At 35.0% G+C, this 72089-nt stretch overlaps 4 protein-coding genes, 1 non-coding gene and 1 pseudogene across 5 annotated transcripts; 2 read left to right on the top strand and 4 right to left on the bottom strand.

Annotated features, from left to right (window-relative positions):
* The first annotated feature begins 22703 nt into the window (after window positions 1-22703).
* TRNAV-AAC (transfer RNA valine (anticodon AAC)) lies at window positions 22704-22777 on the top strand. Its single transcript has one exon. It is a non-coding gene; the product is annotated as a tRNA-Val (tRNA).
* A 1623-nt stretch (window positions 22778-24400) lies between these two features.
* On the bottom strand, window positions 24401-26233 carry LOC148206229 (uncharacterized). The gene is made up of 7 exons (XM_088107294.1): window positions 26168-26233; window positions 25305-25561; window positions 25064-25231; window positions 24882-24986; window positions 24740-24809; window positions 24565-24660; window positions 24401-24490 (listed from the first exon to the last, which is right to left on the bottom strand). Exons 1-7 carry the CDS (start codon window positions 26231-26233, stop codon window positions 24401-24403), a joined length of 852 nt encoding a protein of 283 aa, XP_087963420.1.
* Window positions 26234-26298: 65 nt separating this feature from the next.
* LOC148206230 (uncharacterized) lies at window positions 26299-27897 on the bottom strand (annotated as a pseudogene).
* Window positions 27898-36040: 8143 nt separating this feature from the next.
* LOC148206231 (putative potassium transporter 12) lies at window positions 36041-41779 on the bottom strand. The gene is made up of 9 exons (XM_088104171.1): window positions 41300-41779; window positions 40820-41048; window positions 40482-40730; window positions 39696-39746; window positions 38916-39176; window positions 38361-38413; window positions 38128-38242; window positions 37764-38018; window positions 36041-37372 (listed from the first exon to the last, which is right to left on the bottom strand). The coding sequence occupies exons 1-9, from the start codon at window positions 41549-41551 to the stop codon at window positions 36336-36338; spliced, it is 2502 nt and encodes an 833-aa protein (XP_087960297.1). The 5' UTR covers window positions 41552-41779; the 3' UTR covers window positions 36041-36335.
* A 13853-nt stretch (window positions 41780-55632) lies between these two features.
* LOC124829661 (uncharacterized) lies at window positions 55633-57368 on the top strand. The gene has a single exon (XM_047303216.2). The coding sequence runs from the start codon at window positions 55948-55950 to the stop codon at window positions 56896-56898; it is 951 nt and encodes a 316-aa protein (XP_047159172.2). The 5' UTR covers window positions 55633-55947; the 3' UTR covers window positions 56899-57368.
* Window positions 57369-57678: 310 nt separating this feature from the next.
* Window positions 57679-61673, bottom strand: LOC148206232 (spermidine synthase 2). The gene is made up of 9 exons (XM_088104173.1): window positions 61360-61673; window positions 59648-59724; window positions 59446-59568; window positions 59255-59359; window positions 58772-58844; window positions 58616-58687; window positions 58333-58528; window positions 58119-58245; window positions 57679-58012 (listed from the first exon to the last, which is right to left on the bottom strand). Exons 1-9 carry the CDS (start codon window positions 61523-61525, stop codon window positions 57947-57949), a joined length of 1005 nt encoding a protein of 334 aa, XP_087960299.1. The 5' UTR covers window positions 61526-61673; the 3' UTR covers window positions 57679-57946.
* Between the last annotated feature and the right edge of the window lie 10416 nt (window positions 61674-72089).

Consider the following 72089-nt stretch of genomic DNA (forward strand, 5'->3'; position numbering starts at 1 on the left):
CCACTATTTTCTTTTATTCCAAAAATACCCTACACCTCCCCACTATCCTTAACAATCTTTCTTTTTCTCTCTCTGCATTAATGGAGCATTCATATGGCTTAAATTTAAACTTGTGATGTATTGCAAAATATAAAATTCAGAGAAAACTTCAATATTAGTGTTTCTACCACTTCCATTTTATAAACTTAAAAGTTAGATACAAATACAAAATAATAAACATAATAATATTAATAGTAAATAATATATTATTATTATTGTTATTATATACTAACTTTATAATGACGAAAGAACTAAATAAATTTTAAATTTTTAACCAATAACTTTTCTTTTATATTTTAAGTATTTAATAATATTTTTATTATTTATCTAATAAATTAAATATTTTATTCAAGTTATTTGAGTCAAACATATCGGTAAGCTAAAACATAATATGATGTTAAAAATTATAGATATTAAATGTAAAAAAAAACACACATATATATAAACATTTTTCTAAAATTTAGAACAAAATTTTACCATTTATTAAGTAATTTGAAGAAAAAAAAATTGAACAGTGAAAATAAGATTGAATCAAACTTATTTAAGGGAAAGTGTAAATAAAATTTTGCAATATATCACAAGTTTAAATCTGAGCCATGTAAATGCTCCATTAATGTGGAGAGAGAAAGAGAAAGATTGTTGAATATAGTGAGAATGTGTAGGGTATTTTTGAAATAAAAGAAAATAGTAAGAAGGTATAGAGTATTTTTGGAATAAAAGAAAATAATGGAGAGGTGCATGAGCACTTGGGGTGGTGAAGGGAGGAACACCCCCAGTGCAGCCAATCAGCTTCCAGATTCAAGTAGCCAAAAAAAAAAATCAAGGCCTAATTCCTGAAATCAGCCCAATTGCTAAGGGCCTTTCTGCAACAAAGAAAATTAATCCAAAATTAAAGAAAGAAAAGAAAATCAAATAAAAGAAAATAATTTTTAGGTTTAATCCTTTTCGACATCCCTATTTATGTACGAATGTCTCAATTGGGTCCTCGTTTTTTAAAGTGTATCAAAATGGTCCCTAATTTTGAAAATTGATATCAATTGAGTCCTTTCTGTTAAGTTGGCTGGACGGCGTTAAAAAAATTGATGAGTGGATGCTGAGATGACGAACGAACGCTCGTCCACCAGCGAACGAACGCTCGTCCATCAGCGAACGAACGGTCGTCCAGTGTGGAACGAACGGTCGTCCAGCAGTAAGAGGTCGACGAGAGTTCGTTCTCTGGTGGACGAGCGTTCGTTCGCTGGTGGACGAGCGTTCGTTCGCTGGTGGACGAGCGTTCGTTCGTCATCTCAGCATCCACTAATCAATTTTTTTAACGCCGTCCAGCCAACTTAACGGAAAGGACTCAATTGATATCAATTTTCAAAATTAAGGACCATTTTGATACACTTTAGAAAACGAGGACCCAATTGAGACATTCGTACATAAATAGGGATGTCGAAAAGGATTAAACCTAATTTTTAACAAAAGATTTTATAAAAAAATATTAATTTTCTAATTATTTAAAAACTCTACAAAATACACCTAAAACCCTATTTTTAACTAAAATTTCACAAAACCTAAAACTAATCTAATTATATACAATTAAGAACAAAGATTAACTAAAGACGACTTCTAAACACAGAAAAATATGAAAATTTAGAAGTCATGTAACTTATTTTTTTATTGATTTCTCGCGACAATAATCGATTATCACGGGAGATAATCGATTATCATAAGTAAAATTAGAAAAGGTTTTGTCTCGGCAATAATCGATTATAACTAAGGATAATCGATTATCTCTGCAAGTTATAAATTCTCTAGGGTTCAACAATAATCGATTATCACTAAGGATAATCGATTATCATAGTTTTCAAAACTCATAACGGCCTAAAATAATGGATTATCACTTTTGATAATCAATTATCTCTGGCACTTGAGAGCTGAATTTTCATTTTCTAACCCCTGGCTTATAAATAGAAGTCTCCTAAACATAATTGGTTATGATGAAGCTCTTATGTTTAAGTAATTGCTTGATAGTGTCATGAAGAAGGAGAAACTTGTTTTTAGTGTGTAAAGGTGCATTTGGTTCTCTATCAAGTTGTTCAAGCTGGTGATCATTCCCTCGTGTGTCGAAGGAAGGTGTATTCTTTACTGTGTATTTCTTTATTCATCTTGTAAACATTAAAGTGATTTTTAGTGAAAGGTTAATCACTCTTTTATAGTGATTAACAATTGGATGTAAAATCTTTTGATTTGAATCAGTATAAAAATCCTCTATGTACTTTTCTTTATCTCTGCATCTCTTAACTTTAAATTATTTGAAATTTAAAAAAAAAACCGAAAATTTTTAATATAACCAATTCACCCCTCCCCTCTTGGTTTTGTGTCTGTTTACACACTTTTAAACATTCTGTTGTGCAATATCGTTTCCTAAAATTTGATGGACTAATAAAAGATAGGGACACTAGTAAAAAAAGAGGATTTAAAATCGCACAATATGCTTCAGTTTAGGAGCAACCGAAGCTTATCAGAACGCGATGACATTTTTGTAATTTAGTCGAACTTTTCTGCCTTGGTTCAAGGAGAACCGATGCATATACACCATATGATCTCGGTTAAAATTCCAACTGATGCATAATACCCTGCAAAATTTCTGTAGATTTGACTTTTAGCCTGACAACTTTTTTATTCCTGATCTACTACCTCGGTTGACTGAGGACCTTAGACATATACACACCATATGACCTCGGTTAATATTCTAACTGATGCCTAACACCCTAAAAAGCTTTTTGAATTCCATGCCTAACACGGTGGACTTCTCTTTTCTTCACAGACCAGCCCATGGGTCGTGCCACCAGGGATAATTCCTCTCCTTCTCGCACATCAAACCCTAAAAAAGCTCATGAAAATACTTTTCTCTCTTTATCCCTCATCCCGCACGAGCCAGAAGCTTGAAGCTTATGCCATTGCTCTTCACCGCAAATGGCCATGTTAGAGTAAGGATGATCTGCGTCTTGAGCGGAGGCAACGACCTCACGACAACTGTTTGAAGATGGCGCGACAGGCAACGTTCGTGGTGGCTTGCAGCAACGCTCGTGGTGGCTCGTGGCGGTGCGATTGGTCGTTCTTCTTCTTCCCTCTTCTCTTTCTGGTTGTAGGGAGGAGGATGCAAAATTGATGGAGTAGGCATCTCAATGGCGGAGGCGATGAGAGCACGGCGAAAGTGCGTCGGAGGCGCGGCGGGACACGACGATTGAGAAAGTTAGGGTTTTGAGTTTGGGAAATTTCGTTTTGGGGATCTGGTGAGGGTTGTTGATGGTTGCGCTAGTGGAGTAGCCATGAGGGTTTCAATGGCTAGCAGTGGAGTCCTTCGTAGGCTGTGTGGGTTGGATTGGTAGAGGCGAGAAGAATTTGGGCAGTTGGGCCTGGTTGCATCTGTAGGACATACTGGTGATGACTACCGGCGGCGCATGGTAGGTTTGTTGTGGAACTTGCGCAGATGGTGGTTGTGATGCGTTGGAGAAGAAGACTTCGTGTGTGACCTGTGGTGGTCCGGTAAAGGTGGCATAGTTGTTGGGTGGTGGTCCGATGTGAGAATGGAGTGTTGAAGATTTGTGGACACCTTGTTATCAAGATTCTCGAGAGTGCATATGCCATTGGTGTGTGCCCAAAATTCAATCTAGTGCGTTCATTTCAAAAATTTTGACATTTCTGTTTAATCTCAAAATACAATTTTTCTTATGTGTTATTAATTCTTTTAATGGTTATTTGCTGCAGAAATTAACCAACTATCTAAACCAGTTTTTAATAAGACATCATGGCTGAGAAGATGAAAGATGCAACATATATGTGGAAGAAACTAGAGGAGCAAAGAGCAAAAGAGCTAAAGGACCCAAATGCAACCAAGAAAGATGAATTATTGAGAAGAAGAAAGAAACAAGGAGGTACTACCAAAGGTGAGTCCTCTACTGTTGGAGGTCAGGGTAATGTATCTACAGAAGAAGATGTTGAGCAAGCAACTATCATGAGATCTCAAATTCACCTCTTCTAGGGTAATATGCTTTTTGAAAGATCCCAAGTTGAATGCAAATTAGGAATGAGTGGTTGGAAGGAAACCTAGATGTTGCAACTGAATGCTTTAAGCTAGCAGGAGCTTCTGAGGCAGATATTTCAATGGTTCTAAAGAATCATTCCTCAAATGGAGATGCTAAAGATGGAGATGATAAAAAGGTTGAGAACACACGACATAATAAGACCATTAAACCAGAGATCAATAAGGCCAATCAAGTATGAGATGGCTTGGATTCGAAATCTCTTCTACGGTTGTTATTAAGTTCAACGCTAAATGAAGGCCCTGGACAAAGAATATCCTTGTTGCTTGGAGTTTAGAAGAGATATCTTATTTTTTTTCAAATAGAAATTGAAAATTTAGGTTGCCTTAACTAGTTAGTTGTGCCCTTTTTCTTTTTCCTTTCTTTGAAGTTCTCAGCGATATAATGAAGGGAGATTATTTTTTAACATTAGTTATGCAATCATTAATCAATCTCACTTGCAAAGGACCAATCATTTTTATATGTCAGGGTTTAAATCAGATGCTAATAAGATATAGAAAGCGAAAAAGCAAAAATTAAAAATAAAAAACACTCTACTGCCTCGGTTTAGGGTTCCAACCGAGGCAGTAGAGTTTGAGATATTGTCTCGGTTCAAAAGGAATCGAGGCGAAAACGTATAATCGAGACAAAAAGCTTATCCCTTTTTGCCTTATCTGTATATGTCTCGGTTCAGGAATCGCTGCCTATGGACAAAAATAATCGCTATCATGTTCCTTGACTGCACTAGTGGAATGAGAATGTAAGTTGACCAACCTTGCATTCGGTCGATAAAAACATGTGGAACATGCCCACATAGCATAACAATTACGGACTAGTTTTATAGGTTCCTCTCACATAATATTTGGTTCGTAGTTATAACCCAGCTATCATAAAAAAGAAAAAAAATTATATAACAATAATATTAATTTAAAATTTCGCATTTTATTGTATTTCATGAGTCCACCACCAAATATAATTGAAATAAACTAAGTAAACATAAGATTCAAATCACATCAAATAAATATGTTAAAGTTAAACTTTGTTATGAATATAAAAACATACATTATTGTCAAAATTACTAAAAAAAACTATAACAGTGTTAAATGTAGGTAAAAGGATAAAAAATAAAAATAAAAGAATTATGTTTGATATAGAGATTAAAAGATGGTAACAAATTCTCTTTTGCGGGTTATTTTGCACATGTTACAAGTTATGTAGGATGATCTTAAACTAGTAGACAGAAATAAAATACTCAATTTGTCCGTAGCTCTCAACCAATATAACCTGCATAACTCATTCCATATTGCATCTTAATACAAAGCAAATTTATTTGAAAGTGTAGGACTAATTTTTCAACTATTAATCAAATTAACACCACTAGGAAAGTAACTTATACTTCATCAATTACGTCTACCTTAAAGTGATCAATGAATCTTGAGACTAGAGGAGAACATACTTTTATTTTATTGCAACATATGCATAATGTTCCTTATCAACGTACATCTTTAGATGTCTAAGTACGATGATTACTTTCCTTGGGAGTAAAAATCCAATATATGAAACTAGATCAATAGTTTATCTTCAACCATGTGAATCCTTCATATAGGAGTCCAGATTCTTCAACATTCCTCTGTAAACTTCCATCTTCTTGAGTCATCTCAACTTCGGAGCAAGTCCACACAACCCATACTTATTGGTTATGACTTTTGTTCTTCGAGATTATTTCATCAACAAAAACATAGAATGTAAAATATACTTTATCGGATCAAATCAAAAGTTGCTTTATTAAGGTAGTTTTTTACAAGTTCTATATAAACTTTTAAAAAATGTTAAATTAATCATTTTCTATTTTAAATTCCCAGCTTCAAAAGTTTGAGTTCTAACTAAAGAAAATTAATAATAGTTAAGTATCTCTTGATTGAGTAATTTTAAATCCCTAAAGCATGCAATTTATTTTTTTAATTTGAGTATCTCTTGATAAAAAAAACTAATCTCTCTATGTAGCCATGAAATTGGACTCAAATCCCGTATTAGTATGAAGAACTTGTTGATGAAATTATGCGCAAAATATTTTTAAAAATAATTTCAAGCCTCGGATCATATTTAATCCTAACGAGTTTAGGATTCGCTTCACCTAAACCTTTCATAAAAATAAAAATAAAAAACAAATTTCAGAATTATGTCTATAGAAAATATTATTGAAAGACTTAAGTTAGTTATTGAGAAATCATACATCTTTTTATTAATTAAGAATATATTATAAGAAAATAGATGAAAATATACTTTTTTTTACTTATTAAAAAATATATTTCTGATGAATCATATCTAAGTTAAATAATACGATATTTTCCAACTTAACTTTACATAATAATCATATTGAACGTAAACTGACTTCAATAGGAATATATATGTGATCTATAGAAGAATAATAATTTGATTTAATTAGTTATTTATCTCTATATATGAGTAATAAACAATACTCTAACTTCAATAAGTTGATGTAACAAATGAGTCATTGTTAAATATAGACAGCAAGTTGTAAGGCTTAGGTTTAGTAGTATTTGCTGTATGGCTAGTTTCCATCGTAACATAGAATCTTTGAAAGTCAGACACTGTTTCCTTCTGTAGCTGTTCAGCCGACCTATATTAATAATTCTTAAAAAAGAAATATGTAGCGTAACACGACAAACCCTAACCATTTGAGGAAAAACAATTATTATTGATTAACAACAACACCTATTATTCCAATATTTGATATGATACCATGAGGCATAGGCAAGTATAAACTTTAAGAAAGTACGCAAATAAAATGATTTCAAGTTATTGAATGATTCAGTTATGAATATAATTAATATTTGTTATTTTCTTTTCCCTATTGACAATTAATTTAAGAAAACAATCGGATTTCAACTAGGAGGGAAAAAAATGTGTTGATGTTATATAAGGAAGAGACATGATAGGTATACATGTTTTCTACAATAGAGAAAGGTGAGAAGCGCTTAACACGTAGTGGGGTGAAAAAGGAAAACGTATGTAGAGAAAAAAAAAAGAGAAAGAGGAGAGGAAAGAAAAAAAATGAATACAAAGTTTTTATTATTGGATGATAAGGTCTATATAAATAGCATACAGAAAGAACGAAAGGTAAAACAGATGTAACAATCACAGGTAAAACAGATCAGTAATGTGTTGTATCTCCTTAGTGTTTGTTCCAATGATGATGATGGCGTACATAGACAAGAATAACAGTAATATCTGAAGCATCACGTTTAATGAATAGAAAATGTTAGAGATAATTATTTGAGAATAAGTTAGGACAACTTGTTAGAATTTCAATGGTGTATCCCAATTTAGATAGAAAGGAGAAAGTAAAACACTATATAAAGGTGAAGACCCATTAACCCATTGTTTTAAGGTTTTGGTTAGAGAGATGTCAATATCTTATATGGTTTGATTCAAGTCTCATTAATGTTGTATCTCCTCATTGAACCTTCTTCTCGATAGACCCTACACAACTTAGCATACCATTGTCGACCAACCAATTAGGCCTATAAGGAGCACCAAAATTTGCACACTTAGTTAGATTTTGAAGTAGGAAAACCTAGTGGGAGCTTCATGCAGACCTCTTCATAGAGATTTCTTCATGTAGACCTCTTCTTAAGAGCCAGTTGTTTGAAGCAATTAAGGCAAGTAAATAACGTAGAATGGTTAATTTTGCAACAAATGCAAATGTGTCAAGAAAGTCTAACCCTTCAAGTTCTTGTAGCCTTTTGCTACAAGGCGATCTTTGAATCTTTCGATTAATCCACCTTAATTCAACTTTGTTTTGTAGACCCAACAGACACTAATGATTGTTTTTCATATAGAAAATTCGATACAAACCATGATATTTAAACAACTTTTTTTAACAACTTCTTGACAACAGATTATGTGTCACTATTTTATTGGTTCGTATATTTGAAACGGACCAATCACAAACTACCACATATATTGTTGTAAAAAAATTGTCAAAAAAGTTGTTAAAAAGATATTTCCCATTCGATAATGATCTAAGTCTTGTTTGCAACCAAAGAAACAAGTTCTTCTTCATGGCTTAGACCCATTGGGATTGTTTGGATGCTTCAGTATAGTTATGTGGTTCATTAACAGAAGAAAGAGATAAGCTAGCAAAATAATCATGCATGACAATGCGCAAATAGTTTTTATAGTGTATGAAAATGGTTTTGAACATAAACAATGAAATTAACAATATGCTTTATGATAAGAGATTTTTTTGCCATAGGGATTAACTAGATGTAGCGAGAGAAATCATCAATAATAGTAAGAAAGTATTTGTTGCCTTTCATAGTAACCTTGTTGTTACCCTTCCTCTTAGTTTCTTTAATTAAAATACTATCATTGACCATGTCAAAAGTCAAATTTTCATTAGGAGCAAAGTTAAAAGATACCACCAATGTCTCCCAACTATCTGGTAATGAGCTAAACAATAAAAATGCTAGTAGCTTATAATCTAATACGATCTCCATAGTGGTCAATTGATTCACCATATTTTGAAAATTGCTCAAATGCTTTCCTACTAAGGAATCATCCTTGTATTTTAAGTTTACTAGTGTCCTAATAAGGAATTCCTTGTTCAAGGAATTTTTAGACTCAAACAACTCACTTAATCTCTTCCATAAATTGTAAGCAAGAGTCTCCTCTAACATGATGATAAATAGATTGATTTATCCATTACTTGATAATGTAAATATTCTTCCTATTTATCCTATTCCAATCTCCATTAGATTTATTTGATGATTTAACACTTGTTTCTTCAACATGATCATACATGTCTTTGAAAAATAACAAATCTTTCATATGAGATTTCCAAATTGAATAATTTGTAGAATGCAATTTAATCATAGTTCCTTCATTATCATTATCTCCTATCTTCAGAGCACAAACATAAACTCCTAACTAAAGTTCTAATACCAGTTATTGGGAAGATAACAAAACCTAACAGATAAACAAGTAGAAGCAAAATCGAGATCGAATCTTTCCTATATACAAAATAGTAAAATGCATAAAACATAGAGAAACCAATAGACACAAAAACTTTTTAACATGAAAAAACTTCAATATAGTTGAAAAACCCACTAAACCTAGTCTAGTAAAACCTTCAATTAATAACAATTAATGAGTACACCACAAGTTCTCTTGAAGCTTCTTAAAATCAACAAAGCAATATTCTTTTCACCAACAAGGTGGATAACAATGCAAGTAAACCCCAATAATTATTTAAATAAACAATAGAGGAATTCACAATATATGGTATGGGAAATAAAATATTTTCTCCAAGGTAGCTTATCTGTTAAGACTTGCACAAGATACACTAATTGTTATGTTTTCTTCCTCACTCTCTCTAAATGTTTCTTTTCTTATCTCACTAGAGACATTCATAACTTTTATCTCTATCTCCTCACTCTAATTTTCTCCTCCTTCGTAAAAAAACTTATATAATGGGTTGCTCATAATTTTAAATTGTAAAATAGGCTCGGATCCCATCAAGAAAAATACAATCTTTTTATTTTTCTTAATTAAATGATGTAGGCCTAATAAATTTGTAACCCACCGAACAACTTTTTCAAACACAATATTTTTTTAAAGGATATATAATATGTATTTCCGTTTTTTTATTCACATGATGTTTTACATGATTTTTTTTATGCAACTCATGTAGTTTCTTCAACAAACAATACTCTTCTTTACTAAAAAAAAGTGTCTTTTCAAGAATTTCACTCAAAAACTAATTTTTGCTGTGTCTTCTCCCACTCAAACTAGAGAAGTTGCATTCCATCAACTTTAATCTTATAAACAGGGTTGCATGTTGAATGATTAATTCAAAATAAATTCCGTTCTCTTCTCTGAGAGTTTTTGTTTTAATTTGGCATAAAAATTGAAAAAGTTTCAACTTGTTCTCTTACTATTAGACTAAGTATGTCCTTCTAGCAATAATCAACATTACTAATGTTTCGGTTATTTGGGGCTAAGTCACCAAACTCCTATACAATTGGTCTTCTAGGAAGGGTTTCGGCAGCGTCCGACACTCCTCCACAATTGGTAACCGCCCGGTAACGTTCCAAGCTCCGTCGTTTACTCTTTCGTTCGAGGGGGAACCTGTCAAAGATTCTCCGATGCCAAAGTCAGTATGAAAACTGTTGACGTTCGAGGTGCAACCAACCTACCACATACCTCTGACCTGTATTTATAGTTTTCGCTATGGGCTTGGGATTAGTGAAAAGTTAATCACGGCCCAATTCCAGCCCAATAGCTTTAATCATTATTTACCATAATCTCCGTCTTGGTGATCCACTTTAACGATCGTCCGGTCTTGCACGGCCGCCCGTACGGTAGATCGTGAATTACTCACCCGAGTGGAAGGATGAACGGTCGGGCTGTGCCATGGGTAATAAGTATTTATGCAAGCCGCCCGACAATGCTGTCAGAGGAGTAAAAAGATAGAAACGCCGGTGGTCACATAAGTCTCGATGCTGCTTTCGAACCGCCCGGTCCATATGGTACACAAGCCCCCCAAGCCCTAGTGCACGTAGTGAACGTTGGGTTTAGGACCGGGTGAAATCTCGACAGTGGATGTGGGGGACTCCGTTTGTTGACCATCCGTCTTTCTCAATGGTTGGGCTAGATGGCTCCCACGTTGGCCTTTAGGCCGAATTTGTTGGGCTTTACTTACCGATTTTTGGAATTTGAATTGGGCGGGAACACACCTGTCGCATGACGAGAGGCGGAAGTTGAAGCAGCTTCGCATCCAGATCGTCAATCGTGATAGTTTTTAACGGTGTGGATGCCTTGATGGTTACAAAAATTTCTCCTATAAATAGGGAGAGGGGACAATGTCATTTTCACTTTCTCCTTCTTCTCCAAGTTCAGAGCATTCATTTTTCTTCAGGTAATAAATGGCGGTCGTCCATGTCGAGTCTTCTTCGGAGTCGTCGAGTAGAGGCGGCGGGCGGTCGATGAGCGGTGATGGCGAGCGTGTTTCTACTCTGAGCTTAGTGTCGTCTTCCTTCTTGGAAGAGTCCGTCCAGTCTCCGGAGCCAAAGCCTAACCTCCCCGCCAAGGCGGATAAACGGATTATCTATGGGACGGTATTGGGACTATAATTCCGGGGTATGATTGGGGACCTCACGACTCCAGCTTGTTTGCGTCGGAGTACGCTACTAAGAAGGCACTGACATGGAGTGTCGGCTGACTATATGTCGTCCGGGACATAGAGGACTCCCGACTGATTCGGACGGGAGTCAGCCTAAGAAATGAGCGAGTTTATCACGGGAAGGAAACGAGCTCGGATGACTTCTTCTTCATGTACGCCACTCTTTTCGATCAACTATGTGTCCGTGTGCCGTTGACGGAGTTTCAAACGGTGGTTCTCCGGGAAATGAACATCGCCCTTTTACAGCTACATCTGAACTCTTGGGCGGCCGTCCAAGTATTCTTGGTGGTGTGTTTGTCGGTTGGCGTAAATCAGACAATCCCGATTTTCTTCCACTATTTCGAAGTTTGCCCGCTCCCGAAGGATGGCTGGGTTTCCTTGACGTCCGTCAGAGATAGGACTCTCTTCCGTCCTTTCTCTGATTCGTACAAGAATTTCAAGGACCAATTCTCTAAAGTTGTCATTGACGAGGCCGGCCGTCATGAGTTCCATGATGCAACGGGAAATCCCTTGTTCCCCTTTTATTGGACAAGGAATCCTAGGAAAATAAAAGTGTATCCGGTTGGTGCGCTAAGCCCGGCTGATTTGGAGGTTGTTCGGACCATCAACGCTCTCCCTCGCCATCTTTCTGCGCGCAACTTAGTCAAATGCCTTCGTCATGAGGATTGTATGTTGGTGTTAACGTATCTGAATTTTTTTGTTTTTGCCATATATCACGTCTGCTCGTCCCCTCCCCCTCCCCCCCCCCCCCCAATCCAACTTTATGGCTTCTAGGAAAGGAGTCGGCTCGCCCGGGAAAAGGTTGCTCCGACCGCTCTTCGTCCTCCTATCGTCAGGCGGGCGTCTTCGCCAAGCCGAATGCCAAAGGTTACTTCGGATGACCCACAACCCGCTCCAACTTTTGACGTTACTGTTGGTGTTACTACCACCGTGGTCAACGAGCCCCCTCAAAGCCTACCGACCGTGTTCGTAGATCCTTCGTCCGAAGCGGCCACCATGCCAGTCGTACCCCTCGTGAGGAAAAGGAAAGAGCATAAAGAGGGGGAGAAAGGGCGCAGGGAGAAAGAAGGGTCATTGTCCCGTTTGACGTTCAAAAAGGTCCGTAAGAGAAAAGAAGGGTCCTCCTCTCGACCACTACCGGGCGGGGTGTTCAACCTAGCCTGGTACCTTAGGGAGTTTGCTGACCGTCGGGGGGTCGAGAACGTCAAGGAAGAGCTGCTCGCAGAGAAGAAGGTCTCCGAAGAATATCGGGCGGCAATGGATTAAATGTTGTTGGCCCAAGATGATTCTGATAAAAAGATCGACGAGCTCCAGGCCGAGCTGGACGAGGCTAAAAAGAAGTTGGCCGAAACCTTGGATGAGCTTCGTGACGCTCGTGCTGAGCATGACCGTCTACGGGAGGAGTGCGGGCAGCTAAAGCCGGTAATTACCCGCCAAAAGTAAACGGAGGGCGGTCTCTTTCAGAAAAATTGGGTGCAAAGGCCAAAGAAAAGGTGTCTGAGTTGGAGGGGGGCATCGTGTTTGAGCACGAGGAGGGTTTTAATAAAGCTCTCCGTTAGGCGTCCGCTCTGGCAGGGATTCGGGACCCCTATGCCCCAGGGTTTGACATCGAGAAGGATGTCTTCGATGGGGTCCTCGTTCATCTTGACGCCCAGGTCGCTGAGGATGAACCACAAGGGATGGAGGACCCTCAAAGTGTTGGTGACCGGAGGGTGGAGGGTGATGGTGTCGATGAGGCAGCCGAGGATGCCGAGAACGCTAATGCTACCAGTGTTGTCGATAATGGCCGTGGGGCCGAGTGATTTTATCAGCTTAGTTAGGGGTTTTTTATGTTTTAAATTTTTTGACGTATTTGTTCGTGAGGCCGACCGTCCAACATCTTGACTTGTTTAGGTGTTGGCCAGGCCGTCCCATGGCCGACTTTTTGTATACCCCTTACTCATCAATACAATTTGCTTTCTTCAATGTCGGTTTGATTATGGCCTTACCGGTCGTTTTAGCTTCATTTTCTCGCCATTTATTAGCGTTTATCTAAGAATTTATCTTGGGATTTACCAACCGTTTATCACCCGGCCAAGTTGACAGTGGTTCCATTTGGAACTCTGCATTCATCAAGTTGGATTTTGTAGATTTCGGGCAGTAGTGGTTTTTCGAGAAGAACTCTCCGTTCACCGCCCAACCAAGTTGATAGTGATTCCATTTGGAACTCTCCATTCATCAACTTGGATTTTCGTAGATTCCGGGCAGCAGTGGTTCTTCGGGAAGAACTCTCCATTCATCGCCCGACCAAGTTGACAGTGGTTCCGTTTGGAACTCTCCGTTCATCAACTTGGATTTTCGTAGATTCCGGGCAGTAGTGGTTCTTCGGGAAGAACTCTTCATTCACCGCCCGGCCAAGTTGACAGTGGTTCCGTTTGGAACTCTCCGTTCATCAACTTGGATTTCCGTAGATTCCGGGTAGCAGTGGTTCTTTGGGAAGAACTCTTCGTTCATCGTCCGACCAAGTTGATAGTGGTTTCGTTTGGAACTCTCCGTTCATCAACTTGGATTTCTTTTTTATTCAATGCTTTATAGGACTATGTCTTTATCGTAGAAATCTTTGCCACAACTGGGGGACACCCTGCCATCGTATTAATTATAGAAAACATAATGTACAATCAAAAGTGACTAACTGAAATAAAATTTTAAATGAGTAGCGTTCCAAGTGTTCGGGATTGGACGACCGTCCGTATGTAGTAGCCTGTAGGCTCCGTTCCCTAGTGCTTCTGCCACTCGAAAAGGTCCCTCCCATTTGGCCGCGAGTTTGTCGTGAGTGGTCGTCCGCCTTGCTTCTCCAGTCTTTCTCCACACCAGATCGCCCTCTTGGAAGTTCTTGGGTCGGACTTTAGAATTGTACTTCCTTTCCACCATTCGCTTGCACGCTTCGACTCTCAATGCCGCCCGGTCCCTTCGCTCTTCCAAGGAGTCAAGTTCCACCCTTAGCTCTTCATCGTTCAGCTGAAGGTCCCTCATCTAGCGCCGCAACGAGGGTTCTCCTAATTCGACCAGTAACATGGCGTCAGTGCCATATGTTATATTGAAAGGGGTCTCGCTGGTCGTCCCATGCGGTGTGCACCGGTAAGCCCATAATACTTCTAGGAGTTCTTCAACCCACGCTCCTTTCCTTTCACCCAGCCGCTTCTTTAGCTCGGCCACTATGGTCTTGTTCATGGCCTCCACTTGACCATTTGTCTAAGGGTGTTCCACCGAACTGGTGACGTGCTTAATCCCTAGACCCTTGCAAAACTCGACCAACTTCTTATCGATGAACTGTCGGTCGTTATCTGTGACGATCGTCCGAGGGAGACCAAATCGACACACCAACTTCCAGCAGAATTTTTGGACCTGTGACGCAGTTATGGTCGCCAAGGATTCCGTCTCCACCCATTTGGTGAAATAGTCAATCGCTACGAGGAGGAACTTTTTCTACGCCCGGCCTATTGGGAACGGATCGACTATATCCATTCCCCATTATGCGAACGCCCAGGGTGACGTTATGGTATTCAAGGTGTGGGGTGGTGCGTGAGTGTTGTTGGCGTGGGCCTAGCAGTTGAGGCACTTCTGGACGAATCCCTTGGTGTCTCCTTCCATAGTCGGCCAGTAGTACCCCGCTCTCAGTATCCGGGCCTTCAGAGCCCGCCAACCGATATGGAAACCACAGATTCCGTTATGGAGCTCGTCCATGACGTACTGTGCTTCCTCTTTACCGAGACACTTGTGAAGAGGGGTGGAGAATCCTCTCCGGTACAGGTCGTCCCCAACCATAAGGTAACGAACGATCTTCTTGGCGTCCGTCGGCTTAACGGATTGTCCCGCATCTTGTTGCGTCATTAGTGCTCGGATCTCCGCTCGCCAATCTCCAACTTCAAAATTAGACACCGTTAGGCATTCGACCGACGGCTATACCAAAACTTGGCATATGATCGTCGTCAGTTGCCCTTTCTCCTTTCCTGAACTCAACTTCGACAACATGTCTGCTCGGGAGTTATCCTCGCGAGGGATGTGCCGAATATCGACCTTGTCGAACAACTTTACCAGGGCAGTCGCTCGATGGAAATACCAGAGGAGCTGTTCTACCTTCACCTTGAACTCGTCGTTCATCTAATCCACAACAAGCTGGGAGTTCGTCCGGCAAACGACCTTCCGAGCCCCCATGTCTTTTGCCAACTCTAGACCAGCCACCAGGGCCTCGTACTCCGCCTGGTTGTTGGATACTTTGAACTTGAAGATCAAGGAGTGCTTCAACAAGAATCCGTTCGGGCCCTTTAGGACTATGCCGGCCCCGCTTATTGTTCTTCCCGACGCCCCGTCGACGTACAAGTTTCACTCATCATTGATCGCCTAGGGTAAATTTGCCGCAAAATCAGCCAAATGTTGGCCTTTGACTGATCCTCTCGGTTCGTAGCGCAGGCCGAATTCCGACAATTCGACCGCCCATGCCACCATGCGTCCTGCCAGGTCCGGTTTCCTCAAAATCTTAAAGATGGGGAAGTTTGTCCTAATAACCACTTGGTGACCCTAGAAGTACGGTTGGAGTCTTCTAAACGCATTCAGCAAGTTCAAGGCAATCTTTTCAACTTGTTGATATCGCGTCTCGGCTTCCTGAAGGGTTCGGTTGATGAAGTATATGAGCCTGGCTCAGATCGTTCTTGCATTAACACTGCGCTTATCACCGACTTAGATATGCCCAGAAAGATCTGTAAGTCTTTGCTTGGCATCGGACGATTCATCACTGGTGGGTTCATCAGAATGGTCTTGACATCCTGAAATGCCTGTTCGCACTCAGCATCCCACTCGACGGCGGGTCCCTTCTTCATCTTGCGAAGCACCGATTTGACCCTCTCGGCCAGCTTGGGTATGAATCGCGATAGACCGTGAGCCGGCCGACCAATCTTTGGATCTCCTTAAGAGTGATTAGGCTCTGCATCTCCAACACAGCTGCACATTTGTCAGGATTGGCTTCGATACCTCGGGCAGTGAGCATGAAACAATGAATTTCCCCGCAGCCACCCCGAACGTGCATTTGGCCGGGTTTAGCCGCATCCCATACCTTCTAACCTACCGAAACACCTCTTCTAGGTCCTTCACATGACATCGTCCATCAGGTGAACGGACGACCATGTCGTCAACGTACACATCCATGCACAGAACGATCTGTTCTGCGAAGATCCGGTGCATCAAGCACTGATATGTAGCCCCGACATTCTTCAAACCGAATGACATAACTTCATAGCAGAAGTTTTCCTTCTCAGTGATGAATGTCGTCTTTTCCCGATCTGGCCCATACATGGGTATCTGATTGTACCCATAATATGCATCTAAGAAACTTAACATCTGGTGGCCGGAGGCTCCATCCACTAAAGCGTCTATGCTCGGCAAGGGATGAGAGTCTTTTGGGCAAGCTTTGTTGAGGTCGGTGTAATCGGTGCACATCCGCCATTTTCCGCTGGTCTTCTTCACCATCACCACATTAGTGACCCAGGTGGTATACGTCACTTCTTTGATGAACCCAACCTCTTTCAAGTTCCCGACCTCCTCTTCTCTTCTCCCATCCTCCGCTTCTTGTGCGCCACTGGTCGTGCTTTCTTGGACAATGCCAACTTATGTGACATGACCGACGGGTGGATCCTTAGCATATCAGCGACTGTCCATGCAAACAAGTTGCGATTATTCCATAGGACAGACCGAATTTATCGCTTCAACTCGGGCTCTAACCCCCGAGCCATGATTGTGGTTTGGGAAGCGTCCTTCCCTATCAGAACCAGCCGCGTCTCCCCGAGGGGTTCCAACCGATCTTTCATGTTTGTCCTTGGGTCAAGGTCGGCCATGGCCACCTTGGATCGACCCGTCCTCCTTCTTACCGTGCAGGTGTGAATTTTTAGGCCTGTAGCGTAACATTCCCTGGCCATTTTTTGATCCACCCGGACAGTGCAGATTGTCCCTTTTCCGAGGGATACTTTATCGTGAGGTGGGGGTTGATACGATCGCCCCAAAAGCGTTGAGGCATGGCCGGCCTAGCAGTACGTTGTAGGAGGTATTGGCTTCCACCAGTAAGTACCTAACCCTCTTCTCCTCGTTGTGCCGACCGGTCCCCACCCTTGTGAGTAAATCTACGTAACCTCTGGTGTCTACCCTCTCGCCTGTAAAGCCTACGATATGTTCGTTGTGTGGGACGATGAGGTCTTCCGATACGTCCATCTGTTGGAAAGTCTTCCAGTAGAGGATGTTTATTGAGCTCCCCTGGTCCACTAGCACCTTGCCCACACCGTACCGGGCAATCTCTGCCATTAATACCATCGAGTCATCTTGATCAGGATTAGGGGCATGAAAGTCTTCATCTGAAAACGTGATGGGGCATCGTCCTCCGTGGCTTGTCCACCGAGTGAACGGATTGTAAAGCCCGCACATGATGCTTTCGGGCGGATGAGGAAGATCCTCCTCCGTCAAAACCACTGGATATGGTATTGATGTGTCCTCGCAGGGGACGGTCGTGGCTCCTGCTACGACTTCTACTTCGTCGTCTTTCCGATCGCGAACGGTCAGTTTTGTCGTTTCTGGACCTTTCGTGCCTATCCTCCGTGGTGTGGCCCATGTTCTTGTGATACATGCAGTGTTTATTACTGTCCGCCCCGGGCGGCGTGGGTCGCCTCTTCGGGTCTAGGATTAACTCCACGCTTAAACCTTCTTGGAAAATCTTCGCCCGGGGGGCGTTCAACGGGGTGTATTGCTAGAATCGTGGCCCCTGGGGCGGTTCTCTTTGCTTGAATCCCCCGGTCTTCCCAACTTGGCCACCCAATTTCACCCCGTCCGCTCTTTCTTCCTTGTTTTCCTGATTTTCCTTTTTATACGATAGCTTCATTTCCTCCACCCTTATTTCGTCTGCCGCCCTCTCTGGCAGCTCTTCCATAGTCTTAGGCGCCCGCCGGCAGACGCTGTGCTTAAACGGTCCGGGCTTGAGGGCGGGAAGCATGTAATGCAGGGAAAGTTCCAAGCTCAAGCCCTTCACTCGTCGAACGGTTTTCTGGTAGCGATCCATGAACGCTCTTAAAGTTTCTTCCTTTCCCTCTTTTAGGGTGACCAACTTGAAGACGGTCAAGTCCTGAGTACTACTGTTGGCGAATTGTCGATTGAACAAGCACTGTAGTCCAACGAAATTCTCAATGGAATTGGGAGGGAGTGAGTTAAACGAATTGAGTGCCTCCCCTTCCAACGATAATGAGAATGCTCGGCACCAAATGGCGTCGTTGCCTGTCCGGAGCGCCATTGCGTTCGAAAAGGTTTTGATGTGGGCCTCCGGGTCCGTTGTCTCGTCATATATTTTGAACTGGGGCGGGACGAACTGCTCCGATATCTGGACGTCCATGATTGCCTGGACGAAGGGGAGTAATAATGTTGACGAGGACTCGGTCTTTACTACTAACTGCTCGTCCCCTGCGACACTCTCCGCGTGTACAGATTTAACTTTCCTTCCCTTGACCTCCAGCACTGTGGGCTTCCACGTTTTGTCCGGCCCACTGCTATGTTCGATTTGATCCTCCATGACAGCCTTGCCTCTCTCCTTGGCCTTCTCTCGCTCCCCCTTTTCTCCCGCGCCTTCTCGGGCAAGGCGTGCCGAACACTCGACCCTGATGGCTATGAGCTCCTCCTCATGACGCTGCTGAATCTCCTCCATCTTCTGCTGTAACATCCGAATCATCTTCACTTGATCGTCCATACTCATATTTCTCGAGGTCACCATTGGATTTTGCAAGTAACTCGGCCCCACGGTGGATGCTAAAATGTTTCGGTTATCTGGGGCTAAGTCACCAAACTCCTACACAATTGGTCTTCTAGGAAGGGTTTCGGCAATGTCTGACACTCCTCCACAATTGGTCTTCCAACCGCTCCGTAATGCTCCAAGCTCCGTCGTTTACTCTTCTGTCCGGGGGAAACCTGTCAAAGATTCTCTGATGCCAAAGTCAGTACGGAAACTGTTGGCGATTCGATGAAATAGTAATAAATGTGCAGTGAATGCAACCAACCTACCACTTACCTCTGACCTGTATTTATAGTTTTCGCTATGGGCTTGGGATTAGTGAAAAGTTAATCACGGCCCAATTCTAGCCCAATAGCTTTAATCATTATTTACCTTAATCTCCGTCTTGGTGATCCAGTTTAACGATCGTCCGGTCTTGCACGGCCGCCCGTACGGTAGATCGTGAATTACTCACTCGAGTGGAAGGATGAACGGTCGGGCTATGCCATGGGTAATGAGTATTTGTGCAAGCCGCCCGACAATGCTATCAGAGGAGTAAAAAGATAGAAACGTCGGTGGTCACATAAGTCTCGGCGCTGCTTTCGGACTGTCCGATCCATATGGTACACTTTGATTAATTTAATGTCACTTAAAAAATCGTGAAAAATGTATAGGTTTAAACCCTCGGTTGGTCCTCATTTTTGTATGAGAATCTTAGTTGGATCCTCATATTTGTAACCGTCTCAATTAGATCATATTTTTTGTAAAATTGAGCAAATTTTATTATAATCGTTAGGTTGTAACAAACAGTGTTAAAATCTGTCTACGTGATGCATGCTTAAAATGCTCAGGCTTGTTTACGTAGATTTTTTTTAGGTAAAGAGTTTATACATACACAAACTTTGATTGGAAATGTTATTCATCATCCTCCATGTCTTCATCTTCCTCCACCGACTACCCGGAGCAGCACCAGCCTCAGACAGACTAGATGAAATGTCGAGCAAATCCCCTGCTACGCTAACCAGCGCGAGAAAAGAGGAAAAGAAGAAGACGAACGCGCCGTTGCGCCAATGCCGTGCTCCGCCGGTCCTCCGCCGTCTCCGCCTCACTTTCGCAACTCCGTCGTCCTCGCCGCCACGAGACTTCTGCCATAGGTCGAGGCAAGGGTAATATCTAGGATTTGGGTTGGCCGCGAGAAAGAAGAACCCATAGTTGGTTGGGTTGTCTGCGATTAATAGAAACGAAGGTTGGGAAAGATTCTGACCAGGAATTCAATTTAGGTTTTCATCCTAATTATTCAATTAATAAAAGAAACCTTATGCCACTGTAACAAAAAATTTCCTTTCCCAGATCAATTAAAAAGATAACGTATCCATGGCTACCTTAACAACAATCCTACGTTCCAATTCATTTAATCACAAATTAAAAATTTCTAATTTCTTCCTACTCTCATTTAATTCACCTTTTAGGGTATAATCTAATTATATAATCTAATTCCACCAATTTCACCATGAAGGTGATCTCTGACCACTTGAAATCCCCATTTTGGGGCTGTCCCTTAATTGGGAGATGGGGCTTTCTTGGATGCTCACCTATAAGGCGTAGATACCATTCATTGCCTTCCACCGATGCAAACAGGTTTTTCACTCACAAGATGCAGCCTTCTCTGACGCTCGAGAAAGGAGATACAAAATCTAAGCCTTTTCGTAAATTATTTCTCCTAAATTTTTTTCTTTCTAGAATATTTTAAAAAATCCAACTTACCCTCTCTCAGTTTCGTAGTACCATAAAATAATTTCTTTTTTATTTCCCAGCTACATTCTCTCTGCAATTAGAACAGAACCAAAAGGAGGAGAGAAAAAAAGTTGCAAAGCGAAACAGCACAAAAAAAAGAGAAAGAAGAAAAATGTTCTTGCCGTCACGAGCCACCACGAATGCCATTTGGTTGCGCCATCGCAACCACTTTTCTTGCCCTAGATAAAAGATGAAAATGAAGAAGAGAATGACCAAGGATCATCATGTCATAATCTCTTAAATTATAATATAACTCACAAATATGAAGACCTAACTGAGATTATCATAAAAAAACAAAGACCAGGATTTAAACCAAAATGTATACCACCTAAGCCAAAGATTAAAATAACAATGTAATGTGAAGTCTTTTCCGACTAGATATACAAAGAACATATGAGGTACACTTAAAGAAAACTCCATGTCAATGACATAAGTTTATTTTGAAATTTGAATTTGGCTTGGGAAGATTATTAGAAATCACATAATAAAAAAATACTGTTTTTAGTAAAAAAATATCTATAAATAAAAATATAAAAATTACATAAAAATATATAACAAATTTAATGTGATTCATAACACAAAATATAAGATCGCAAACATTCAACACAAAATATACTTTATTGTTTTAACAAAAAATACAAACTTTCTCCTACACATATTTGTCTAAGTTTCTCATGCACTCAAAATTAATAACAACTCTCATATTCCATTCATGTTTTTAGATTAATTTTCTATTTTTTTCCTTCTTCAAACTACTCAGTCTAGACCCTTGAGAACCAACAAGAATATAAGCATGAAAGAAAATGGACAGAACATTCATGAGATTCCTCTTTTATGTTTGTGGGAATTTGTTGACAATTTGAGAGTGAAGAAATTGTTACAACATATGATACTTCATGATCAAGTGAAAAATGACATGCCAAAAGCATGTATCTAACCCACTAGTTGAAGAGTATGTGTAGCTCAAGGCCTAAAAAAATTGAAACAAATTAAGACATAATTTCATAATTAATTAAGAATTGCAATGTGTGCATTCTATTGAGGAAGCACAGAATCAAAAGACACATTAAAGTGAGGATTGGATACTCTGAAACTGCTATGAATCACATCCATGTCTTCAAGTGCACCTCGTCATCATTCTATTTCATGGAACTTACATATTTAGACAATCTATTAAACTTTCAAACTAAAGATATTCACAAACGAAAATAAAAAATAAAAAATTTAAAATTAACAATTTATTATTTACAATAGGTAAATAAGTATACAGAAAAAAAGTATATATTAAAATAAATTATAAAAAAATAATATCACTTTCTATTTAAAATTTTTATTTATGGTTACTTTTTTATACATTACTTATGATTTGAAGAAAGAGAACATAGTAAGACTTTTCACTTAAGGAAAACTATTTACTTTTAGAAAAAAATTTACTTTTACTCAAATTTTGTAAAAAAAAAAATTCAAATTTCCCAATGATTTCACCAAAATATTTTCCATGGTGAGTTGATACTTTACTTTCTTTCCATTAAAATATTGAAGATGTTCAGTTTTAGATATTTTTATTAATGTTTTATAATTCTAACGTATAAGATTATTTTGGAAAAACAATATTTTTTATTTTAGATATTTTTAGAAATTTTTTTAATTCTTACATATAAGATTATTTTGGAAAAAAAATATTTTTTATTTAATAAAATATTTATACAATTTTAATTTTACTATTTTTACTATAAATCATAATAAGATGTCACATTTAAAAAGGAAAGGTTATAATTATTTGTTGATATAAGTATTGTGACAGAATTGTTAAATAACCGGTGTCGTGGTGTAGTTGGTTATCACGTCAGTCTAACACACTGAAGGTCTCCGGTTCGAGTCCGGGCGACGCCAAATATTTCGATAATTTTAGATTTTTCAAATAATGTTATGTCCAATTTTTTAACTAATAATTTATTTTAATACTCTATTTTTATAAAATACATTTTAGCTTCAGAATCAACAATGTTACTTCCTTTTAATATTCAAATTTTACTAAACAAAATTCATCATAAAAAGAAATACTACAAAATAAGATTCCCAGTGTGTTGGAGATAAACTGACTTTATGAACACTTTTTAATCATGAACCAGAACCAACTTCGATACTTCCAACAATTTTAGAAACTGTTTTTAAGAAAGCAATGGTAGGTTTCAAACACCTTTATTCCCAAAGATTCGTTCAAAAAAAATCGTGTTAAGTTTTTTAATCGTATAATTCCCTAAAATTTCATGTACATTTTATAGTTTAGTATGAATAGTCTCACTAGATTTTAAATTCGACTTAAACTATTATCTTCAAGAGAAGACTTTTCATCTTCTTTTCTATAAATCAAAGCTTATTTTAAAAAAATTATTTTATTAAAACTTTAAATATGTTTTTAGTTTTAAAATTTTGATGCAAAAATAAATTTATCTACAACAAGACTTTTCATTTTCTTTCCTATTAATCTAAGCTTATTTAAAAAAAATTATTAAAATTTTAAGTATGTTTTTTTAGTTTTAAAATTTTGATGCAAAAATAAATTCTTCTATGTTATGAACTTTTATATAATTTAATTTTTAAATTTTAAATATAAATAGATATAATCTTCTTAATTTAAATGTCTTTTAAATTTTGTTATACGTTAAATGATATTTTAAGTTAATACTTGAATTATTTATACTATTTGACATGTTATAACTTAAATGTCAATTTAAAATATTATTTAATAAAAAAATTAACTTTAATGGATTAAAATGACTATATATGTTAGAACCTAGAAAATAGAGTATTTAAAATAATGAGACCGAGTATTTAATTTTAAAATAATCCAATATAAATAGAAACTTCTAAACTCGTCTCATTACTTAAAACACAAATCATCTCTCTAAAATTCTTTCTCCTAGTTCTCTCTCAATTATATGTGTAGTTTGTAGATATTGAATGTTTATGATCAAAATGGTAGAAATGTGAATTGTTGTTGTCCAATAAGTGAATTTGATCACATGATGATTGTTGATGCTGAATGATTTCGTGTGAAACTCTAATTATATGATAACTTGTTTGTTCACTAGTACAAAATATGTTTTTTAAGTCTATTATTCTGGGCTTTTTAAGTATGTTTTACAACAGACTTAGATTCGGCAAACGTAAATTTTAAGTCTGTTGTCGACCAACAAACTTAAATTTTAAGTCTGTTTGTTGACCAACAGACTTAGATCTTCGAACAATTGTAAATAAAAATAACAACGAATTTAAGTCTGTTGTGACCATAACAGACTTAAATCATTAAACCAAAACCTGAAATACAACAAATTTTCCAGAACAGAATATATATTTCCAATTGTTCATGTCTAATACATAATAAAGAGTTCCAAAATCAAAATAAACAACAAGATGTCTAACTTAAAATTTGTAGTTTAGAGAAAGTCTAACTTAAACTTTTTAAGTACAAACATAACCCAAATCAAAACTTAAACAACACCTAATCAAAATCTAATCTCCACGTTGTAGAAGATAACTTGCCCATTCATGTGTTATTTCGGCAATGGTCTCTTTCAATATTGGTGATGGATCATTGAACACCTAAAACAAAAAATGTTATTATGTAGTGGCATACCTAAAATCGTAGAACTCGTGCATTAGTTATAAGTGCTTACCGTTGTCCAACTATCATAAATTCCTGCCTGGATGATTGCTTTGATCCAATACATCACGTAGTACCCACATTCCCATGAACTAATCTGTTTATTGCACTACAATAAAAGAAAGGAAAATTCATATCGTATAACTTGTACACAAAATAATTAATATAAGAATTAACTCATATCTCACCATAGGATATATAATTTGAACTTGCTTTTGTCTGTTCCTTTGACATAAAATGTTTGTGCCACCCACAACTCTGGTTAAATTGATGACACATTAGTCATAATTGGTATATACTTATTAAATGATATGAAAGTTGTATCATTACCCTTGAATTAAGTTCTTCAGTTCGTTGTTGGGTTCCTTATGAAGAGAACAAAACCAGACAACAAGGCAATCTTCAGGAATGATCATTATTAGTTGCCAATGGGACCTACAATGAAAGATAAATGATCAGGTTAGTAATTACCATAAATTTGAAAAAAGAAAGCTAGATTTGGTAAGACTGACCCTTCAATGTATGGAGCCAAGTAAACATGCCTTAGGGAGATAGACATCCATGTTTGCATGTATTGTTGTATGCTAACCTTTGTGTTCCCAGATTTTTGAATGGCTTGGGGCTCAAGAAATCCGTACATATGTGACCGACTTTTCCCCACACTCACTTTGTCCATATACCTAGGATAAAGAATTATAACTTAATTGTGGTATAGTTTTATATGGTAAATATATAAGAAACATTACTACTTACATGCACCATAGTTGGATGATAGAAATGTTTAACATCCTTTCTCCATCAATCAACTCAAATATATCATTGAAGTTAATGTAAATCGGTACCATATTTTCGAATCCAAATACTCTAAAGTCCGGTTGTATTATTTTAGGTTTTCTTTTCAACCTAGGCAACATGACAATAAGCTTTGACATAGCATCATCTTCTTCTTCTTCCATGTCATGATCTTCATGAGTAGTAGGATCTTGCAGTTGCTTTTGACGTTGGGGTAACTTAAATAAATATATGCAAAAATTTAGTTCATTAATTTATAAATTACAAAAAAGATTTATTAAAGAATAAAATACAGTACCTGTTGTTGCCCAACGTATGGCAGGATTAGATTTCTAGGCCAAGCCACAAATGTTCCTAAAATACAGCTCGTAATGAAATATGATTTTTGGGTTTAGTGTTTGTACTTACAATTTTGTTAGCAATGACTTGAGCAGATTGTGAACTCATCTGCCCATCGGACTTAGTTCGAGCTGTCTTCTACATCTTGTACCTAGGAATTGGATCTACTAGCTCAGAAGACTCCAACCCGTAACCTCTGCTTTAAACTTTCTCATACGTTTCTCTAATAATGCATACCCAGCTCGTGACAATAGGTGAGAGGTATCATTAAGTTTTGTTTTCGCTAAGCTTCTTCCCTTTTTTGTTGCCACATATAACAAAAAATAAACATAGGTAAATAATGATGTACGATTTTGTGTAAGTATAATAGAAATGTAAAATACAAACCAGTCAATCGTCATTCAGCCGAGATGCACGAAATTGCTCCCTGATCAAGGATCTAACTCAACCGACAACCTCTCTTCCATAATTCGTCCAACATTGACCTTAGTTAATCGAGTGACAGATCTACTAGGTCCGATCTTCCCACTTCCTGATGTAGAGCTCGACATATCTAAAAAATAACATTGTTAGTAAATCATAATAAAATAGAAAAAAATAAACCAACCAATACCTACTAGGGTGTTATGTTCTCCCATATCCCTTCATCATGATCACTTCAAATAGCATGCATGTCATCCACTATGTTATTGACTTCCACTTCAATTGTTCTTGATACCGAGGATTTCGTTTCTACTATATCTAGAGAGTCGTCATCATGCGTTCCGAGTGTGCTTCTTCCTTCCAAGACAACAAACCATTTACGATTAGAAGGATCAATTATGTAGAATATTTGTCTTGCCTGATATGCCATAACAAATGGTTTATCTGCATAACCCACTTTGTTAAGATCAACCAATGTAAACCCAAACTCATCCATCCTAACACCTGTATTGACATCAACCCATTTACAATTAAACACCGACACTCTAAATGTGACGGACATAGTCAATTTCCCAAATGTCTTCTATCACTCCAAAGTAATTCATAGATGCTATAATTGGATTTTTGTCTTTTGAACTAGCAAAATGCATAGACTCGGCTTGAATGGTAACTCCACTATTTTGAACTCTACTTTTGTCATCTTTTAATTTTGTGTAGAAGCATAAGTTGTTTATATAGTACCCACCATATGAGATGACATAATTGTTAGGGCCTCGAGCTAGCCTCAACAAAGTTTCAGAAACATCCTTTTGAGAGTAAACCTTTTTCTTAAACCAAGCTAAGAAAGTTTTGTTATGTTCATTAAGTGTCCATTTTTCATTCATTCGTGGGTGTGCCAACTTTATTTCATCAATGTGTTGGGACATATAAGGAATAACTTCATCAGTGTTGTTCAAGATGTACAAATGTGCTTGATCAATTTCTTTTCGACTTACACTTTTAATCTTGATTGATTGAGTACCCTTACCTTGACATATCCCATCATGCCGACTCTTTGGCACTCCTATTGGTTCACAATTTGGCATATAACTAAAGCAAAATTCAATAGCTTCTTCTGCAATGTACCACCGCTCCACAATTGAAGCTTTCGGACAATACTGATTCTTCACATATCCTTTTAATATTTTCATGTATCTTTCAACTTGGTACATCCATCCCAAAAAATTGGACCACATAATTGAATTTTTGTAACCAAATGCACAATCACATGCACCATGATATCGAAAAATGACGGCAGAAAATACATTTCCAATTGACACAATATTGTGATTGCCTTAGTTTCCAAATCATCTAACACTTTAGGGTTAATAAATTTCTTGCATATGACATTGAAGAAGAAACACAAACGTGTTATAACACCTCTAAGCGAAGTAGGCAAGATGCCATGAATAGCAACTGGTAGAAGTTGTTGCATAATCACATGACAATCGTGGGACTGTAAACCAACCAACTTCAAATCTTGCATAGACACAATACTCTTAATATTTGAAGAGTAACCTTGTGGCACTTTGACACTTTTTAAACATTGACAAAAGCTTTGTTTTACATTTTTGGAAAGAATATGACAAGCTGGCGATAAGTACGTGCGTTTTCCAACTGATTGTGGATGTAACTCACAACGGATGCCCATATCAACCAAATCTTGTCGTGCTTTTACTCCATCTTTTGTATTTCCTTTAATATTCAATAAAGTCCCAATCAAACTATAGCATACATTTTTTTCAACATGCATTACATCTATACAATGTCTTACATCAAGTTTGCACCAATATGGAAGATTATAAAATATTGATCGTTTCTTCCAAATGTTCTTCTCAGTGTTTTTCTCCTTATGCTTTCCAAACACAATGTTGATATTTTTGCCTTGTAGTTACGATTAGGTAACGTGTTTTTTTCTGGAAGCATCTCCCTCAACAATTGCAACAACTTTGTGAAACTTTTATCAATCCATCCATTTCTTGCTTTCAAACTAAACAATTTTAAAGTTGCAGATAATCGTGAAAAGGTAGTGCATCCTGGGTACAATTGTTCCTCTGAATTAGACTTCAAAGAATCATATAGGTGAGTTGTTCCAAAGTTTTCTTCACCAACATCACATATCATATCCTCTAAATGATCATTCATCCATTCTTCAACATATTTTGTTGTTCTTGACGTACTAGGGTTGTCTAATACTTCTCCATGCCAAGTCCAAATTGTATAACTCTTGACTATTGATAACAATTGAAAAACTGTTATTTTCATGCTTGAAATTGATACTAAAAGCAACCTTTAACACTTAGAAACTAGCTTGAAATCATGCTTTTATTCATATTTTCAGAAATAAGAGAGTTGGACAGGTTTATGCTTGATTTCAGTGTTTTTGTGCAGGTTTTAAGGTGAATTTGGTGAAAGAAGTGAAGGAGAGAGATGAAATCAGAAAAGACATCAAAAAGTGCAAAAGGAGAAGTCGCAATTGCCCGCTGAGCGGCACTCAGAAGCTCACGGGGGATCCGCTAAGGGGCAAAATGGCCGCTGAGGGGAAGAAACCAACTCACGCACTTACCGATGAGCGGTACTTTACCGTTGAGCGGCACACTTATGGGCTTGGGCCTAAATTTTCTGTAATTTTAGAATAGTATATAAGCTTTAGGACGTCCTAGGGTTTGTATCTTTGGTAGAAACGAAGCAAACACTCTCTCTTCCACCCCTTTGAAGGAGGATCTTGGATGCTCAGGCTACCTCTTCACCTTTCTAGGGTTTTATCTTTCATTCTTTCATTATTATTCATCTAGTTTCACCATGAATATGGTGAACTAAACCTTGTATTGTTGTTGGGGAATCAATGTAGTCTTGTGAAACTCTCATATATGGAACTTGTGTTTAAACATCTTATTTGAGATACATGTTTTCTTTGATCATTAGTTAGGGTTTTTCCTCTTTGCTCAATGCTTGCTTTGTTTAACTCATTCAATGCATGATTATTGATTTTGTCGATACGGGAACGTACGGGGAAGTCTAGATCTGGGGAATTTCTCCCAATAGTATATTGGTTGTCGTTAAGCTCCTGCGCTAAAAGAACTAATTATTAGGAATGCTAGGAATTGTATGAACTCGTAATTGGGGATAGGCCTTCTTGCAAGGTAATTTAGAGAGTGGCATTAACAATGATGAAAAGATTGTTGAATTCCTAAAGTATATGAGAGTGGATAAGATGAAATTGATAACCCCAACAACATACTCATCCATATATTTCATTGAAGTGTTTGTATTTTGTTTTAGCCATTGATCAAATTCATGCATACATGTTTATTTTCTGTTTTGTATATTAAACTCCATTTATTTCGTTCTTAAGTCTTAAATAATCAACGAATCACATAACTAAACTAGGCTGTGAGTCCTTTGGGAGAACGATACTTGGTCTTGCCGAGTTTATTACTTGATACGATTCGGTCACACTTGCCGATTGTTCAACAAGTTTGTGGCGCCGTTTTTCGGTGTTCATAAATTTGTCATCAACTATGCCGTAGACGAATAGGTGATCACTATTTCGCTCAAATTTTGACGTATTTGGTTCAAACAACAAACACAAGGACAATAGTATGTCCCACACACAGGTCTTGCATGTTCTTGAGCATATTGCAAGAATATAATCGATTAAATTGTTCCTGATGGCCAGTACATCTCAAACTTTTGGTGAAGGTGCATCTACAAAAAAACCACCACTTTTTGCAGGTGAAAACTACCCTTTATGAAAAATTAGAATGAAAATTTTCTTGAAATCAATAGACAAGGGAGTTTGGGATGTTGTGATCAATGGTCCCTATGAACCAAAAAGAGTGGTAGATGGCAAAACTGTTATCAAGAACTTTTCTGAGTGGACCGTAGATGAAAGCAGGAGAGCACACTATGATGTTAAAACAAAGAATATCATCTCCTCTGCACTTACAATTGATGAGATGCTTTGAAGAAAAAGCCTTTCATAGAATCGCATCATTGTTCACCCACTTGGAAAAACCCAAAACATAAGCCAGAATGTTCGTCCATCATAGTGCCATCTTAGACAACTCCAAAACTAAAACCCTAATCGCGAACGACTACTTCTCATATCCGTCATCTTCAACATGGCACTAATTATAGATTAAGTCCCACCATCCAGATCGCAAATCGTGCAATCAAAGCAAACCTGCAAATTGAATCAGAACTCACACGAAGATGAAAACCCCAAATCATGTCTCTTCATATCTAAAATAAAATCACAAAACACCACCAGTCACCACCGTTACTAGCGTTGGTGATGAGTGCATATTTATGTCCACATTTATGCTTTAAAATTCAAATTTTTGATGGGATAATTGTGCTTAAATGGTTTATTTTAAGTGAATTTGTGATTATTGGAATTATTGGGTTTGGGAAATAAAGAGACGTAAAAAGTGAGTTTTAGCGCATAAATTATTCTTGGATGTTCTAATGTTTATTTGTGCAGCTGAGAATATAAGTTTTATTAGTCCAAATGGCAATTCAAGGGTCAAAATCAGATTTTATTTGGGAAATTCAAAAGGGGCTAAAGTGCAAATAGAGGAAATTTCAGGATATTTGTGCAATTTTGGAAAGTCAGAAAATCTAAAAGATAAAATTCAGTTGTTGAATTTAATTTGGGAATATCAATAGAAAATATCTTCCAAATAATTTTATCATTATCTAAATCTTTTAGTTATTTGGAAGATATAGGATATAAGATAATTGAGTTAATATCTATCAAATATTCTTTAAAACTGATTTAATCTAATGAATATTTGAAAGATATAATATATCAACAGAAAATATCTTATCAACAAACTATTCAGAGTCCAAGCCCAATCAAGCCTATATAAAGAGACCCAAGGGAGGCAGAAAAAGGGACTTCACTTAATTCATTCTCTCATACTCCTCTCACTTTTCTTTCATCTTGTATTCAACTCCATTCATGGAGAGCTGCGCATCTAGGGCTATTCTGCTGTAATTCCATGACGGATTCTGAGGTTACGTTCAGTTAATGCAATTGTTTACTTTGATTATTGATTTAAGTTGTTCTCTCTATGTCTTTCATCTCTCTATCTTGTTAAAAGTAAAGATTTTTGCATCATAATGTGTTTGAATCTACATGCATATTGATTATATAAGTTCTAGGGTTTCTAGGTTTAATTGAGAATTTACTTTGATTTAATTTAGGAACTTTCATATGATTAAATGGTTTTTACTATCAATTGAGAATGTACTTTGGTTGATTAGTAATAATTTCAACTATAATCAATTGAGAATTTACTTTGATTGATTAGCTTTTAATTTGGTTAGGAGATTTAAGAATAGACATGATTAAACACAATAAAATTTGATTGAGAAGGTACTTTAGTTGAATTTATTGTGAATAATCTAGAAAGGTTTTGCATTTGATTGAGAATTTACTTTGGTTAAATGCATGATCGCCCTCAAATTAATTAAGAATGTACTTTAATTAATTTGAAACTTAAACAATAATCAATTGAACAATTATCCGTGAATAACCGATGATGAATCTATCTTGGAAAAGCAGTGGAATTAGCCTATTTCATCATAATTGTTTTTAAGTTTCTTATTTATTCTTTAAACACTCTTCAACCATTACTTTTATTCATAAGCATTGCATAACATTCATAAGAGCCAGATATTCGAAAGAAATTCCGTATTCGTTGGGAGACGACTCAGGGTTACGTTAACCCTATCTACTTTCTTAAATACTACTTGGCAATACTGAAGTTGCCTTGAAAAGTAGTATTAATTTGATAGCCTCAACGACAGCGTATAAGTTGGACCACCCTGTTAACACTCCGGCAAGTGTACCGAATCGTATCAAGTAATAATAAAATGATAAGACCAAGTATCGTTTCCCAAAGAACTCACAGCCTAGACAGTTATGTGATTTCTTGATTAAATTAGACTTGTAAACAAAACCATTGTGTTTGAACTGCGGAAAATAAACATGAATGCAAGTTTTGATCAATTGGATTGAAAGAAGCAAAAGAGATTGATGTAAAATATGGAATGATTATGTTGTTGGGGTTTCCGACTTATTCTATCCACTCTCATGTATTCATGAATTCATCTTTCTTCATTAATGTTAATGCCACTTTCTAATTTTCCTTAAACCCGATGTCTCGGTGAAGAAAGCCTAATTCTAATCATTAGTTTACAATGTCTTGTCTCCCTAGCAATTATTCATGCATTACATTCGCATAGAAGCTTAAAGGCAACCAATCATCCTATCCCTATGTCTAGGTAATATTGCTCTTGGGAGAATTTCCTCAGTTCTAGATTTACCTATATGTGTCCATATAAATAACATCAATGATCATGCATTTGAATGAGTTAAATAAAGCATGCATAAAGCGTAGAAGAAAAACCCTAACAATTTATGAAGTAAAGCATATAAAATATAGAACCAATTCAATACATGAGAGTTTGAAAGGATTACATCGGTTCCCCAACAACAATGGAGGTTTAGTTCACCATAGACATGGTGAAACTAGATGAAAATAATGAAAGATAGAACCCCAATTAAATGGCGCTCAGCGGTAAGTGCGGTTCTAAAGAATTACGCTCAGCGATAAAAGTTGCGCTCAACGGTGACTGTGATACTTGAATTTGCCCTCAACGATGCCGCTTAAGCGCGAAACAGTGTATCCATCTGCCAGATTGGCGCTGAGCGGTGCAAATGGCACTGAGCGGTGACAATGGTTCTTCTTTTGTGCACTTTTCCTTCATTTTCTGAGTCTAACTCCTTCTACTTCAACTTCTTTCATCTAATTCATCTTAATTACTGCCAAAACAAGGAAACCAAGCATAAAACCCATCCAACTCTCTTATTTCCAAAACTTAAGAAAAAGCATGATTTGAAGCTAGTTTCTAAGTCATAAAGGTTGTTTTTAATGTCAAAAATAAGTATAAAAATAACGGTTTGTCAACCGTTATCACACCCCTAACCACTCTCCCCTCCAATCACAGAAACCCTAATTTTAAGTGAATAAGGGAAACTACAACATGGTAGTCCTTGTTGGGTAGGTATCAAAAGTTAATTTTAATTCAAAAAATAAATTAAACATCTTGCAACCACGTGATATTATATGTTATAATTTATTTGGTACACCGTTAGTCACGTCAAAAAAATATTAAAACTATTAGTTGTAAATGACTACTTGTGAGACTTTTTAAAAGGAAAGAGATGAAAATATATCAAAGTTTCGAAGGGAGAGAAAATTAAAATCACATAATTTAATAAACAAAAACATATTTAATCTAATATATAATTGCAATATGATGCATTAAAAATATAAATTATTTGGTACAATAAAAAATGAAATTATTGAATGATAAATGATAAATTATCATTATTCCCAGCCCCCGTCTTATACAATTGACATTAACATTTGATGAATGGCAGACAAAGTGACCAAATTCTCAGTTATTCCCATCTTGTTCCTCACTTGTTTTATGTCCCAGTGTTGAGTTTGTTGGGATTTGAGTTCAAAATATTAATTCTTTCCAGAGGAAGAAGTCAAGGATAGAAATTTATTAATGGGTCAGGGTTTCTTCCTGTCAAGATCATTAAATTCAGAGAAAAGTGGAATCCAGGTGTATGCAGCTGGTTGGAAATCAGTTTTTTACGATAGTATATAAGTAAACTTTTCAAAGTTTCGGACCACTTTCTGCGTGCAGCTCTTCTCTCCAAATTTCTGAGTTTTATTTTCTCCTCCTTCTGTCTAAAATTTTTCTCCTTCTCTCTACAAATTCTCATCTTTTTTTTCTTTTGATCATCAATTTAGACCGTGCTTGAGTTTCCTGGTGGCAAGAGTTTCTCTTTTCACCATTCAAGTTGTTGTTTGGAGTTGATAAGTTAAATTCACTCATTCTTTGAAGTTTCTGTATTTTTTAATACATGGAAGCACTGTTCAAGCTTGCATGTGTTCATCATCTACTTCTCTGAGTTTGTTTTCTGTCTTTGATTCTCTGGTTGGTTTCTTTTCACCGATCAGAAAGTAGTAGGTTGCCTTAGAAACTGATTTCTGGGTAGTCAACACAGTGGAAGCTTAGGAAGTGTCTGGTTTATTCGAGGTAAGGGAAGCTAGTAATTTAATTATGTTCGTTTATGATTGGAATGTTTGGTTGAACGTGTGTATGTGTGAATAAATTAATATTTGTTTGTTTTATGTTTATTACCGAGACATGTGAACTGGTTGAGAAGTTCTGAAGAATTGTAGGGAGTAGAGTGCTCATTATCGAGCGCTCGATCAAGTCTTGAAATTGGGTTTAGTAATATCAGATTTGTAGTGATATCTTAACTTAGTGTGTTCGGTTTAATATTGGCTTTCCGTTTTCAAAATACTTGTTGTTTTTTAATCTCAGTAATCTTCGAGTTGGTATTAACGTTCGTCCTTAGTAATCTTATATTTTAGCGTTCGGTTTTAATAGTATACGTTATTAATAGCGATCGGCCTGATTGGTCATTTACCAGGTTTGGTCTCTTTAGTGTTACCAATGTTGAACGTTCGGTTTTAGGTGTGTTGGTCGTTCTCTGTAGCGCTCGGTCATGTATTTCTTTGGTAGTGTTCGGTCGTATACACATTCGGTATAAAATCTTTTATCGTTCGAATTGAGCTATGAGCGTTCAGTTTAAGCTCTTCAGTTGTGGGCTAAATTATTAGTAGTTGGTTTTTATAAAGTGTTCGGTCTTGTCCCTTTGGTAAGTTGGAAAGTGTTCGGTTTTCTCCCTTTGGTAAGTGTGAAGGTGTTCGATCTCCAATGTTCACAAGTTTTATCTATCTTATGAGTGAAAATGTAATTGATGAATGACTGTTTATAATACACATGAGAATTTTGATTTTTAAATATTGGGGAAGAGAATTCCAAGGCGGAATGTCTCATGGATGGTCATTGAATTGTAAAGTATGAATATGGATATGCTAAGCTGGCATTCATCGTGAAATTCTATGAGTATCATTCTCACATAGAAAGAAATATTTCATTCGTGAGATAGTAGGAGGTCCTACCACCTCAGGGTACCGAGGTAGGTATTATGGGATTAACCTTGGGTAGTAGCTTGATTGGTGTCAGCTGTTATACTACCACAAGTGCAAGAACGACTGTAGCTACATATTCATACAATCCGGATGGTCAAGTCATAGTGTTCGGTATATATATACATATGAATTATGATGTTTATTTTGTATATGATTGCTTGTATTCGGTGTTGGCATGAGGTAACGTTCAGTATCACATTGTTTGAACTTGTATGAAATATTTAAATGTGTTTTGTAATTAAATTACATTAGCTTACCCTACTATCTTGTTTTGTCTTGTATTGTTCGTCCGATTATCTTTTCTTTTGCAATGATCATCCTGTGGATGTGAGTAGAAGGCGATGAGTGTTCGGTGGAACAAGTGTTGGAAGGTGATGGTCTTGCAGCTTAGTTAAGACCGTTCGGTCATTAGGCTGAGCTTATCTTTTGTAAATCGATCGGTTTATATAGTTTGTGTATAACTGATCGATATAGGATGATTTGTTTAAATCTAGTAATAGAAATGTTCGGTTTATTTCCTATGTTTTGTATTAGACTTATGGTACGTTAAAAAGTTTTTAGTTTTAGTGACTCTTGAAGAACTTATCTATTATATTATTAAATGTGATTAATCTATGATATAATATTCTGCTATATTTTGGGATGTTACACTTCCAATAAAAGAGAATCCATTTTCGAAATCCATAGATCTTGCATGCTTATCTGTTCACTTGCATTATTTTTCTGAATCACATGTATTCGTTATGAGAGAAAATTCTATTCAAATAAGATAAACTTACGATAGATGGTAAAAGAATTCTAATATAATATTTAACATTGTTTTCATCATTCAAATTTCACTAGTTTGGCCCATATAAATTAATGAACTAATACTTCACATTATGAATCGAAAAACGAAACAATTAAAGAAGTACAGATTCTGAAACAGCTTCATATGTGAACCACCTTGGCTATATCCCACACGCTGGCTTTTCTAACGACCAACTGCTATTGTGAGCCAGCACATACAGTAAGAAAACTGACAGAAAAAGAAAATACCAATAACAATGAGTTCCAGACCTGAGGGTGCATTGCACAATATGAAAAGAACATGGCCGTGTCAGACCATATATGTCATTCCAACTTGAATGATATTGGTGTGAGGTACTCTCATGTTTGCTGTACCTCCTCTGCAGTTATTTCTGAGAAATGTGTAGAAATAATTTATCACTAGTTTCTTAAAGAAAAAAGAGTTCTTCTTTGCCCTCACATCTCCATGTCCAAGCAAATAGGTGAATCCTGATTCTGTTGCTTCTCTAAGAGCTGAAAGCTCATATTCAAGACCAGGATCATCATCTGAGGACATGTAACTAGATGGCAATGCTGAAGAAGTTCCTGTTTCTTCTAATTTCTGATCATGCATCAGTGGAATCCTAAGCTCATCAGCACCAGTACCAACAGGAAGATCAGATTCTCTTGTATTTGCTGAGACACTGTCCAACTCATCAGTTAAGTTGCCCTCCAACTCCAAGGCTGTCTCAAGAGCTTCTCTTCTCAAGAATTTCTCAAGACTCTCAATAAGAAGTTGCTCAAATGCTTGGTGATCTTCCTTCCTTACATCTTTGTAACCATATCTGGCAACACACCGGAATATGTGGTAATCTTTGGGGCAAACTCTTCGAAATAGAAATCTTTCTTCTTGAGGAACCACTGGGATTGGGACATATTTAATGCAGACAAAAACTATAGTTGAGTGAAGAGCAGGAAGGTTCAGCAAGAACTGCAAAAAAATGGAGGGAATGCCCTGCACAAGCTCGTTATACAGCAATCCTACACCTGGCACTCTTACTGTTCCGAGATTGGAGCCAAGCTCAAGCATTGTGTCCACTGAAACCTTCTCTCTAACTTCACTTCGGTACTTCAATACACTACCATAGTTCCAAGTGTACATCACAGATAGGAAAAGGGTAGCAAAGGCAAGTGGAAGCCAGCCACCCTCAAAGATTTTGGATAGGACAGAAGACATGTAAATTAACTCCACTGAACCAAATCCAAGACAGAAACACAATGCCAAAAGCAAGTTAGTCTGCCAAATTAAAACCATTACAAGGGTCACCAAGATGGTGCTGACCATCATGACACCAACTTCAGCAATGCCTGCAACAATGACATAAAATCCATTTAGTATAGATACACTTAAATGCTTAAGAATATTTGGTTCATAACAACATCAAAGTGCAAGTTGGCTTTTGAAACGCTACAACAGCACGATCTTATCTTTCAAAAGTTCTTACAAACTATTAATGTTCGGGATAAAATCTTGTCCTAAATCCTTTTTACATCCACCACATTCTCCTTTCAATTCTGGTGTACAATAAATCCTGTCATGTTCAGCTTCAAGTTTTTTTTTCTAACCCATTTAGTTTATTGAAGACACGTGATGTTAATCCTTCTCGGAGTCATAGTATACCAGTTGTCATCCCAGATCCAAAAGCAAAAACCTAGAAAAAAAGATTACTTCAAGAAAATTGAGATGAGAGACACTAACCATATGCATTCGCAATATCAGTTGTGCTTTGAAATATGGAAACCACAACTATGCACATGATCATCAGAAACCAATTAACTACGGGGATATAAATTTGACCCATGAACTTTTTTGAGGTGTGAATTATCTTCAGCCTGGGGAAGCATCCCAAAGCCATAGATTGCTTTATGCACGAAAACGTAGCAGATATCATTGCTTGGCTGGCAATCATAGCAGCAAGTGTGGCTATCACAAACACTGGCCAGAACAGACTCTCTGATTCACAGAAAGCACAAACAGCAGGTATCATCACAATTACTATACATAACAAAACTATCTTAATTATAGTTTTAACATAAGAAGTAATTGAATCAACAAATATCACCTGGAACAGACTTGTAGAATACGCTTGAATAAGAACTTGGGTTCTTTGTCAAAAAAGCCGCTTGGCCCATATAAGCAAGGAGGAGACAGGGAAATACCACGCATGTGAAGGCAATCTGCACAAGAAATTGTACAAGAGGTTTAAGAGAGGAAATTTAAATAACTATAAGCTACCTAACAACACCAAATTAATAGTTTGCTCATTAAAAAGAAACAAAATGAGGATTCACAGACCTGTATTGCGGGTACAGAAAAATGACCCAAATCTGCAAACATTGCTTCCGCACCTGCAGAGGATTCATAACCAACTAGCATTCATTTTCAAGTCCAAGTAACCACTGCATTACCATTAAACCTGATATCCACACTTTGTCTTTTAAGCGTTTATGTGATACATCTTTGTGCAAGTGTTTTAGAGACAAAGTGAGATTTTGGGAAAGGGAGTAGGAGTCTCTGCACCAAGTTTTACATGCGCCTTGCACACAAGTGCTTGTCCTCAAAGGTATTTTACAATAACATATCCTATCAAGTATGGTAAATGAACCACGTATACCTATGATCTCATCTACTGGCTCATAAATCATAATGCTAAACTCCAAGAGAAAACTCAATATGAAAATGAACAATATGGTCATTACTGCAAACACCCTAATTAGATCCAGGAACAAGTAAAGGTCAAGTTCATAGGGCCATTCAAGTCCATGTTGACAATTGAATATGCCCAAATATTACCGCAATCAAATCCAATACCTACAGGATGAAGTCATGGGAATGACAAAAAGATATTACCTGTAATGCACAGAACGCAACCACCAAGAGATGACCATGCAGCTTTACCATTTCTCTTGAAGAAAAAATAGATATAAGCTGGATTGAATGCTCTCAGAACAGTGATATCATACTTAAGTATATTATATACTCCAATAGAACCCAGAGAAAAGAACCATAAGGCAAGTATAGGGGCAAACAAGAAACCCACTTTACCGGTACCAAACCGTTGTATGCTGAACAAAGCCATTAGGACTACAATAGAAATACCAACCACTTCACCTGAAAATGAGAACAACAAATCTAAGTTTTGTGGTGCAGAATACGAGTTTGTTCATTTCCATATTCCGTAAGATGACTAAATGCTAACATTCTTGACAAAATCCAAATACAAGTAGTTGGTTATTCACATTAAAAAAAACTGAACTATCTTTAGAAAAAAAAGAGGGAAAAAAAAGTTAATTGGGTGTTTTGTAGGAGAACCATATTTGACCTGCCTAGATCAAAGTACACCAAGCTAATTGCTTGAGGTTGAGAAATCTTGCATTCAATTCAGAGTATTGTGAAAGGATTTGAATTTTGCAATTTTCAGAAAATTGTTAGATTATTTAGACTGTAAGTGGCTGAAACAACTCTAATCAAATGCCACAAATTCGTTTCTTTGGAGATATGTGGAGACCTTGATATTAGTTTTGTTTTAACATAAGGCACACAGCCACCAAAAGATTATCCATCTAAAGCTATCATGTGATAAACGTTTTCCAGAAAAAAATTTAAAATACAAAGGGAAAAGATACCTACCAGTACCAAATCCATTTATTTGATCCTGCAGACCACTTATGGCAGACATCACTGCATGAAAGAAGCACCATGGTTATACTGAAGTTACACCGCAAGAAAATTCTTTTAAACATACAGAAAAAAGATAAACAAAAAATAAAAATTTCAAGGACTATGTTTGTATGTTATCTGAGAGGGACAGTGAATGCAAAGCGTCAATTCAACTAGCTCAACAAAATTTAGTCCCTATAAGAAACCAAAATTGTTGGAGATCCATATTGTCCATAGATAAACCTAAAATAGAGTATAATAATGGCTTAAAACTTCATCTTATATATGCTGATTTTGTAAAATTGAGTTAGATCTCACGTCTCAAAGGTATGGACAAAATAGTCCTAACGAGGTTTAGTGAACCTGTCGAGTCAAACTCTATCAAACAACACACAACTTTCTAATTCCACACTGCAGCCCCACCCCCAAAGCGGAGATTAATTACAAACCTTTGTGCATTTGATGCCATTAAGAGTCAGGATGGCTGTTCATTCACTAAAGGACAATAAATCAGTGAGAGTTCATATCAAAACTTCTGATTTGATGTGAAGGACTGACAAAAGAATTTTGAAACCTCACTTGACTGATATCAGTGAACTGATATAGTATATTAGCTCATACAATGGGTATGACAAATTTAGCTCAAGAAGCAATTGATTGTGATCAAACTTCATAAAGGTATGGATCATTGATCATATGATAAAATTAAAAGACTAACAACAAAGGTTCATGTCAAAAAGTTTCTTGCTTATGTACCTGATATTGCTGGGGTTAGAATACCATCTCCAATAATCATGGAAGCTCCCACAAGAACCAACACAAATATAAGGTTCTTCAAAAGTGATGCTTTTTCCAAAGTATCCTTTATTTTTAAAGCCCTTTCCAGTTCTGGAGTAGGAAGTTTGAGCTTAAAACTAGATATATATTCATCAGCTTGTTGACGATTTGGAAGCATACTCACATTTGCATACCTGCAAATCAACGAGTATAGTGCAAACGTTCCTCCTACAGTTGAGCCATTAATTTGTGATTTAGAATAAGTCACACACGAACAATGTTCATAATTGTGGGGGCAAAGTGAAACTCTTTCTTACCTTCTCCATTATCATTTGCTTTGAGGACTATAAAAACATACTTGGCCAACGGAATAATTGCTATTGTATACATTATTAAAGATAATGCCCCCAAGATATCATCATCTGACCCAACTGGAACCTTGCTGAAGACATCGGCAAAAACATACAGAGGACTTGTTCCCATGTCACCATATACCACACCAAGAGTCTTAAATGCCAAAGCAAGTGTAGGCCAGAAGGAAAGGTCCTGATTCACATAAACACAGAAGATCAAAAACGGGTATTTGGCTCTCTAAGTGAACTGTTAAATACGACATGGTGAAGTGGAAGTTAGCTCTTCTAAGTGTTTGTTAAAAGTTGTAAAGCGAGAATAATGTCCTCCTTTGCTAATTATGAATATTCGATAATACATGAAACTTAAGAATTTAAACAAGACCCAGAGAACATTGAGAGTATCATAATTCCAGGGAAAAGTGCAAAAAGGAAAGATTGATCAACCTTGGAGTGGTGAGCATGAGTTCCAGCAATCTCCATGGCTTCAACATCAAAGGAGTCAACCCTCTTGGGCAACTTGGCAAGCCTCCTTCTGACGGATCCATACCCTTCTCTGCCATCATCACGCCTTGACCACCCAGGAACCTCATCCCAGTTCACTTCACTGCCATCAACCCACCTTGACTCACTGCTCCCACCACTGCTGCTTCTACCCAACAACCTCGTGCTGCTCTCTTCAATCCTATCCCCCTTCATTCTTCCACCAACAATAAGAAACCCAGCTCCCAAACACAATCAGCTTCTAAAAGAGTGAAATTTAATCAGCAAGTTTTCATGGTTCTTCAGATAAAAGTTCATCCCTTTCTTCCTACTGCCAAATCCCGAACCATAGGAGTGTGAAGTTGAATACTTGCGTCTTGAAACATTCCAAGAGGCAATTTAGCCAATGACATGGATACAATCATTAATATATGGAAACAAAACTAGACAAGTGTGGGTTCTGCTCAATCACTTTCTTGTGGCCACATGAATCGTCGTTCAAACTAATTAATATAATTATTAAATTACACAAAAATGTTACTCAAAAAAGTTTAAACCGTTTGATCAATGATCGTTACTGCAGGAACCACCCGTTCCTTTCACAGTAACTTGCACAGTATTCTGGTTGGAAACAAAACACAGATCCAACAAAGATTTTTCATAAAAAAAAACCACAATATTAATACCTGTCCACTTCATTTTTTTACCACTTTTTTGAGTTAATGAGACAAATGTATCATTTTACAAATAAAATTATTTTCTTATTTAATAAAATATTGCATAACTTCTTTAATAAAAACTAATCACTCTTTCATTATTATATATATTTTAACTATTTTTAACAATTATATTATTTCAATGTAATAAAGCTGCTGTAAATAATAATATCAATTTTGAATTCTCCGAATTTGTTTGGGACCAGGTCAGTATCACGTGTCTACCAGAGTAGGTAAGGTTGCTTGTTATTGTTATTGAGAGAAGATGAAATAAGCATAATATGTATATAAATATTTTTCTTCTGTGTTTATGCTACAAATATTTTTCATTAAATACGTATAAATAGTAGTTGAGTTAAATGATATCATGAAATTAAACATAAATTTATAAAAAATGCAAAAGAAAAAACATTCCGTAAATAATTCTTTCAGTTTATCTATAAAAGATAATTTTAATATAATCATAAAAATAATTAATTCAACTGATTTGGACAAATTTTGAAATTATATGATGTACCGGCTTTATTTTTGTTATTAATCATTTTTTTTCTCATAATATAAATGAACATTAATCGTGACAAATAAAAAATACTATTCACAAAAATTATAAAATACTTTATAAAAAAATTAAAATTTATTCCTTATATTAATACGAGGAAGCAGTATGTCCTAAAATACATTATAAAACTGAAAGATAATAAACACACTTTTTATGTAAAGTAATACTTTTTTACCTTTTATGAGAAATTTATAGCTTATGCTCACACGTTCTTTTCTATACAATTGCATTCCCACTTACTTCATTTTGTTTTATATAGAATATGTTTAAGAAAAAATTTCCACCAAAACATTTATGCAAGAAAATTAAATTTATTTTTTATATAAGTTAAACTGCTAAGAAAACAAATATTTTGTATACATTTAAAATATCTTAATTAAATTAAAAATTCTTGACTATTGATGTTCTGACTTAAATAATTTATATAATATTTTTTATCAACAAGAGAAGAGAGAAGTGTAAATAAAATAAAATAAATATAAATAATATTATCAAAGTACAAAGATAAATTTATATTTAACTAATAAGATAAGCAAATTGCCTTAAATAATGTATTTGGAATAAATTAGGCTCTATTATAACTTTGTTTATTAGTAATTCATTGTTACTAAAATTTTAATACATACATACATATATACATATATATATATATATATATATATATATATATATATATATATATATATATATATATATATATATATATATATATTACTATTTTATTTGCATGAGATGACTGGACAAGGTAGCTCGGGAATGGACTGTGGGACAAGCCTATTTCAGAAATTCAAAAATTCAATCTTCAGGTTAGAATCTGACTCTACAATTATCTCATCTGCTTCATATTTTATTTGAAATTTTTGTATTAGGTAATGAAGATTTGTTTCTTAATGAATTATAATGTTTCAGTTTAGTTTGCAACTATTTTAGTTTAGTTTTAAAATAAAAGAATAAATTTGAATAAAAGTAATATAAATTTAAATAGAAAAATGGAGTATTTATTTTAAAAATTATATTATATTTCTGAATTTAAATGTTATTGTTAAATACAGAAATGTTATATGAAAATAAATAATGTTATATATTATTTTTTATAATAATGTTGTTGTATTTTTTAAAAAGTATAATAATAAAAGACTGATCATGGATCTATGAATTAGTTCAATATTTAAGTCTATTTAAACAACAAATCAAAGGAAAAATAATCTAGCCTAATTTAGAGCATAATTTTTTTAATATTATTTGGATTGTTCCAGTGAATCAAATTTATTTTGAGAAGTCTAACTTTATTTATACATTTTCAAATTCCAACGCCACAACAAACATGTGCTGATTTCAATATCTACCATTCACCAACCAGTAAAAATTATGTCAGATACTTAAAAGGACTTACTTTTTTTTTTTTGTATAAGAGACTCATTTTTATATTTTGGATATAAAAAATAATCATAAAACTTAAAATAATATAAATTTAAATAAGTATTACAAATTCAAATATTATAGATATTTACTGCATTCTCTCACATGTCAAGGAATATTGAATATTTATTTGTGGGTTCTATAATAAAAATGTGATAGATGACGCAAAAGTTTTGAATAAACTTTATTTCTAAACAAAAATCACTTTCAAAATAATTAATAATAATTGCTAAATTTATTTAAAATGATATTCAAATTAAAAATTAATATATTTTGAATTAATAGCATTATGTTATATTTCAGTATTAAAAATAACCTTTATATATATATATATATATATATATATATATATATATATATATAATATTACAAAAACATTCGTAATTATAGAAGAATTATTAGTAATAGTAATAAATTTGTCCATAAATTAAATTTATCAACCAATTTTTCAATGAATTTTACAATTTAATTTATTAACAAAAATTTCATTGATAATAAATTCATTAAAAAGATTATTCAAAAATTAAGAATTAGTATTATCGATTGATATTTTGGTTGATAACTTATTATCATAATTACTAACAATTTTTAGTGTTGTCTATTAATAAATTATATTCCTTATTATTGATAGATATTTTCATCAGTATTTTATCATTCCAATTATTAATACTCTCATTTTATCAATAAAATCATTGAAAACTTGGATGACAAATTTCCCACCCTTTCAAGTGGTGTTTTTTTATATAAAAGGAAGATAAGTGAGAATAAAAAGAGAAGAAGAAGAAAAAAAAAGGAAGGAGGAGAAGAAGGAAGAGAAGGTGGAGGAAACGGAAGTGATGCAGTGGTGGCCCAGTGTTGATGTAGGGATGGAGGATGTTAATGACAGCAAGTTGGTTGAGTTAGAGAAGGAAGTGGAGAAAAATGAAGAGAAAATATGACAAACATATAGGAGGAAGAGGATGAGGATGACTTGGAGGTGGCAATGGTCAAGCGAAGGAGGAGAGGAGGAAAGAGATGAAGAAATAAAGGAAAAATAAGAGAAAAAACTTAATATTGATTTTGTCGACGAATATTATCAACGACCAAAATCTATCAGTAGTTACAAATAGATATTTACGAAGGAATTTGTTATCATTGATAATTATCACTGGATTTGTAGTATATAAACTAGTAAAGCATACAAGTTTTTGGTGAATATGTGTTACAATGTTATTTTATTTCAATAAACTACAATTTAATATTTATATTAATTTTAGGATTAATATCATTTTGTCCCTATTTTTGTCCACTTTGTTCAATGTGAGACTCAACGTTTTCAAGTGTTTAATGTGGTCACGATTTTTGTAATTTTTATTCAATTTGGTCTTTTTTTTATGGCACCTAAATCGTTAATGACATAGTGTCCATGTGAGCAATCAATGAATGAGTTGTTCGTTTTTGGCATGTGTTGCTCGTTCAACACAGTATTCACATTGCCATATCATCATCTTCAACCTCCCATCACAGAAACTCTAGCCACCACACAGCGCCAACGTTGTGCCACAATGAAACACCTGCACGCACATCAAAGATCAAGATGCAGTTCCCTAAATAAATGCCTAAATCGTAAATCCCTAAATCATTACTTTATAAACAACATAGAATCATAAACCAAGATGTAGTTCCCATGTTTCCTTCTATTTCCCACATAATAATAAAAAAAAATTCACCGAATCAACCAAAAACCAAAAATAGAAAACACATTCATTATATCTATTTTCAAAGCAAAACACCCAAAATGCAATTCTACTAAATTTGAACCACAAGCCTAAATTGTAGAAAGAAAACGAAAATAAAATACATGAATTGAAGGAAAGTGAGATATGGAAGGTGAGAAAAAAGAAAGATAAGTGGAAGTTTAAAACTCTAGTATGAGTGGCAACGTACGTGCAGAGCAGAAAGGAAAAGTGGAAGTTTGAAACCCTACTATGGACAAGCCACGTAGGCTAAAAAGGAATACATCATTCACTTATTGCTCACGTGGACACTGTGTCGTTAAGGATTTAGACGCGGTCAAGAAAAAGACCAAATTGAACAAAAATTACAAAAATTGGGACCACATTAAACACTCGAAAACATTATGTCTTACACTGAACAAAATGGACGAAAAGAAAAATAATCTTAATTTTATTTTAGATATATCAAATAAAATACATGTATTAATATTTTTTATGTGAATATATTTATTTATATTTATAACAATAAATAAATAATATATATATATATAGTGTAATACGTAATAAAATACTTTATTTAGTGTATTACTTTAATATATACTCGTATATTGTATATAGTAAAATATTTTTATTTAATGTTGATTACAACAATAAATAAATAAATTATAGGTTTAATCATATCGAAGATCCCTATTTGTGGAGCTTTGTCTCAAATAGATCCTCGTATTCTAAATGGTCTCAATTAGGTCCCTTATTGTGTAAAATTGAATCAATTTAGACCTCGCCGTTAATTTGACTAGACGGCATTAAAAAATGTTGTGCATGATAGAGTGACATGACCAAGTTTTACTAACGTGACACACATTGGTCGCTGAGTTGGATTTGTTTTATTTACATATTTAATTTTTTTAAATAAATTTATTGAAAACGCAACGTTTAAATAAAAAACATTAAATAAATGAAAACGCAATGTTTAATTGAATGAAAACTGATTAGAATGAAGGGAATTTTAATTTCATTGTTGACTGGGTTAGAAATTGGGGATTTTTGGGAAAATAGGGTTTTATCGAGGCGAAAAATTGTTGAGTGGGTGCGAAAAATCGTATACGTGGTGACAAAGTAGGCTCTGTTTGAAGATTTTGGAGTGATCTATCGGTGCTAAATCGGTGGAATCAGCAACCTCTTGGCGGTGAATCACGTGGAAGGCAATGGCGAAAGTGTTTGAGGTGAATCACGTGTTCAGGTTAGTAAATGCGCTTTTCATTGAATTGTTTGATGATTTTGTCCTTTTATGGTTATCCCACAATTTTGTATGGTCTATCCTGTTTCCTTTTTTATTACAATGTGGTCCCCCAATATTAAAGTGTTGTTGGATTGTCTTTTTCAGTTGGTTGTGGTTTGCATATATTCTTAATTATTTTTGTTGTCGTCATTTTCTTATTTCTTTATAGGTTAAATATAAGTTTCTTTTGTACGTCATGGAGGAAAATTTCCAAGTTGTTTTCCTCCATGGTGGAAAGTTCATAAATGAAGGGAAACTTAACTATGAGGGGGAAAGTACAACTTTGTCGTTTGACCCAAACATGTGGAGTTATTTCCTTGTAGTCAGTGTAGTCAAAGGGCTAGTTTATGATAGGTTTAAGGAGTTGTGGTACTGCGTAGGTGGTGGTTCTGTGTTAGAAAATAGGTTGGAGCCTTTGTTGGATGACATAGAAGCCATGCACATGATTACCTTAGCTAGGCTTAATGGTGAGGTGCATCTTTTTGTTGTTAACACAGTCTCTGAACCTGAGGTGATACATTTGTTAGAATGTGTTCCTCAGAATACAACTGAAGTAGAAACTGTTGAGGGTGAATGTGAACAGCAAGGTGGGGGTGAATGTCAACAGGATAGTGAAAGACAATGTGAGGTGCCTGGAAATGAAGGTGAGAGAGATCAATGTGATGGTATGAGTTAAATTGTTGTTGTTTCAGAAGAAATATGTAAGGGTGATCATGTTGTTGAAGGTGAAATTGAAACACAGATTGGTGTGGATGAGTGTGAAGGGGATGTTGGTGATGTTCATAGTTGAAATTCTAGTGGTAAGGATGTTAATGATGATGATGGCAATGATGAGGTTAATTATGACTGCATGGAAGGTCTGGTTGATGTAAATGTTCACTGTGATATAGAAGAGGAGGTAGGAGATGGAGTTGGTAATGTTCAAGTTGATATGCAATATGATGGACCATCATGAACTCAGATGTCCGATAGTGATGTTGACGATGGAATAAATAGTGATGATGATAGACTTTGTCTGATGATGAATAAGAATCCGATGAATTAGATAGTGGAGCAGAAAGTGATGGTGAAGATGATGAAGATGAGGGTTATGGGAAGTTTGTAACATTCTTTGTGCCTAAGACAATGGTAGATTATAAATGGGATCTGGGCACTTATGTTCCTGACAAGCAAGACTTTGTGGATGCCACAAAAACGTATGTAGTAGAAAATGGCAGAAATATTAAATATGTTAAAAATGATAAGAAGAGAATTAGGATAAAATGTATGGGTGGTAAAGGAGAATGCCCTTGGATGGCATATTGTGGTTCTATGGAAGTCATTCAAACGTGACAATTAAGGACTATTGTTGACAACTACAATTGTAGTAGAGAGCACAAACTAAGATTACTTAATGCAAAAAGGCTCAGTAAGAGGTTGGAAAAAACTATTAGAGAAAATCCCAAAGTAAAGGAAGTGGAAATTCGTGAGAAGATAAATAGAAAATGGAATGTAGGTGTATCTAGATGCATGGCTTATAAGGCAAATGTCATTGCTTCAGCCATGTTGATAGGTCTTTCAAAGACCAATACAGAAGGATTTATGATTATGTGAATGAGCTCCTAGTTCATAATCCAGGATCGACAATGAAGGTCAAAGTTGAAGAGAATGAGGGTGGACCCATTTTTAGGAGGTTTTATACTTGTCTGAAGGCCTGCAAGGATAGTTTTGTGTCTTGCAGGCCAATTATTGGGCTAGATCGTGCTTTTTTGAAAGGAAAATATGGTGGTGAATTGTTAAGTGTTGTTGGTAGAGACACAATGCTACCTCTTGCGTATGTCGTGGTGGAAGTAGAGAACAAGGGTACTTGGAGATGGTTCCTTGAACTTCTGGTTGAAGATCTCGGTGGAGAGGTAGTTAGTTCATCATTTACATTCATGTCGGACCAGCAAAAGGTAATGTGTATGACCTTTTCCCCCATTATGTTCATTAAGATTCATATTGAAATCATATTTCTAACAACATTGTCATAATTTGATTCAACAGGGACTACTGCAAGTTGTACAAGAAGTAGTTCCTCGAGTTGGTAACTGTTTCTGTGTTAGGCTCCTATACGCAAATTTCAGAAAAAAAATTCCTTAGAAAACATCTAAAGTGTTTGATGTGGAAGGCAGCTACAACAACCCATTCACAAACATGGGAATCAGAAATGAGAAATATAAAAGAGCTCAATGATGAGGCTTTCAAATACTTGCTAAAAATCTCTCCCAGGTTTGTATTTATACTTGTATTGTTTAATAGTTGAACATGGTTACCCCTGGCTTTATACTGTTCGACATCTACTCACTTCCTTTCCCGCCTATAGTTTCCTCCCTTCTTATTCCTTATTACATACCGTTTGCCTTTATACTGTTCGGCTTCTACTAACCTCTTTTCCGCCTCTAGTTTTCTCCCTTCTTATTTCTCATTACATACTGTTTGCCTTTACGTTGTTCGGCTTTATACCGTTCGGCTTCTACTAACCTCTTTTTCCACCTCTAGTTTCCTCCCTTCTTATTCCTCCTTACATACCGTTTGGCTTTATACCGTTCGGCTTCTACTAAACTCCTTTCCCACCTCTAGTTTCCTCCCTTTTTATTCCTCCTTACATACTATTTGGCTTTATACTGTTCGGCTTCTACTCACCTTCTTTCCCGCCTCTAGTTTCCTCCCTTCTTATACCGTTCGGCTGACCCCTGGCTTTATACGTTTGCCTTTAAATGTTCCTTAACCAATTAAACACTAATATTTTTTATCTTTATCACGCATGTAGGTACTGGTCACGATCCAGATTTAGCAGCACACCTCAATGTGATACTTTGGTAAACAACATGTTAGAGGCTTTCAATAGTGTAATGGTGCATACAAGGTCAAAGCCAATCATAAGCATGTTGAAGGACATCTTCCTTTACTTGATGAAGAGATGGGCAACTAACAGGACAAAAAGGCAATCATTGTCTGGGGAGATTTGTCCTAAAATCAAGACTAGACTAAATAAGGAGTCTCGGTTAACTAAATATTGGATTCTGAGGCAACCTAAATGCAATATTGTTTGATGATTTGTGTTAAAATGTCAAGTTTTTATTCATTATTCATTTTCTTCTTTTCCCTTTATAGTTGGTCAGGAAACAAGCTGTTTGAAGTTCGCCATGTGTCCCAAGCTGGTGACAAGTTTGTAGTGAATTTAGAACAAAATTTGTGTACATGCAGGAAGTGGGCTATCACTAGCATACCATGTTGCCACTCCTTGGATGCTATGAAATTCCTAAATCTAGATGCAGAGGACTTCATACCATGTTGCTTTAGGAAGTCAATATATGAAGAAATATACTCTTCAATTGTGTATCCAATAAATGGTAACAAGATGTGGGAGATTACCACATGTGTTGATGTCCTCCCTCCACCAAAAAGAATATTGCTTGGGAGACCAAAGAAGAAGCGAAGGTTAGAGCAATGGAAGTTGGTCAAGGACGACACAAGAATGAGGAAGGGTGGTCTAAAGAAAAGATGTGGCATTTGTAAGGAATTGGCCACAACAGGACTTAGTATGCTTACTTGTTTATTGAATGGAAAAGTTATGGAAATGAGTTCCAAGGAGAAACTTAATGGTGGTGGTTTCAAGTATTGTAAGTATAAATGTAGGAAGCTTAGTCTTGGAGTTCATCCTGAAATTCTAATGGTCATCCATTCTCAAGTAGAGAGGGGTGAGGCATGTCGTGAAAATAACATGAGGTCTTAGTCTAGGGGTTTTACCTTGGCCTAAAGTGAGTGATAGCAAACTAATCTTGTGTGGTAGCTTGGGGTCGGTGAGTTGTTTCACTATGAGAGGTGCATGAACTGCCATAGCTCAATACTATTAGGATGAAAACTTTATTTTGTGTAATATAATATATAATGGAATTTTATTTTATTATGGTAAACTGTTTTACCACTAGCTTGCCCTTGATTTTGTTCTTGTCTGTCTATGTTTTGTTTTCTCTTTTGCGATGATCACCTAAATGGTGTGAGCTTAGGGAGATAGTCTTTTTAGTTGTTCTAGCAAGATGTAAGGGTGAAACTGTTGGATTGTTAGATGATTCTACAAAGGTAGATCTATTGTTTTTTGTAGGTTTGTTTTCATTTAGTGGTTTTATTATCATATATGTAACATTTTATTTTAGTAGTTTTATACTATTAAAATGGGATGTTACACATCTTCTTGGTTTTCTAGTTGATTCTTTGTTGATCAATGGTTCTAACCGTGTGCACTGATAATAATTCCTTGATCTGTAGGTGTAGATAGAGTCTTCTGAACTAAGGAAGTTGTTGTTGGTATCTTAGAGTTGTTGAAGCTTCCTACAAGGTAAGGGAAGCTATATGTTTGATTTCTCAGTCTTTAATAAATATGTTTTGATGAGTTTTAATATGATTTCTTGAAAATTTGTAAAATTTAGTATTATTTGTTATTGGTATAGTCTTGTTGCAAATGTTGGTTAATTATACTTGTTTTGATCACTTGAGATGATTGGTTGAGGTTATAATTAGTGAAATTTATTGTTATATCTTAAGGTAGTCAATAGGTTGAGTATCAAACTAGTTTTTGGTCCATTTTTTGTGGTTTTGACAGGTGAAAATATAAAGGAGTTATTTTGTAATGAAATAGAAGGTTTGAGGTCTATTTTTGAGTCAATTATGACTTGTTTTGACACTTAGTTTGCTTATTTCTTACTTATAACATGTAGAATTGAATATATGAGTTTTTGAGTGGTTAGATTGATCTAATTCATCTTGTTTCTAACCAAATGAGCAAATAGGTACTCAATTTCAATCATAAACATGTTATAGTATCAATTCTAGTGTCAAGGATACCAATTTGGTCTTTTGTGTTGGAACACAACAAGTACCGATTTTGCGCAGCGAAAATAAAAATAGAGTTCGATACAGATTGTTGAAAGTAGAGAGCTTGTTCTGTCAATTTTAAAATGGTTCCTTTAATTTTCTTATAAACGTTTTAACGAATAATTGATGTGCAGAAAATTTAAAGAGTATAGGGAGTAGAAAAATCACACAAATGATTTTTATCCTAGTTCGAATCAACAGATTCTAACTAGTTGTTAATCACTATAAAGAGTGATTAACTGTTTCACTAAAAACAGTTTCACAGTTACAATGAAAGTGAATGAAAATTTAGAACAGCAAAACCTTCCTTCGATGAACAAACCAAAAGAGACTTTCTTCGACAAACGAACTGCAGCTCTACCAACTTGAAGAGAACCGCTCCGACCTTTGACACACAAAGCGTGAGTTTCTTCTATTCACAAGACTTGACAAAAGCAAGAACTATCACTTGAGAACTTTCTCAGACGCACTGTATTCTCAAATGACATAGATAATTTCGAAGGGTTTAGAAGAGAGAGTATATAGCCTACTGGTCTGAAACTGAAATGACATTACAACTGCTAGTGATAATTGATTATTGTAAGTGATAATCGATTATCTGTGAGACTTGGAATAGTTTGAATATTTACTCTTCAAACAGTCGACTTCAGTTCTTCAACTCCTTCTACCGTTCGGCTTGAGCCCTCATCGCCTTCTGCCGTTCGACTCGATTTCTCACAGCCTTCCATCGTTCGGCTTCCTTCTTCTTCTTTCTCATACCACTGTCCATCATTCGGCTAAACTTCTCTCCGCCTTCCAATTTCTAACATTTTATTCTACAGTGTTAATTGAACTTAATATCATTCGGCTTGTGTTCAGCTAGTGTTTAGCCTTCATTTGTTAGTGATCGTCCAGTCTCAGTCATGGCTCTACTCGGTTGCTAGGACTCAATTCTTCCTACCACCACTTCACTGTCCAACCGCTCGGTCTCGTTCATGCCTCACTTGGTCTCGGTCATGCCTTCCACCGCTCGGTCTTGGTCATCTTTTGTTATACAAAAATGCTTTTAAACTTAATACAACAAGGGTCTTCATATTCTTCACTTTGTAACATCATCAAAATCATTATCTTTAAGAAACCAATGTTTGCACATTGGTAACATTTTGAATAAGTACGAAGTACACCAAAATAAAAAAAATAAGTTATTTTCATTTAGTATAGCGTTGAGCGGCCTTATGTGGCGTTGAGCGCGGCCAAACCCGAGAGCCATTGGGATTTAGGACATTGAGTGCCACCTGGGCATTGAACGCCACAAAGTTAGTGAGCTCTCTGACTTCTAAGCACTGAGCGATGGAATTGGACGCTCAACGATAGAATTAGGCGCTAATCGCCACTTTTCCACTACAAGTTTGGACCTCTTTTGGCCTAAATTTGTTGAGCGAGGTGTGTGGCTCGTTGGGCGCCCCGTCTCTTCGTTAGGCGTCCTGATTCTGGTGATTCATGATTTTTTCCTTGCTTTTTTTCTTTGTTTCTTTTATCTGATTATTATGATCTATGTGTATCTTTTGAGGTTTATGAATACTTGTGAATGTTAATGATGAAAGTGTATTTGGTTTAAGTTGTGGTGAAAGGAATTCCATGAAGAAGATCATTGTGTTGTGTTTGTGTGTAATATATTGTTGTAGGAGCTTTGAAATGGAGAATGTTTCTGACACTCCAATATCCATCCAACCTTAAGTAGAGAGGGGTAGTTATGTCGTGAGTAGTAGTACGAGGTCCTTAGCCAAGGGTCAGTTTGACCATATGTGTATAACAGATTAACATTGTGTGGTAGTTTGGGTGGTATGGTGTTTTACCACACATGCACATGTCCCTAATAGTTTGACACCAATACATGTATTCAGATGGTCAAAGTTTAGAGTCTAAATATATGTATGTGAATCGGATAATAGAATTGTCATATTTTGAATTGATTGAATTGCATATATTGATTCTTTTATGAATTAGCTTGCCCTATTGTTTGTGTTTTATTTGAATCTTTCTCTTTTGCAATAATTACTTGATTGATGTGAGCAAGGGAAGATATTTCAGTTGAACATGTGTTGGGTGTTGAAGATGCTAATGTCTAGATATCTAGAATAGTATTGGTTGAATTTATGTGAATTTTAAAGAATTTTTAGTTTATGTTTAGATAATCTTATAAATAGAATATCTTGTATATAAAGTTTAAATTATAATTATATTTTAGATAATTATAATCCTACTATTTTCTTTTAACTTAATTAACCATGTTTATTGAATATGTAATAATTTCATAATAGTATTAAAACTATAAATTTAGGATGTTACAAGTAAATGTTTTAAAAGTAAATATAATTAATTATATAAATATAAATTATTAGTCAAATTTTCATATTGCAAATACAAGTCGATGTGTTTGGTCGAGATGATTGATTCAACACATATGGTGGTTTATCTTCTTAAAAGATTTCATCAACAATTATATGTAAAAATAATAATAGGTTAAAAGAATTATATATTAAAAAAATAGAACAAGACGTGATTTTTTTTTAAAGAAGAAAAACACACTTGATTTACAAAAAGATTGTCGATGTATTTAAGTGAGAATTTAGTGATGCTTTTAAAAAAGTAATCACTAAAAAATATTTTTTAAACAATTAGTATATAAAATTGAGCTTGTTGTTTTAAATAAGATAACGGGGTAGAAATAAATAAGTTATGTACTCTTTTCCCATTCCTCGTGGTTCTTTTCCACTAAGCTTTTCTCGTAAGGATTTTAATGAGGCAGAAGATGAAAATGTTTTCAAGGATTTTTGTACTTTGTTTTTTCCGTCACTAGGTTAGACCTATTTTCCTCTCAAGGTTTTAACTACAGAGATGACATTTGAGAAAGAGAGAGTATCATGAAATAATTATTATAGTGATTTTCCATTACATTTTTATATTCCATGTTTAATTATCTTAAAGTCAATAATGATATTTGAGTTCCTTGTAACCATTAACCTTATAATTTAAGTTACATTCCTAACTATAAACAGAAGAATCTCATCTAATGAAAATATATAAAGAAGTCATTTTAGTTTATTCTCTTTTATTTTCTTACCTATTTTATACTATTAGTTATATTTTATAATACTATTAGTTATATTTCTTAACCATTAATAAAACAACTAACTTACGATTAATATAGTTGTAGTATTAATTTCAATTATATGATATTTTTAAGTTCTAAGTTTAAAAGCTTTTTATTGTGAATTAACTAATAAAAAAATATCCATCCCATGCAAATATTAAATATAAAAAAATTATAATTAAACAAAAATTTAAAAGTGAAATAAATGGAAAGTTAGCTATTGCTCTTTATCCTCTAAAGTGTATTCTTCTCATCCTTTTTTTTTTTCACTTTAGAGGAGTGAAATCCCTATTTTAGAGAGCAAATTCTGATAGGTAATAATAGCATCCGATCTCATGTAACAATAATGTAAAATTACTTTCCAACTCTAATGTTAGCTTATATACAATCTGATTTAATTTTTGTTTCTTATCTTTTTTATCCTATGTGTTGAAGTATACGATTTCTCCAAGCATGCCTTATACCATAATATTAAAAAATAAAAAATAAACTTATAAACCTATAGTTTTAGTTAAAGGAAAAATCTCTATATTTTGTGGTGGTTGGTTGTACATTTCTAATTTCTTGACATTGACCAGGATCCGGTAAAAAAAATTAAACTTTGTATTTTGTTAACCTTTAAATGAGTAGAAAAAAAAAGGAATTAAGGGTAAATATTGTTCTTGTATTCTCTCTGAAAAGAGAATCAAGTTCCAGTATGAACGTTCATAGGACTAAGTCAAAGTAGGAAACAACTTGTCTTAGCAGGGATAAACATAAAACCAAGTTACTGTCTGCGGCACCAATCTTCTATAGTCATTAGTCAAGTCTTCTCCCTACTGTGTCTCTCCATAGATCTTTACGGAGTGCTAATCTTCACCTTGTAAACTATTGCTCTTGGAAGTGAAGAGTTATGGAGAATGAAAACCACAACTCTAAGCAGAAGCAGGAGCTTGAAGTATCTGATATCCTCAGGAAATCTGTTAGGGTCTATTTAAGAAATCCCAATTTCATCATCTTCACCTTTCTCACTTCTCTTCCTCTCTTTTGTATCATGGTTTACTTTGAAATTTACCTCCAAGAAATCCTGGTTGAAACCTGCAATATTTTAAACCTGTCATATGGTCACTTGACTCGCTATGACAGCTGCCTAGATCTTATCAACAGATTCAACAAGGATTATTTACTGAAGCTGATTTTTGTTGGTTTCATTTACATGGTGCCTCTGTATGTCTCAGAGTTTGTCTCTGCAGCTGTTACGGTAGATTTGGCTTCAAAGGTGCATTCAAGAGAGAAGAAAATGACTCTGAAGGAGATGTTTGAGACACCCTTTCACCTATCAAGATTGAGAGCCTCATTTGTTACTTCTATCTATGTTCTCTTCTTGACAACTACTCACCAGCTTGGATTACTGTGGATAGTCCTAAATTATCATGTTTTCTTGAAAGACATAAGTTTTTACGTGTTGCTCGCATTAATTTGCAGCATAGCATTTGCAAAGGTATTAAGGATTTACTTGGAGGGGAGTGCTATGTGGAACATGAGTATTGTGATCTCAGTGTTGGAGGGTATATATGGTGTTGATGCGTTAGCTGTTTCGGCATATTTCAGCAGAGGCAACCGCAGGAGGGGGCTCTTTCTGATGCTGATTTTCTTTGCTTGGGGACATCTTGTGAGGCTTTCATGCTATCTTATCGGAGGCTATGAGCAAGGGAATGCAATTTTTGTACAAGTTGGCTTGTCTTGCATGGTCAATCCGCTGAAATGGGTGGTTTGCATGATCTATTTTCATGATTGCAAGGAGAGGAAATTGGAAAAGAAAACCGATGAGGAATCAGGTAAGGATGTTAAGAATGGTTCATGAATGAAAACGGCTATGAACAAAAATAAGGGTGTCAATTTGAGTTCATAACATAAGTAGAATTAAAATAGGCATAGCTAACTGGTTCTGCAGCCTTTTATGACAATTAGTCACTGAATTTTATCTTCTACTGTACTATGACTGTATGATTTTAATCACAGTACTATAAGAAGATTTTCTATTCCATAGTGATAAGTCAGTTACGAAATCAAATATATATCAGCATCTTGTTAGTGCTTCCCTGTGAAAGTATGGAGTATCGAGGAGAAGAAACTAGCATTACTCCATCAAAAGCAAGTTTTTCTACGTGTCCACCAACATTACAGGAGCCAATTTCTGAATGGTATGTAATTTACCAGATCCCCACATTCCCATTTTTCCTCATCATTATCTTTAACGGAAAAAACTGAGTATGCATAGATATATGATATTCTAAGAAGAAAGGTTACATCATGGTTGAAGGTAGCAAAGCATTACCCTTGTTATTTTTGTCTATGCTGCAGTGTTTCCCTGCTTTTAATGTAAATGGTGTGTTCCTTTAATTAATGAAGACAAAAAGGTTTTAAATTTTGGACATCAAATTGATAGTGATCAGCATTCAAAATTGATTTAATCATGCCAATGGATTGGTTCCCAACTCATTAATACGAATATAGAGATAGATCATAGAACATGTAGATTTTGGTTTGATGATGATAATTGCCATCATTTTAAACTCCATTTAGGACTGCCCAGACTTTCAATCACATTGCTAATTTTAATCAATCAGAGTAGTTCACTCAGTTGATTTTAAACAATAATTTGCATTAAACAAAATTTTTCTTAACAGATAGTTATAGTTCCACATTGTGAAATGTGTTTATGAGGAAAGTTAATGACAACTGAATCCATCAACTCTATCATTATCACCTAGAACTCATTTCAAGAAATAAACCTTACTCTTCAATGCCAAATTCAACCTGACTTATTTCATGGCTCATTGATAGAATGGACCAATGTTGGACTTCTACAACAGCCAAGTGAGCTCTTTCAAAGCTTTTTAAAATCTTTTTTAATTTGCTTTAGGACCAATCTTCCTCTTTGCAAATGATGGCAAACAGAAAGCTGCTGTATGAATCTGGAATTAAAGGCAAAGATGGATAATTGGATGATAAGAACTAGCAGTTCAGGAAAGAGATGAAAGAATGCAAAATCTCAAACAGAAGGTGGTTGGAGCAGCATACCTCAGAGTTGTAAAACTTCAATGGTCTTGCTGACTTCTGACATTCATTTTCATTCAGGGGATTCACTGGATGCTTGAAATCAACAGGTGGTCCCTCCGTTGAGCAAAGCATAAAACCAATCATCCCACTGAAATGAAAAATAAATACAACATAAAATAGATAATCATATACTTTACTTTCTCCATCCCTATACAAATAACCTGAAAATACAAACCTTGGATATGTAGGAACAGTAGTCCAAGCATAGTTAACAGATCCTTTGAAAATCTGGCGACAATTTGCCACGATGTCCTCAATTATATCCATATGAAGCCATATGCTTTCTGCCTGAGTACACAAAACTCCTCCTGGACGAAGAGCCTTTGCAACCGATGCGAAGAAGGGCTTTTCAAATAGCTCCTGAGCAGGACCTTGAGGATGCCAAATGTAACATCCCTTTATCACACAGTTTTATTTTTATATCATCACAGAAGAGAAGGAAAAATAATATGGTATACCAATAGGGTCGGATGAATCTACTATAATGGCATCATACATTCCTTCTGGAACATTTTTCAGAAACGCAACTCCTAGACCATTGTTAGAAAATCCTTCATTAGATAATTTCTTCAACAAGAATAAAATATTTAAGAAAAAAAATAATAGAATCGTACCATCACCAACAGTAAGCGTCACACGAGGATCCTCATACCCTACAGCTACATCAGGGAAATATTGTTTGGAAACCTGCACGTCTTAAATTAGATACGAAACATATACTGCTACTTGAAATCTACGAGCACTAAGTTTTTTGCCAACTAAAAAAGAATAGAACAATTATAACTAATTTCCTTAAGTGTAAAAACTTCTCAGAATTATGTTGAGACCCAAACAAATATTTTTTGAATTGGACACTTTACTGATACAAGTCAAACACATGTCAGCATCGGATACTGTTGGACACAGGGACACATCATTTAAGAGACATGTCCGAGCTTCATAAGCTATAACTAACTTCCTTCAGTAAAATCTCATTCAAACCAAGAAAATCTAGATATAAATATAACTGTGTGCAAGTGACATAATAGCCTGCCAGCAACATATTTTAGCTTTGGTCAGAGAATGGAAAGAAGATTGTAAAATTTAGTATGCCTTACATCAACAACCATACTGTCAATTTCACAAATGTCTATCTTTTCAACTGAAGAATGGCGTGCTATTTCTCGGAGGACCCCTCCATCACCTCCTCCAATAACCAAAACCTAAACATGAAAAATAAAAGGAGAATAAGTATAAAAGTTTGACGAGTAAACATTCAATCTTGACATATAACAAAAACAAGTAATACCTTTTTGGGGTTTGGAATAGAGCAAAGAGGAAGATGAGTGATCATTTCTTGGTAGGCACATTCGTCTCTTTCAGTTAACTGGATTACTCCGTCCAAAACAAGAACCTTGCCATACGTTGATGACTACAAAAGACATCACAGCAGTGCATTAAAAAAGGGGAAATTGTAAAGTAACTTCATAATTTACTGGAGCCTCATGTACCTGGAAGACCATGATATTTTGGTATTCAGACTTTCCTTGAAACAAAATTTTTTCCACCTTCAAGGAGTGAGCCTCTCCTGCAAAAGCACAACCATACTTAATTATTGAGTATTATTACAAAAGGAAAAACCAACTATTCTGAGTTTATCTGAAAAAGACCTATTACTGTGTGCTTATATTTCTAGGATTTTGACATTGCATTGGTTTCAGAAAAAATTAATGTCATAAGATGTACTCAAAAGTATTATTCATGGGACATGAAAAGTTATTAGAATAACTACCTATGTTACTATCTCTCCCTATCACGTTAGTAAATCTCATACTCCTCTTAGCTGTAAAATTTAATGTACAAATTACATTTCTCTAAGAAAAATAAGAAGATTCTTTTTCCTTTCCAAGGTAGGCATGAACTTTACTAGCAGTTGCATCTCAGTTATTTAAAAGTAAGTTTTTACTCCTCAAGTACGTAGAAGAAAAGTTGGAACAGATCAAAGAACTGAGAAAGTTTAATCCCAAAAATATTATAGGTAATGTGATTAAAACGGGAAGAAGAGTCTTAAGGACAGAGATTAGTTCTTTTATGTGATTGCATACAGTATCTGCCTATTCAAATTTATAAAGTATTTGTTTTTTATCATTCCTTTTTCAATATACACATCCGTTTATGCAAATAACCATGCATCAAATAAAAGGACTAGAATAAATACTTTTTGTACGAATCTAGCACTTTTAAAGCAAGAGATGCCCTTAGAAAAACTAGCACAAAATTAAAGGGATGATTGGAGCAACTGATATTGCAATAAAATTAAAGCAAATACATATAATATTAATAAGCAATGAAATTGCTAAAATCAACTCCATTGATTGTTTAGTAATGCTTATGAAATTTTTGTCCTTCTAAAGTGCATGCTCAATTTAGAGGTATTAATTTAATACAACAATCATTTACGCTTTTTGAAAACAAAAACCTGAAGATCTTACAGGATGAGCATTGAGCAGAGAAAGTTCCAAAGAGGCAACACCATAGATAATAGCCACTCAACTTCTAAGGGGACTTCACTCCAACACATTTAAAAGTGAAATTTATTATATTCCCATAAATTTCATATTAGCTCGCTGATGATCAACTTTTAGTCTTAAAATATTGCTAGAAAATGTAGCAGAATTGGCTCAGCGCCACTGTTAGCTGATCTACCAAATATTCAGATGTCAAAATAAAAAACAAAAACCAGAATTAAACAAAGCATGCCGGTATATAAGGTGTATTAAAAAGGTATATAAAGAATCAATTATAAACAAAAAACCACAGAAAAGTTCCATTGTTCCACGAGAGAAAGTGTAAGAATCTTGAAATATAGAGATATTTACACACTTGCTTGTTCTGTGGCACATGACAAGGAGCTATTAAGTAACATGGCCATCGTAAACAAGTAAAACCAGAAAAACAAACCCATCAGACAACTAAATTGGATAGAAATCAAGAAAATACGTCTCAACCGTAAAAGTGAAATCCAAATCTGTTAGCACAGAGACAAACCCCATTAGAGAAGGAACCCATAAAAAAAATTGATACAATACAATTTAACTTTTCTACACGCACAAACCAACAAGTAAAAAAAAGGATAAAATTCATTTCCCGGTGACAAAACGCAAGGAAAAGGCACAACTTTTGGAAGAAACAAACAAAAGGGTATGGTAAAAAGAGAACTAACCAGGCCACATTGAACTGATTTCAGAGAACCAGCCAGGAATCACAGACGATAAACCATTACCCTGTGGGTCTTTGCCACCCTCCGTATCCATGGAAACAGAGACCCCATTTTCTTCATCGTCTCTCTGCCTCTTCACCGGAGACTCAACAACGCTCTCATCCGCCATGGCTTAATCCCTCTCTCTCGCTCTCTCTCGGTGACGACAAATTTTGAAGTAGCACTCTGTTTGGCTAATCTCGGCTTCTTGAGATATTATTGGGGAAACGGAATAGCATAAAGCGCAAAGGGAGTGGGCCACGTGGGAATATAGAAAGGAATCTGCTTTTGAGGGGTGTGTTTGAAAAGTGCGATGGTTTGGTATCGGTGTTTTGAGGGAAGTTTAATATCTTGCCAAACACTGCCTTAGGATATGCATGTTACGTGTTGTTTCTTGTCAAGTACATATGAAAGTGACGGGAGTCACACACAATTTGGAATTAGGGTACTTCCTTTGTGTTTGTAACGCTAGTTTCACCATATCTTTGTCTCCCAACTTAGTGCTTATCCTTTCATTTGATACGACAAAAAATAAAATTACAAAATATTCTTCTTTTTCACGATTTTGAAATCAATCCAACTTTAACTTTTATGTTCCTCTTTGATTTTATTTTTCAAAAGTTGTAATTTACAAAATTAAAAACTGTTTTATTTTTATGATGATATATACATGTAGTATGTTTTAATCTTTCATTTATTTAAGGTCGTGTTTATTTAAAATAACAACTTTTTAAAGATTATTTTTTAGAAACTGAATTGCTACACATTTATCATTTCAGGGCTTACATATTAAAAATAAAAGAAAAATGACGAAGTGACTAAAACATTTTCTTATCATTTTAATAAGGGAAAACCCTTTTCTCTTTAAATACTGTACTGAGTTGAGTACTAATTTTCTTTTTATCAGAAATCAAATTAATGTTTACTTTAGAAAAAATATAATAATTCTCCCATTGTGAAATCAAGAGTTGTTTTTATGGGTATATAAATATTTTCCTCTTCAAATAATAATAGATATTGAATGTGATGTTATGATCATTCGACCCCATATGCTTTGATGACTTGATTTGACTAGGTAGGTTTTTTTTTGTATTATTAATAAATGCCTCTCTTATATAAATATTTCCAAGTAAATAAATACACTTTTTTTAAATAATCTTAATTTATGTGTAAGTATGATAAATATTTTCACTACAAGGTTCAGCCAAGTAAATAATAAATAAATATATATTATACAATGACCTAAATGTCTCCTCATCAATCCATAAGCAAAATTGATATTTTTAAAGTTCTTTTCACTGAGCACAAAGAATATATTTTCAGCACAAAGAATAACTATGTAAGATAATAACGCTTTGACTGATGTATCGATAGAAAAAAAAAATACCAAGCAACTTAAACAGCGTGATAGAAATTTTTTATAAAAAAGTTTATTTGTACATTAGTAAATTTTTATTTAGGTAAATTAAAAAGTACTTTAAGTTATATAATATATAAGGAAATATAAAATTTATGTATCTAAACTCAAAGTTAAAAAAACATTAAAAAGATAAGGGCATTTTTTAATTTATTCACTGCTTGTTTATTATATTACATTTTAAATTAAGATAAATTCAACCAAAGAAATTAAGATAAAAAAATTCATTTGAGTAGTGTTTAACTATTAGTTAGTCATATCCATTAAAATAGTAATAATAAAATTTTATACAACCACTTTAAGAAGTCTGGAGCACTTTAAATTAACTTTGATTATCATTTAAAAACTTATGTTAAGTTTCAAATGAATTATTGAAATTTTTTTCAACCATCATTTAAAGATTATCAAGGACATACACTTTTCCTATAGATTATTTTTAACAAAAGAACAAATTATGATTCTTCTATAATAAAGAAAAGAACAAAAGTATCAAATCATAAATAAAGTGATTCTCACCTTATTCTTTTCCGTCTAACCAATCAGTGATAGAGTCAACGTTACTCCTTTCCACCAATATTCTTCTAATAGTCAAATAGTCCAACTTATTTACCCTACCAGGATTTCTTTTATTTATTTTTTCTTAATTACTAGCTTATATAGTCTTAAATTTGGTTGGAAAATTTTAGACGGTCCTCGTTTAAATTTTGTTTGAATTGAATTTTAAATTTTTTTAAAAATACTTCAATCAATTTTTTTCACTGCCCATTTCAATTTCTAGAAATTGGAATAGGACACTTGGATATATAAAGAGCTCGTAAAAGAGTAATGCACTGAAATAGATAGATAAATACTGTTATATTTATTAAGAGGAGAATCACTGTAAAAAATACGAGTAAGATTTGAACTTAATTATATAAAAAATTAACACTATTTTTTATAAAAGAATTTAATACTGTGTTCGTTTCGCAAGATTTACTGTTTAAGCATATGAAAAAGAAAAGATTTGCGGGATTAAAACTTGCTTTCCAATATTATCCTCTTTTAAATAATTTTCAATGCAACTTAAAAATAATAATAAAAATAATAATAATAATTATTATTATAATAATAATAATAATAATAATAATGGAATTTTAAAAATTAATTTTTATTTTTCTCTCTCTTTATAATAATTTTAACAATTATATATAATATTATTAATTATCATTTTATATTACTTTTACTATTAAGAGTATTTTGGTAATTTTTAATTTTTACCTATTAAATCATTTTTTTTATCTGTCACATCAATCAAATTCTACACTAATTCTCATAAACTTTCCTTCCAAATTCACTCTCAATTACCTCCAAATCCATTCAAACAAACAACAAAAAATTTACCTTCAAATCCTCACAAATTCATCCATTCACTCTCCCTCAAATCATCTCCTCCAAGTGAACACACCCTAGGACAATAAATCTTTACCTCATGATCAAGAAGTTAATTAGAGAGATACAATACTAATAAAATCTAAGCCTAATCATATAAAAAATTAACATTACTCTGTATCAAAAACCTGAATACAATAATTAATAAATTTTCATCCTTATATAATATTCTACTTTCTTATTTTTACTTCATACTTGAAATTCTAACAAACAAATTTTGTTAGAATGTACTTTAAGGTACAATGGACTTTCCATTATTATGTGATAGGAAAACTCTATTAAATGCTAATACGGTTATGGTCATGTTGAAGACGAATAACATATTAGTTATTTTAGTATGTTCTGGAGTGGGTTTGCAGTTGAGGACTGTGCTGAATGACAAAGATTATAATATTACGTATTATGATATTTTAATTGTTGGATTCTATGTATTTTTTGAACCAAAATGTTTTCCAAAGGATGTAGATATTATGTTAGGATGTACATTCGACTTTAAGGTTAGGGTGTAGCAAAACAATAAATCTGCTTCCATAATCATACTTTCAGCCAACCCTCAAATCATTGATGATATTATAAGTTTACTTCAGCCAAAATTGGAAACAATCAATTCAAATTTAAGAATTGTAAATATAATTACACAATAATTTACATTGATATGACATGCACTCTGTTTTGAATCTAAAGGTTTAATTGTTGCATTGTAAGTATGTATAACCTTAGTATGACTAACCTTTTTATGTCCAAACTATAATTTTTTATGATTGGACCTTAAAATTTGTAGATAACTTTGGGTGTTACTACAAATCACAATCTTCATCTTCAATTATGTGTCAAGCCTGTAGAAGCATTATAACTATGTGTAAAATTCTAGGATTGCACAATTTAGAATTATAATACAAAAACGAAAAAAAAAATCTTACAAAAACCTAACAACGCAACCACCTCTCACTCAACAACTAACACCACACACCTCAATCCAAAGTCACTCACCATAAATAAGCACCACCGTCACCTCACAATCAAACCAAAACCCTAACCATTCCTCACACTGTCTTTTTGTATAATTTTTTAGTAGGGGTATTTTTGAGATTTTAAGAGTATGAAGGTGCAGGAGGAAAATATGAAGGTGCAGGACGAAATAATCAACCCTTGGGTGTAAGAGGCTTCTTTTACCTAGGACATGGGAACCACACAATCCATAAATAAAACTCGTTTAGTTCCCAAGTAGTGCAAATAAGGTTTTTAAAACCTACCTTTAATTTTTTACCTTAAAAATACAAAATCACACACATTCAAGTTACAAGTTATATGAGTAGTAAGTATAATTTTGTATAAGGAAAACGTTTCTTTAACAACTATATTTTGCCAACTTTTTGACAACGCCACGTGGTGTTATTTCATTGGTTGGTTTTAAAAGGCTTTTTTAGAAGGTGGAATTTGTTCAGAAGGGCAATTTTGGAATGAATTTGGATAGAAACTCCTTTTGGCAGTTTATTTTTTTAGATTCACTTACAGTTTGGCTTTCTCAACTCTCTCTCCACCATTGAAGCATCCATCTCTCTCCACCGTTTGGGTTCTCTTCGTTCCTCGTTTTTCTTCACTCTCTGTCTACCATTGAAATGTTGTTTCTCTCTCCCCTTTGAGTTTGAGTTCGACTTTTCTTACTTCGTTTCTTGGGTCATTTGGTCACTGTCGAGGATTTTGTCTCTCTCTTTATCCATTTCCCCATTTTTTGATGGTGTGACTGTGGGCTCGTTGGCGGTATATATCCCTCATTTTGGAATTTTGTTGATTTTGGCGTGCATTGTCATTGGCGATTGTCACACCTGGGTAGCACATATCAGCTTTCAGTACAAAACTGCAAATTTAACATGGTAATCGATTACAACCTTTCTGTAAGCGATTACAAGTGCATGTCTCCAGTGGGTATGGTGCAGGACCTAACCTGCGTTGCTAAGACCACCCAGGATGGGTCTTCCCTACACAGAAGACTTACCAAACTTCACACTACAAGTTGTGAAAACCATCAACCATGACCAACAAGGGTCCTCCATTGACAATATCTTAAAAAGACACTCACAACAAACAAAAAACAATCATGGGGAGCGCAATTGTCACATTTGGGTAGCGCAGATCAACTTTCAGTACAAAACTACAATTTTAACCTGGTAATCGATTACAACTTCTCTGTAAGCGATTACAAGTGCATGTGTCCAGTGTGTATGGTGTAGGAACATGTTAGCTCATTGAATTGTTGAGAAAAAAATGTCATTTAGGTGCTTTCATCTAAGTTAGATGAGCTCCATAAGCATTTTTGGCCAATTTCTACCCTAGTAATCGATTACAGGGGTCTTGTAATCGATTACCAGAGGAAAAAGGGTAATTTATACAGAAACTTCAACTATACTCCCCAACTAGATGAACATTGCTCCCCAACTCTGTTTTTCTGACCTTTGCAACTTGTTTTGTTCTTAACTTTCTCCACCAAACTCCAAATGACTTGATTCTTGTTTTGTTGGAATCTAGACTCAAAGAAATTTGCAACAAAACAAGAATCAACTCATTTGGAGTTCCATGGAGAAAGTTATGAGCAAAACAACCAGAAAAGGTCAGAGGTGGTAGAAATATATAAAACGTTAACTTTAAGGAATTAACTGCACCTACTCAGATGTCCAAAAATTATAAATTAGTAGTCATTGGAAAGAGTTTTTAGTCTACTTTCTAATAAAAAAGAATCACATCATTTGGAGGTCTGTGGAAAAAGTTATGATTAAAATAGTCAGCAAAGGTCAAAGTTGACAGCATGGGTTATGCACCTCACCTCAATTGGAGAAAACCACCTAAATGGACATTTTTATTTTGAAGAAATCAATGACCTAACCTCATTATTGGTGTAGGGAGCTCACTGAATAACATTGAACTCACTTACCCATCTCAAAAAAGGAAAAATTCAACAAAAATAAAGAATGGGGAGCAGTGTTCATCTAGCTGGGGAGTACAGTTGAAGTTTCTGTACAAATTACCCTTTTTCCTCTGGTAATCGATTACAGGGGTCTTGTAATCGATTACCAGAGGAAAAAAGATAATTTGTACACAAACTTCAACGGTACTCCCAAGGTAGATGAACACTGCTCCCCAAAGTCGTTTTTGTGTCCCTATAACTGATCTTTTCTATTTTTTTTGCATGGATGACTCACCTTGCTCATCATTGATGGTATCAAGTGCATCAAAAAACAGTTTGGCCCACTCAATTGTGGATGAAACACATGTTGCTCATCATTGATGGTGTCAAGTGTATCAAAACACAGTTTCCGCCCATTCAATTGTGGAGGAAAAAACTCCTATAGGTGTTTGAACCAAGGTAGTTCAAGTTCATGACAATTTTTGCACAACTTGTAGAGGAAGAACTTATTAACTTCCGCAATCAATTTGATCGACAACCATCTTCTTAGATTACATTTCATTGTATACTGTTATGTATCTTTTCATTTCAAAACTTGTTGTTTCATGAAATGTCATTACGTTTTTTTGTTAATGTATGTGCTTTTTAATATTGTTATAATTTTTCATTACTCAATACCCTTCATTATTTCGTTTATATTTGTTTAATATTGAAGTATTCCAACTTGAAATGTTCCATTAAGAATCCATCCATAAAACCTTCAAAAGATAGTCATAACGAATCCAAAATATTTCTAGGAAGTGCTTAAGCCATGTCTGGGTAGCACTCTTCAACTTTCGGTACAAAAGGAGATTTTCTACTGGTAAGCGATTACCAGCTCCCTGTAATCGATTACAACAACATCAGTTCTTTGTCAATGGTGCAGGAACTCACTTCTCAACCCAGAAACACCTTAACTTGGTCTTTCAATGATGACGAACAAACAATTGCAAAAATGGAGGAGGGAGAACATTGCTATGAAGAGAGAAGTTGAAATGAAATTCAAATCCCTAAAATGGAGAGAGAAGACAGTGATAAGGAGAGAAGATAGAGTTCAAAAACGAAGAGGGCAGTTTCGGAATCCAAACTTCAACCCATTCCAAATCAGATTTTAAATTAAAAAAACATTCAAATTCGACCAATTAAAACTTGACACGTGGCGTTGTCAAATTTTTGTCAAATTGACGTTGTTAGAATATCGCGATCCTTTGTATAAATACCTAACTCTGAGACAGAAGAAGACTCACTTAAACATGAGCTTTCTCAGTTTAACATCAGTTAAACACTTGGAGGTTTTCTTTCTTCCTTGAGTTTGATGCATTCTGCTAAATGAAATTAAATTGTTTGATCAAAATGCCAGTTTTCACTGCTTCAATCAACTTATGAAATAGAAATCAAAGGGACTAAAATATAGAAATTAAACTCTTTTTATAGTTAAGTCCGTTTTTGGTGTTGTTTACCAAAAAAAAAATCTAATTACAGGAATGTAAATTTTGAATACATGTTAAACAAGATAAAATACAGTGCTATAAGTGTAAAAATACCCTCATCAAGCCATTCACATATTATGCCCTTCAAGTGTACCGACAGTCATATAATTTTATTGACATATATGACTCTAGCAACCTCTAAATTATGATCATGGATCCTCTTAAATTCATAAGTGGAAAACAATTCTCGATATAGAGTTATGTGAACCTGATTCACTATCCAACCCGCTGTTGTGAATCGTATCTCTTTTTAATTCTAATTTAACTATCCATCAAAATGTATGTTTTTAGTTTTCGATTTGTCTCGATTATCATTTTTGAAACTAAAAATTGTTATTTTGTAATTCTTAATATTATATTATCCTCATACTTATATATTAAACTAAAAGTAAACCTATTATATGGCACGGCTAATATAACGTCAAATATTTTGAAAATTTTCAATATCTTTAAAATAAATATTGTTCATTTGTATTAAAATAAACAATCGAAATAAACAAGATTGGATCGATTCTAATGGTCTCGGTCAATTCTAATGGTCTAGGTAAAAGTCGAACTGAGTTAGTCTAGACTGAAGGTTAAGATTGTCAAGGCTGAACGAAGTGAAAGTTGGTCAGTCAAATGTTGAACTAAGTTAATTTTGTTGAAGATTGAGATGAGTCGTCGGATTAAAAGTCAAACTAAGTTGAATGGATGAAGGACAGATTGTGTTAGCTCAAGCCGAACGTCGACTTCAGTCGGCTCGAGCCAAAGGTCGACCCAAGTCCGCCTCAACCAAGCTACCCAAGCTGAAAGTCAAGTTGAGTTGGATCGAACTAAAGGTTGAGGCAAGTCGTCTTTAGCAAAAGGTCGAGCAAAATCGATTTGAGTTGAAGATCAAGTAAAGTTGGTATAGGCCTTCAGCCTAAGCCAAAGGATGACTCAAGTCAGCTTAAGCTGAAGATCAACTCAAGTTGGCTTAAGTTGAAGATCAACTCAAGTTGGCTTAAGCTGAAGATCAACTCGAGCCAGCATGACCAGAGAATTGATTCTAGTCAACCTGGGCCAAAGGTTGACCCGAGTGAGCCTAGATCAAGTAGCTCAGGTTAAAGGTCAAAACAATTTGAGTAGGACTAAAGGTTTAGGTAAGTTGATCCAGACCAAAGATCACCCAGAGTCAACCTAAGTCGAAGGGTATAAATGAGTCATCTATAGAAATTTTTTGATCTAAAATGACTTAACTCAACTTTCAACCTGAATTGATTAATCATAACATTTGACATATGTTGAAGGTCTTGTATTTTTTAGAAGTCTTGTAATAAAACCAAACCTACTTTACAAGGTTTAACTTGCACTTGAGCAACACGTACGATTAAATTAAAGTAAATTTTGTTAACTCTTTCTTGTCATGGTTTCTTGAAATATTGTTTAATTATTTAAATAGCATAAATCACACTTAACTATTGAAATTAGGTTTCTACTTTAAAATATTTCCAAAACTCCACCCTACTCATTAGTATTTTATCACTTTGATCAACGAGACATCAATTAAGTAATAAGGTTCCATATAAAGTATAAATGTTGAGACACATCTTTTGTTCCAACTCTTAATCCTCGCTTGAGTTAGACGTGTTATTGCTTTATCAACCACTTAATTGCTCCAACAATAATATTGAAATAAAATATTTAGAAATAATAAATTTATATATTCACCGTTCTTTGTATTCAAACGTATTTAAAATATCTCATTAGACTTGGTTGTTAAAAATTAGGTTTAATAGCCAATTTAGTCCCCACTTTGGTTGAAAAATCTCAATTTAGTCCCTCGTTATAAAAGTGTTTTACATTAGTCCTAACTTTTAAAATAGTGGGTCAGATTGGTCCCTTTCGTTAAATATAAGTTAACGAAATTAATGGATGATGATGTGACACAGCTTAAAGCTGATGTGTTAGATTGGTCCCTCGTTAGCTTTAAGTTGTGTCACATCATCATCCATTAATTTTGTTAACTTATATTTAACAGAAAGGACCAATCTGACCCACTATTTTAAAAGTTAGGACTAATTCAAAACACTTTTATAACGAGGGACTAAATTGAGATTTTTCAACCAAAGTGAGGACTAAATTGGCTATTAAACCTAAAAATTACTCACCATAGTTGTTAAAAGTAGAAATTGAACATTCGATTCTAAGTTCATGTTCAAATCCAATATAAACACATCCACAAATTCATTTAAAATATCAATCGTACTTCATAATAAAAATTGATTCTTTTATAATTTACAATCATTTCTCTTAAGTAACACTTGCTTGCTTGAATCCTAAAGTATAAATAAAAGACAAGTAAAAATATATCAAACACTTCCATAGAACTAATAAAACATTACCAAATTAACTATAATATTTATAAAAGTTAGATATGATAATAACATTTTTTTTAATTAATAGAGTCAACAAAAGTGTGAGATATCTCCCATATAAATTGTATAATTTTATTCTAGGTTATTGACTACTGGTGGAATTCTTTTGAAAGAGTGATAAGAATATAGTTTAAATTTGAAAAGGGAAGATAGAAAAAAGCGGAAAGAAATGAGTAAGAGAAAGATGTCTAAGTAAAAGAAAAGAATAAATAAACAAAAAGAAAAGGAAAAGGCGCACGGATCTTATACAACTTGTGTTTTTAACAATTATTTCCCTTTTATGCTCCTTATGGCCAAATATTCTCACTCCCCCCATTTTAACAATGCATTCTATTTTGATGGTCTTTTACGATAAAATATTAATATTTTTATTTTATAGTTTTTGAAAATTTGTTATGAATCTTGATAATTATTTTTTTTATTCATATAACAATTTTGATAATTAGTAACGGTTTCGGGTATAGGATCAACTCCACAAAATACACCTTCACACTTTAACTTTTAAATTGTTTGGGTAGTTGTATTCGTCCTTTGTCCTAATTCTCTTTCGTTCGTGCTCCAAACCGGTCAGGGTACCTGTCAAAGGTACTCCGATGCTTAAGTCAGTAAATAGTCCGAACAGAGGTTAGAGTAAAGTCTTAAATTCACAATAAATATGATAACCTACCTCTTACCTTTGACCTCTATTTATAGTTTTTGAGGCCTAAGATTAGTGGAGTTCTAACTACGGCCCAATCTTAGCCCATTACACTAATTGATACTTACACTTAATCTTGATTCTTAGCGTCTCTTGAGAAGTACTTTGTTGAGACCGCTCGTTCGACCTTTACTCATTCCTGGTTGGATGGCCTTCGCATTTGTCTTGTTTATATTTGGGGGTTTAGACGTTTTAGGTTGTCTGCTCCTTTTTCGTGCAACGGTTGTCCGACCATATGGTACACAGACCCCCTAAGCCCTAGGCAACAATAACTGACGTTGGGATTTGTCACGAATAGACTTAAGTTTGGTGTCGTTACTGC

The sequence above is a fragment of the Vigna umbellata genome, chromosome 1 (assembly GCF_029865625.1).
Source record: "Vigna umbellata cultivar VRB3 chromosome 1, Vumbellata_1.0, whole genome shotgun sequence".
Classification (NCBI taxonomy): domain Eukaryota; kingdom Viridiplantae; phylum Streptophyta; class Magnoliopsida; order Fabales; family Fabaceae; genus Vigna; species Vigna umbellata.

Excerpts from the sequence above, each read along its gene's own strand:
- LOC148206229 (XM_088107294.1), bottom strand. The coding sequence starts at position 26,233 with ATGTCGAGCTCTACATCAGGAAGTGGGAAGATCGGACCTAGTAGATCT. Across the intron at positions 25,232-25,304 it reads ATCATCCAACTATGGTGCAT|GTATATGGACAAAGTGAGTG; the intron begins GTAAGTAGTAAT and ends TCTTTATCCTAG. Across the intron at positions 24,810-24,881 it reads CTGAAGAACTTAATTCAAGG|AGTTGTGGGTGGCACAAACA; the intron begins GTAATGATACAA and ends CAATTTAACCAG.
- LOC148206231 (XM_088104171.1), bottom strand. The coding sequence starts at position 41,551 with ATGAAGGGGGATAGGATTGAAGAGAGCAGCACGAGGTTGTTGGGTAGA. Across the intron at positions 41,049-41,299 it reads CTCATGCTCACCACTCCAAG|GACCTTTCCTTCTGGCCTAC; the intron begins GTTGATCAATCT and ends TATGTGAATCAG. Across the intron at positions 38,243-38,360 it reads TTTCTGTACCCGCAATACAG|ATTGCCTTCACATGCGTGGT; the intron begins GTCTGTGAATCC and ends TTTCTTGTGCAG.
- LOC124829661 (XM_047303216.2), top strand. The coding sequence starts at position 55,948 with ATGGAGAATGAAAACCACAACTCTAAGCAGAAGCAGGAGCTTGAAGTA.
- LOC148206232 (XM_088104173.1), bottom strand. The coding sequence starts at position 61,525 with ATGGCGGATGAGAGCGTTGTTGAGTCTCCGGTGAAGAGGCAGAGAGAC. Across the intron at positions 59,725-61,359 it reads AATCAGTTCAATGTGGCCTG|GAGAGGCTCACTCCTTGAAG; the intron begins GTTAGTTCTCTT and ends GTGCTTTTGCAG. Across the intron at positions 59,569-59,647 it reads AAAATATCATGGTCTTCCAG|TCATCAACGTATGGCAAGGT; the intron begins GTACATGAGGCT and ends TGTCTTTTGTAG.